Source organism: Ochotona curzoniae, unplaced genomic scaffold, assembly GCF_017591425.1.
Source record: "Ochotona curzoniae isolate NIBS_2020 unplaced genomic scaffold, NIBS_Ocur_1.0 contig_500, whole genome shotgun sequence".
Lineage (NCBI taxonomy): Eukaryota > Metazoa > Chordata > Mammalia > Lagomorpha > Ochotonidae > Ochotona > Ochotona curzoniae.
In genome coordinates, this window is record NW_024466447.1 from 935 (window position 1) to 73,023 (window position 72,089).

The window sequence follows — 72,089 nt, forward strand, 5'->3', positions numbered from 1 at the left end:
CTCAATTCCTATGGGAGGACCCTTCTTTAGACATATGTGAGTCCCACAGCTGTGTTTCACAAGCTCCTCTATCATGGTGTTTTCCTCAGTGTTGGCCTGTGCCACTCTCCCCAGATACTCTCCTCAGGTCAACCTCTTCCCCAGGTTTCTCCTCCTTTCCACCGAGGCCTACCATAAACTGGTTTCCTCTTCACGATGCTCACCATCCACATTGGCCTCCTGCTTTCTAATTAGCTGGTTATGATGTGGCACCAACACATCAGCATCCTCTCCCTTCCTGCCCAGCAATTCACATAGAATTGTGGACATGATCCTAGAACCCTTGAGTGGGGAAGCCTGTGAATTATAGTGGGTATATATAGTAGCCAGAATTTTTTTCCTAACTTTGGAAATTAAACTCATCTTGTGATCGCAATTACACTCATTTTGTGCATCCTATGCAAAGGCAGAATCTGTGAGGTGTCTGAGTTGACAAAGATGACTTCTACAACCTAATGGCATTTGTCCCCTGGAAGGGCTGTCTGGCTTTCATCTTCTGGTTTAGACAGCTGATGTGTTCATCAGTACTCAGGTCAGGAAGAATGAAAGTCCTGTAATCTAGGAAAAAAGACTGCATCTATTCGCATAAAGTTTTTTTTTTTTTTTTTAGGTAAAGAAAGAAACTTTTTTAGAATTATGCAATAAATATTTGATCATATTGGTAAACATTTTATTACTTGGTCACTAATAGAAGCAAGCTTGATTGAGGAATGTTGATTTCTACTAGTACATATTTCTTTCCAAAAAATACCTAGTTAGGCAGCTGTATGTCTAAATAGGAAAGTACCTGACTCATGACCCTGGCCTCAATGAAATTTGTCAGTGCAGAAGAAGGGAGAGGAACAGACAAAATAATTTAAGCGTCTTTTCTTTGGGATCCTGAAACACAAAAGCCTGTCTCCAGGAGTCTCAGTGTCCGAGATTTCCATCTATGTATCTATGCATCTATGTGTCTATCTATCTATCTATCTATCTATCTATCTATCTATCTATCTATCATCTGTCTATCTAGCTAGCTAGCTAACTATCATCTATCTATCCTCTATCTGTGTATCTATTTTTTTTTTAAGATTTATTTTTATTATTATTTTTTTTATTGGAAAGGCGGATATACAGAGAGGAGAGACAGAGAGGAAGATCTTCCATCCGATGATTCACTCCCCAAGTGAGCGCAACGGGTCGATACTATGCCGATCCGAAGCCAGGAGCCTCTTCTGGGTCTCCCACGTGGGCGCAGGTTCCCAAAGCTTTGGGCCGTCCTCGACTGCTTTCCCAGGCCACAGGCAGGAAGCTGGAAGGGAAGCGGGACTGCCGGGATTAGAACCGGCGCCCATATGGGATCCCGGGCGTGCAAGGCGAGGACCTTTAACCACTTGCACCACCGCGCCGGGCCCTGTGTATCTATTTTTAAAAAGTGAAAGGCTTGGGCCCGGCAACATGGTTTAGTGGGTAAAGTCCTCAGCTTGAACATGCATGGATTTCATATGGGCGCCAGTTCTAATCCTGGCTGCTCCACTTCCCATTCAACTCCCTGCTTGTGACCTGGGAAAGCAGTTGGGGATAGCCCAAAGCTTTGGGACCTTGTACCCACGTGGGAGATCTGGAAGAGTTTCCTGCTTACTGGATTTGGATAGGCACAGCACTGGATGTTGCAGTCACTTGGGGAGTGAATCATCAGACGGAAGATCTTCCTCTCTCTCCTGCTCTCTGTGTATCTGACTTTGTGTAAATGTAAATTAATCTTTAAAAAAAATTGAAAGGCTTTACTGTATAAAGCTATACTGCAACACAAAAGTACAATACACAATCACAGATCACAAAGTTTTCATTGTCATATAAACTAATTGTGAGATCAAAATTTGAAATAGTCATAAGAAAATTTGATATCATAATCAATTGGTATATGATATCCCACCATTCTGATGTAATAAACCTGATAATGTAATTTCAGATTTATGAAGACAACAGGATCTCATTAACCTGTAACTGTGAAGTAATAATCCAGTATCAATATTCCACTCTGATATCATAACCAATTGATTTGTGAAAGCAAGAATTTTGCAATTATAATGAATTTGAATGTCAGAAAAAACCAATCCATTGATATAATATTATAAACATTCACGAAATCATATTTATGAAACCATAAACATTTCTCAAGTGAAAGCCATATTCTGATATCAGCCGAAGAGTGTCAGATGATCAATTAAGAAGTCACAAAATGACAATTGCGCAATTATCATTATCATTAAGGCCAAAAACCATCCATTAATAGTAAAAGCATTGTGACATCTTAATCAATTTGTATATGATCAATCACCATTCTTCTGTAATAAAACTCATCTACTATTGATATAATCAGTTGTAAGTCATAAAATTCCCATGACTATAATGAATTTTGATTTTAAAGCAATCATTTTATAATAATAATCAATTTTATATTATGAATCATCATTCCACTGTCATAAATCAGCTATTGTACCCTCATAAACAATGTGATATGTATAAATCAACAGTCTTTTATTCCACAGACATTGAATATGCCTTTTTTATTCACCTGCACATGAAATTTTCTCCAGTATTGATCATATTATAGGTCACAAATTAACCCTCTAAATTTTTTCAAATATCAGAATCATCTTATGCATCATTTTAATTCTATCTCTATGAATCCTAGAGATATCTTTTGTCTGTTCATTCTTCACAGATTATGTGTGTGATATATACACACATTATCCCACTTGTTTTACTTTTTTCTGAAAAAAGAATGTGGATGAAAATACTTTCCACCCATGTTTTTAATGTCATTTGGGAAGTGAATAGTAGGATCGGCATTTGCTGTATCAGCTAAGAAGCCACTTGATGTGCATGTATTCTGTCTAAGAGAGCCTGGGATGGAGTTCTAGCTCCACTACCAACTAAAGCTCCCCACTAACATGGTTGAAAATTGAGGTGGCTCAAATAAGAGGGTCACAGTTATCTCCTGTTGAAGTCATATTACAATCTTGGATTTCATTTTAGGTCTGTCATTGCCTTGGATATATCAGATATTTGTGGAATAAAATAATCATTGAGAAATCATTTTGCCTCTATTGAATAAAACAAGTAAGATAATATTTGAAAACTTTTAGTGAGAAAATTATCTGTTTTGAATACATGATTTTAAAGCTAGTCAAATTATCTAAATACATATTATCTATGTGTAATAAATATGTATGGAGAGTTTTATTTTTATGTTAAAAGGCTGATTTTGCAGAAGAGAAAAAGAGATAGAGAGAAGACATTCTATTTCCTGGTGCATTCCCCAGATAAATTGTAGGAGCCTCTCTGGGGTGTCCCACATGGGTGCAGTAGCCCAAGGACTGGGGCCATTCCTTGCTGCTTTCCCAGGCCACAAGCAGAGAACCAGATTGGAAGTGGAGCATCCAGCACAGAAACTGTACTTCAGATGGCAAAGATGCAAGTGCCACAGGTTGTATGCAGGTCTAATGAGCCCCCAAATATGTTTTTAAAGTTGCCAGTAACATTCAAAAGCATAAATTGTACCATAAATGGGATTTGTGTACTTAGTGTCTTCATTTAATGGACTTTTACAGTGTTGCATATGAAAACACTTTGACATATCAGACTCAGCTAATGCTGTGTACCTACTAATGTTCCTAACATTGCAGAGTTTACCATGTGTAGAAGAGGCCAACCCTCTGCCTCCAAGTGACAGCATCCAATACAGGCAACCATTTGTGTCTCAGCTGCTTCACTTTTGGACGGAACAGGGAGCATCCCTGCCCACCCCCACCCCCATATGCATTGATATGAGCACTGTGTGTACTGAACCTGTATGAGCTGGACCTGATCCTTCAGCAGCTGGTGTACATCACAGCTAGGTCTGAAGACACAAGGTTTCTTAGGGGACTGCCCAATTGGACTGCTGAAGTAGAAACTCGTGTGTAGGGAAAATCCTAAGGCCATGTGCATTGAATCAGGATCATATGTTATAGGACTGTACGTTTTTGCTTGCTGACTTCCACATAAGAAAAGAAAGCATGCCCAGTTACACATGAAAAGCAAGACAGTCAGATCATCTAAGCCAACAGAAGATTTTGAATATTTCACCAAAAGATGGATAGATGGACAAGGTGGAAAACACACCTGGACAGGCTTTGCAGCAAGCTCCTACGTCTGTGAACACACTGAGGATATCAAGGACAGCCCATAGACCTTAGAAAGAACTTTCCAGCTCCAGTATAAGGAAACCAACAACTTTTCAGGACAATCAGGACCATTCAAGTAATACCCTTGGAACATTATATCCATTGGTGACTTTTAGAGGTAACATAGGTAACATGAAATGATTAACTGTTCCTTAGCACTGATGTAGTGTGTCAGTGAGAACTGGTACACTCTTTCTGCCCTTCAGCATCAGACACAGGAGAAACTGCTGAACCATTTGTCTCATCCATCTTTACCTGTCCCCATTCTTGAGCCACTCCACATAAATCAGAGGCCCTCAAAGGTGTGCAACCCCCTTACCCATATAATAACTACTAAAATAAAAAAATCTAAAAGACCAAACAAATAACCAAAAACATCAACAAAGTAATTTTGTAAAAGACACATTTATTTTCCTTGGAAAGACAGTTTCATAGAGAGATGGAGAGACAGAAATCTTCCATCTTCTGTTTGTATCCTTAAATGGCTGTGATGGCTAAAGCTGAGCAGTTCCAAAGCAAGCAGCCTGGAAACAAGAGGCTCTTACAGGTATCCCACAAGGGTACAGGGCCCCAAGGCTTTGAGAAGTCTCCTCTGCTTTCCCAGGATACTTCCTGGGAGCTGGGTATACAATGGAGCAACCAGGACATGAACCAAGATCAATGTGTGGTCCCTGTGTTGTTGTTGTTGGATTAGCCAGTTGAGTCCATGTCCCGGTCCCTAAAATAAATAAATAAATAACAAAAATGAATATTTAGAGTACACTTATAATTGTGAAATGCTTCATCCTTGCAATGTTGGCCATGTATAAATTGTTGGTATGTATAAAAAGCTGAATAAAAAGTGATTCTTAAAAATTTAAATTGTGCTCAGTATCTGGAACTCATGCAAAATTCTTAAAACAGGAGTATTTGAGTAACAAAATGAGACGATGTTTTTGGAAATATCACATAATCTGTGAGCCTTAGGACATGACCCTTCAGAGATCAGTCTGTGAAGACCCTCCCAGAGTGTGAGATATAGGATGTACCAGCTGGTGTTGAAGTGTAGTGAGTACAGTCTGACAGCCATGATGCCAGATGGAATCCTGGCTGTTCCAATTCTGACCCAGCTTGCTGGGAACGCACAAAGGAAAGCAGCAGAGGGTGGCCCAAATGCTTGGGCCCCTGCACCCATGCAGGTAATTGGAGGAGACTCCTAGTTTCTAGTCTTCCTACTATCTTGGTGTCTCCTGGTACCAGACATGCCAGCTCTGTCCCTGTCGACATTTGGAAGGGAACAAAAGTGGATTGAACATCTGCTCTTTCTATCTCTGTGCTTCTGATTTAAAAGAAACCATTTTTGAAAAAAATAGTTCCTTACAAAGGTGAAAAATGCTAATTTTTCTTCATGAATCTTGAACAACAAATGATGATTAATCCTTCAAAGTTGAAGTTGATGACCTTCAGAGACACAGTATCTAAACTCACCATGATGCGACTTAGTTGCAGCTGTCCATTTCCCATGGAAACCCTGAAGGACCCACAAGAATGAGGGACTGAGGAGTAAGGAGATTGAACCTTTAGGGGAGTTTTCTCTGGACAAGTTTTTAGCATCAAGTCAGGTATGAAACTCTCTCAGATTGTTTCTTACAGACAACCAATCTCAATTTGCTTTGAAAACAAGATAATCGCTCAGAGAGGAGGACCGCCCATCAGTCCTGCCCACTGAGCCTTTGTGCGCATGCCTCATGACTGGCTGGAGCGAAGTGTGAAGTGCGCATGCTCTCATGGTGTTGCTTGGCAACACTCATTGTGACTTGAGGTGGGGAATCTGTCAGGGGCCAGACCTGGGGCTCACCTGCAGGGCTGACCTTGTGTTTCCCAGGCTGGGAAAACCGCCACCAGTGCTGTCTGTAAAGGTTCTGCCTCCAACTGAAGACAGACAAGTGTCTATTGAACTCCACCAGGTATGACGATGACAAATGGGATAAACTTCGGGACTGCCTGCTAGACGAAGATCTTGGGAAACTCCTCACAGAAGTCATAAAAAGGAAGGAAAGTGAAGAACAGCATCTCCTGCTGCTCAGGACAGAAGGTAGGAACCTCGGGGACCAGACCAGGTAAAGGGGGTCACGAACCACCTTGGGTGCTGGGAAAGTGGCAGAAAGGGGGCCTCCTGAATCCGGCACAGGTTCCTGTGACTGGGGACTCCAGGTCTCAGCCCTGGCAGGTTCACTGCACTAGTTACACTTCAAATTATTAGGAAAAAGATAAACGGTAGTGGGAAGTTGTGTTTACTAGGTAGGCTTTGGGTCATAAAACTAATGGCTGAATGAGTAACAGTAAAACTTTGGTTCAGCAGTTGTGTTGTAGTGGTTAAATCGGTTGCCTGTGATGCCAGCACCCCATGTGGGCACCAGATCATGACCTGTCCACTTCCAGTCCAGCTGTCAGATAATGACATGCTTAGTTAGGAAAACCAACTTGAAGTGCTCAAGTGTCTGTTGCCCAGTGACCCAAGTGAGATTTGGTAGAAGCTCCTATCAGTTTTTTCCTCTCTTTCTCGTCTTTCTCTGGTTCATTCTCTCCATGTCTCTGTAAATCTTTCAAAGAAATAATTAGATCTCTGAAAAAATTTAAAGCTTTAAAATATACAAAGTGGCAAACATACTAGAAGAAAACACAAATTTCTACGAATTCTACAGTGAAAAAGAATTGCTAAAGAACTGAAGATCACATAATTCTAAATGTTGATTTCTTAAAAATAAAGGTTAGGGCCCGGCGTGGTGGCGCAAGTGGTTAAAGGTCTTCGCCTTGCACGCCCGGGATCCCATATGGGCGCCGGTTCTAATCCCGGCAGTCCCGCTTCCCTTCCAGCTCCCTGCTTGTGGCCTGGGAAAGCAGTCGAGGACAGCCCAGAGCTTTGGGACCCTGCACCCACGTGGGAGACCCGGAAGAGGCTCCTGGCTTCGGATCAGCATAGTATTGGCCCATTGCACTCACTTGGGGAGTGAATCATCGGAGGGAAGATCTTCCTCTCTGTCTCTCCTCTCTGTATATCCGCCTTTCCAATAAAAAAAATTATAAAAATAAATCTTTAAAATAAATAAATAAATAAATAAAGGTTAATGCACCCTAGTGGTAGGTGTATGGTAGAGCACTTTGTGCACCGCTTGGTATGGCCATAAACACACAGAGGATGCTGGGCCTGAGTCCTGGCCCCCTTGCTCTTGTAGCTTTCTGGTCATATGGAGACCCAGATGGAGTTCTAGGCTCCTACCTATGACCTGGACAAGCCCTTGCAGCTGTAGTGGAATGAAATAGTGGGTGGGATCTCTCTCTCTCTTTCTCCTCACTCTCAAATAAAACACATCTCCTGTGGAAAGCTGCATGTTGAAATGCCATTTAACGCTCTGGTTTGTTTGTAAGAAGGGATTTTCTTTCTCTGATACTGCATGTTTGCCAGAGGTTCCCTTTGTGTTTCAGCCAGCACATTGTCCTGAACTGTGGAATGTTCCCTGTCACTCTTCCCTAGAGAAGGCACCATAATAAGGTTGACCCCTTAGGTGAGCTGTTTTCTGCAAAGCATTCTTCCAGGCTGTGTGCAATCTCTTCTTCAAGATTTCAACATATTTTCAAATTTTTTCTTAGAAGGGGAAGCAGAGATATAAACAACCCGGGATTTGTTAGTCTGTGTAGTCTGAGCTGGACACCACATTACATCCTTTACATTTGTAATTTCTTGTAGTTATCACAATAATTTTTGAGAAGAATATGTTATTGCAATTATTATTTTCACCTAGGCACCTATGGTTCAGAAAGGTGTATTAATTTTTCCTAATTCCACAGTTAACCAGTATCTGACCCATGATTTGGTGCTCCCCTACCTGGCAATCTAAATCCCATTTCTGTTCCTTAGCCTAGATTTATCATGACAGAAACACTGGTATCAGACACCAACTCCAAGTCATATAACTTCTGAAACTCAGGGTTGGGTTAACTGTGCACTTATACCATCATCTGCCACCTTCCCAGGCCATCAGCAGGGAGCTAGAATAGCTGAAACTCAAGCCTGTGGTCATTTGGGCTGCCAGCATTGCAGATGGAAGCTTCACTGGCTATGCCACAATGCCAAGCCAACTTTTAATTCAATCCTGATAAATTATATGTAGTCATGGATTTGTTAATTTCAGATTTTCCAATTTGGGGGTATATAATTGTTCAAAGTAGTTTATTATGATGTATTTCTTTTCATCTCTAATTTTACTTTGTTTTCCTTTGTGTGGAGAAATTCTTATTTTGCTCATAATCTTTAAAAATGGCTATTATTGTTGCAATTTTATGTGTTTGTTCCAATTCCATTCATTTTAGCTGTTTTTTAAAAATCATTTATTGATTCCTGCTAACTTTTCCTTTTAAAAAAATCCTTGAGGTCATTTACTTGAGATATTTCTATTTTTCGTGCTTGTTGTTATAAATGCCCCTCTCAATAATGATTTTGCTTATTTCAATGGATGTTGATAGTTTGTATTTTAATTTCCTGTCTTCCAAAATGTTTTAATTGTGAATTTTTTCAGTCACATATGAAATATAGTCACATAATTTTCTTGAAAAGGTTTTTTATTTTGCTTTTAATTTCTTCAGTGGCACATTGTTCATTCAGTGGCTTGTTATTTAACTTCATTTAGTTTTGGACTTTCTAGTTTTATTCCTATATTTTGTTTTTGGATTTTTCTTAACTGATATTCTTAATTGAGATTAATTTATAGGTTGATATATGATCTCTCTTAAACTGTGCACATGTGGTGATAAGTAAATTGAATAACTTTTACTTCTTTGGTGAAATATTCTGTGAAAATCTGTGTGATCGGTTCTCCTCTGATGTTCCCTGTAGATTTTTCTGTGTGGAGTGTTGTTTGATGTAAGTTAAATGTTAATTTTCAAACTATTTTCCTATTGGAGTCCATCTTTAACTTCAAGTTGTAGTAAAATCTTTGGCATTTGTCGCTGTAGTTTTCTTTTTTAGCTTTGCCTTCAGACCAGGGAAGGCCTCCCCAAGAAGCCGTTGAATGTTATCAGGACAAATAGATGCTGGACTCAATGCTGGTCATGTGCTTGCAATGAGAGAATCTCAACTGAACTTGTACTGTGGTTATGCCCCATGGGGGGAGGGTTGTGGGAGGAGTGGGGGAAATCCAAGCACCTATAAAACTGTATCACATAATACAATGTCTTAACAATAAAAAAATTAATAACAAAATTTTAAAAAGAAAAAATGAAAATCAAAAAAAAGGATTTTTAAAGATTTATTTTTAATTATCTGAGAGGCAGAGATGGAGAGAAAGAGGGAAGGAGAGAGTGAGGAGAGGAGAGAGAAACATTTTATCTGTTAGTTACTCTCTGAATGTTTGCAGTTGTCAAGGCTGTGCCAAACTGAAGCCAGAAGCAGTAGGTTCTTCCAGGTCATTTCCATGTGTACAGGGCACAAGCACTTGGGCCATCTTCTACTGCTTTTGTCGCACATGAAGCAGATAGCTGGATTGGAAGTGGAATAACAAGTGTTGTGATCAGTTCCCATATGAAATGCCAGTGTTGTAAGCAAAAGATTTATCCTTTACCTCAGATTGGAAACCCCCTTGTTCTTGGGTTAGGTCAGTATTTATTTATGATTATCACATCTGCTTTGTAAAATTGATCATTTTATATATATAATGTCCTTCCTTGTCTCTTTTTACAGGTTTGGATTTAAGGTGGTTTTTTTTTTTTTTTTTTTTTCTGTGACATGAGTATAATGATCCTCATTTCTGGTTTCCATTTGCTTGAAGTATCCATTTCCATAGTTTCATTTTCTTTATCTTCTCAGTGAGTTCTTGTAGGGAGAATATGGTTGTTCCCTTTTTAAAACCCAGTGAACAAAGATACAGATTTTGACTAGGGAATAAAATGAACTGCATTTAACATTGGTCAATGAGAATTAATTGCTAACATTTTGTTAACTTGTTAATGATTGTGTTTGTTCTCTTAGTGCATATGATACTGTTATGTTTTCCTTATGGTTATTTCTGGTGTATGACCCAGTTTAAATTTTCAGAAGGTTGGTCTGGTGGGGAATTCTCTGTCTAGAGAATACTTTCTTTCTTCTTCATTCTAAAGGGTAGTTACACTGGATATAATCTTGTTTGAAAATGTCCTTCTCTTTAGACATTAAATACATCATCTCATTATTTCCTAGCCTGCGAGGATTCGCTTGAGAAGTCTTTGTTAATTTAATTTATTTCCATTTATAGGTAAGGTGACATATGTTGATTAGAATATTTATTATTCTCTCCTAATTATTAACATTTTTGCTCAGGTTTTAAATAATAATGCAGCTCCTTTGTCTCTGGGCTTTGCTGTACCCTTCCCCAAGACCCTCCACACTACTGATTTACCCACTAGTATTGTAGTGGGTAGTCCTACATAAACAGTCATAAGTTTGTCATTCTGCTATTGAAGTGATTCCTAACATGTAGGCAAGGAACATGTCAGAGAGTTCAGCATCCTACTGCCAGCATTTATTCAACAGTTTCACCAGGAATCCATGTTTGGTCTGGATGCAGTGATGTGTGCTGCACTATGTCTCTACATTTCTGCTGGCAACACCCCCGTCATTATGTATCCCTATCAGAGCAGAGGTGATAGGGTTGAAAGGAAGACAACACACACTGGGTCACTTGTGTAAGTAAAATGCCCTTTATTGAAACTTCCAGGCTGCCATTTATACATTGCCTAGTTCCTCTCAGTGTTTTTCCAATGATCAAGCACCTCCTAAGATCTAAGTGGTGAAAGTGAAATGGTTCCAACTTTGTGCTCTTTATGTGAGTCATGACACTGTTGGCACAGGCAAGAGTGAAGATCCTAAGTTTTTGTTGTCTCACCATATTTAGAAGTTTCATTGGGAGTCTACCTTCATTTATTAGTAGAGATGCATTCTGTTGATTTTCCTTGATTTCTGGTACTCTGGTCTCCATTACATCCTTCATGTTAGGAGTTCCACATGTGTATTTATTCACCTTCGTATATATTTTTTGTTTACTTTGTGTTTTTAATGAAAGTTACATTAGAGCAAACATATAAAATCTATCCTTTTGGTATTAGTTCATTTCATTTAGCATAATGATCTCCCATTGGGCCAATTTTGAGGCAAACAATAAAATGTCATTCTTTTTCAATAGCTGGCTAGTATTATGTAGAACAGATGTATCAGTTTCTTTATCCAGTCCTCTTGCGTTGGGTATCTAGATTGTTCCCACGATTTTGTGATTGTTGATTGTGCTGTAGTGAATACAGAGTTCCAAGTGTCTTTCTCATGTGTATGTATCAGGTCTTTTGGATATATCCCCAGGAGTGGTATTGCTGGGTCATATGGTGTGTGAGTTGTCAGTTGCCTGATTATTCTCCATACCAACTTCCATAGAGGCTGTACCAGCTTGCAATCCCATCAAAAATGGAGGAGGAATCCTTTTCCCCACATCCTCACTAGCTAGTGTTCTTGATAGTTTTCTGTATGTTGGCCATTCTCACTTAAGATAAGTGGGACCTCAGTGTTGTTTTTATTTGTATTTCCCTTATTACCAGAGAGCTTGAAAATTTTTTGTATGTCTTATCCACTTGCATCTGTTTCTTTTAGAAGTGTCTGCTGATTTCTTTCACCCATCTTTTCTTTTTCTTCTTTTCTAAAAATTAATTTATTTTTATTGCAAGTTTTACATAGAAAGGAGGAGAAACAGAGAGGAAGATCTTCCATCCAATGGTTCATTCCCCAAGTGACCGCAGCAACTGGAGTTGAGCAGATCTAAAGCTAAGAGCCAGGAGCTCTTCCAGGTCTCCCAGGTGGGTGCAGGGTCCTAAGATGTTGGGCCATCCTCAACTGCTTTCCCAGTCCACAAACAGGAAGCAGGATGGGAAGTGGAGCAGCGGAGAATATAACCAGTGGCCATATGGGATGCCAGACGTTCAAGGCAAGGACTTTGGCCACTTCGCCATTGTGCCAGGCCCCCTTTATCGATTTCTTAGCTGGTTTGTTTGTTGATATGTTTTTTGTTTTGGAAACCTTTGTATATTCTGGCTATTAGTTCCTTCTATTATTTGGTGTATAAAAGTTTTCTCCCACTCTGTTGTTCGCTTTTTTACTTTGTTGATTGTTTTGCGTGCTGTGCAGAATCTTGTCCATTTGATATAGTCCCATTTATTCATTTTGTTCTGACTATCTATGATTATTTTTCTAGGAAGTCTGCTATGTCTACATCTTGTAGAGTATTTCCAGCATTTTCTTCTAATAGTTTGATTGTGTCTGAGTGTAAGTTTATCTCCTTTATCTATTTAGATTTGATCTTTCTGTATAGTGAAATATGGGGGATCTTATTTCTTGCCTCTGTCGGCTGCTATCCAGTTGTCCCAACAGCTTTTTTGAAAAGAACTTCTTTCTTCCCTGGGTTGTTTTCTGTTCTCTCGTTGGAGACTAGATGGGTGTGCATATGTGTGTTCTTTCCTGATGTTTCTACTCTGCTCCAATGATCTTCTTCTCTGTTAGATTTCCACCATGGTCTCCATAGACCCAGGTCCTGCCTTGCCACTCTCTACCTCATATGGTACCATGCCCAGAATGTACTCAAAAGTAGATGAATCACCTAGAAATACGCTATACTACATCCTATATGTAATGGACACAAACTTTATGTGAATATTCCCCACCGTCAGGAAACTAGCTCCTATTCAGAGCTTACCTAATACTGTTCTTTTCCTTGCTTATCACATCTGAATCCTGGATACAGATCACAGATGTGCCAGAAAAACTGAAATGGTGGAAAGGTACTGGTTAGCACTGATTTTGTCAAATACATAAAGAGAATTTCTTTTTTTTTTTTAAATATTTATTTTTATTATTTTTTATTGGAAAGGCGGATATACAGAGAGGAGATACAGAGAGGAAGATCTTCCGTCCGATGATTCACTCCCCAAGTGAGCCGCAACGGGCCGATACTATGCCGATCCGAAGCCAGGAGCCTCTTCCAGGTCTCCCACGCGGGTGCAGGGTCCCAAAGCTTTGGGCCGTCCTCGACTGCTTTCCCAGGCCACAGGCAGGGAGCTGGAAGGGAAGCGGGGCTGCCGGGATTAGAACCGGCGCCCATATGGGATCCCGGGCGTGCAAGGCGAGGACTTAACCACTTGCGCCACCGCGCCGGGCCCAAAGAGAATTTCTAAAACAGGGTTCACATATAACTGGCATTCAGAACTTATCTGATTTGGACCTGGACCTTTTTCCAGTGCTGCCTATGTGATTACAAATCTAGGTAGTAAGCAAAAGCACATATTTGGAATCAGGGGTTGGTTCTGTTTCCAGTGCTGTCTTCCACTGGGACCCATTGGGATTGCAGTCCAGCCTGATTCTGCCCAGCACACACTTGGCCCTCACATAAACTAGTGGGAGCTGTAGCCTAGTCGGAGCGACACACTAGAACCCCCACCAGGCCCACCCCCTATCCTGGTTCCCATTATGCTATTGTGTGTAGCAGACTACTACAGTCTGTCCCACATCCCAGTTATCCCTCATACATATCAATGGACATTGAAGCCCAGTTCAACCCAACCAGCTCCACTTTCCAGCCCAGACACATGCTGTTGGGTGCCCTTCTGTCTAGCCACTCCTTCCCCTGTCCTGGTTTCTGTGTGTCCTCCAATGGGAGTAGTAACCAAAGAAGGAGGAGCCAACTATTTCCCGTCTAGGCCACTCCCACTCCCAAGATTATGTACTTTCCAGGAGGTTCTGCAGTTTAGCTTGGCAGAAATAGACCCCAGTGCCAGCTTCTGCCATCTGATACTGTGGCTAAGCCACACCAACCCTCACTCACTCTATTTTGTACTAGCACCATGAACACCAATCATTCCTGGCTTTTTCCTGATTTAGCTCAAATGAGGTCCACAGGTAATGTAGCTCTGACTGGTCTCCTCTGCCCTCATCCCAGCTCACACTCTAGTGGGAATGGTTGTCCAGCAGGGGAGCCCACATTCTCCCTGTCAGCTACGCCACCTCCCTACCTGGTTCTCACGTGTGCTGTTCGGCGCTGTGGCCATATCCCATACAGTCACCTCATCTAGGCATAACACAATGTGCACTGGTTTTTGTTGCAACAGACGTTTTCAGATTTATAATGAGAAATCTCTGAGTAGTACTTCCAACTAATTATTTCACAAGAGTAAGGGGAAAATGGTAATTAACAAAAGCATTGTGAAACTTTGTTATCCACATTATGTCAACTGGATAAACACAGAAACAGCTCACACAGGACCATATGGGACTCGAATTCCACAGTCACAGGAGTGTCTGTGTCCTGTTAAGCCTACCCTTCAGTACTGGCCTGGCTCACAGACCATGTTACCTATTCTGGTCCCCAGGGGCCTCCTGTCTTTTCTTGGGAACAGCAGGAGCTGTTGCTTCCTGCCTTCCTTTGCTTGTTGCCTGCCATATGCTGCTCCCAGAGAGCCTCATCTGGGAGGCTGTCCCCGCTCTGTGATTTCATCCCATTCGACATCATCATATGTGGTTAATTCAAGATACACTCAACCTTTAAAAAGGAGAGGCAGAACGTTCAAGGCCTAGAGTACCAGCAGTTCTCCCAGACTAGTGAATCCATGACCAGACTTGCAGATGAGCTAACAATGGTCTCATCTGGACATCCCAACAGAAGCATCCAGCCTCACCCTGCATTCTTGCCTCACAATGACTGTTGCCAAGCAACTCCATTAAATGCAGGTGCACTGCTGTGTCTGTAGCTGGTGTGTTGCTGTGCATGTGCAGATCAGTTCTGTGGCCAGGGATAGCTAGCGCTTATTTGTAGGACTCACCCTTCTGAGTGACTGATTTCAATGATACGGGCTAGGTTGACTAGTGGGCACATCTTTTGAGAGGATTCCCTTGCAATTACAGGAAGCTGATGCACGAGTCTAGATCTATTCCTTATCAATTTCAATGTTAGCCAAATATTCTACGTTTTGGAGAACAACCAAAAAACTGTGTTTCTCTGGTTCAGGAAATTGCAACAATTAGTTATATTTTGCAAACTTAAGACAATAAATCAGTGCACATTTTCCCTGGGACATGAGTAAGTATTTCTGTAGGCTGATGCCTCCTCTCATTCAGTCCGATTTCCTTTTTTTTTTTTTTTTTTTTTTTGCTACAACCCCCCCCCCACCTCCTTCCACTATGCACAGCTAACCTTTGTCAACCCATACTTTAGTTTGAAACATCTTTCTAACATGACAGCTTATTTGACCCATACAATTTATTTTTGGCACTCAGGCTTGCATGGAAAAAGATGAAATCTATTATTGTAAGAGAGGCTGGAGTTGTATTTAGAGCTCAAGTACATTTTGTTAGAATTGGTTCTGTTGTTTCATCCTCTGTGGATCTGATGGCCTCTTCTTGAAGTCAGAGCTGGTACATGGATGGGTTAGACTTTTAAATGTCTCTACTGTTGTTGAGGCCCAATCCTGATGCATCCCCTGATCACATGCTTGCTACTCAAGATTTATCTTATTTCAGCCCAAAACCACAGCATTTCCGACAGAAAAGGAAGGATACATGCTGAGGTGAAGGTTGCAAAAATATTGACTTTAACCCAGACAGTGACAGCATGTCCATTCTCACGTTGGGGATCAGACAAGCACCTGCACCCCAGGACTTGACCCAGCCATCTTCTCTTGCAAACAGGAACAGACCATAACCTGACTAGCATTGTGGCCTACTCTGAACTCAGCTTCCTTATGTTGCAGTGATGAGATGGGAGCAAGAGTGATTCAGCAGCATCTGCTAATACCTGCTATTTCCTTGCATTAAAGCTCATTGCTCACCAGACCCTGTCCCTGCAAACTGCCCTGCCTAGGTTAAATTGAAGTGCAGTGCTGGCTGTAGCCCTCTCTACTGTCATTTTCTTACGGAGTCCACTATTTACTTGGGAGTAGAGATGCATACTGCAATGTATTTGTACTTCTCGGCATGCTAGTCTCCATTATACGGTTCACCCAAATCAATGTATTAAAGATTTTGAAACTCATTCTCTGAGCCTGTTTATGTACTTTTAGCTTACATCCTCACAACTCATCGCTTAAACTTAGCCCAATTGTGTAAGGGAAATAGTGCAAATCTATGAACCAATTATTTGTTGTAGGTTAAGTGTCAACATGAATAAAACCACAGGTATTTAGAACATAGTACACAATTTGAAGGGAACTACATTGTTAATTCCTCATTTGAGTGACAGTTCCTACCTGGCCTAAACATTTTTTTTTTTTTATTGTTGTTTACATTGTATTATGTAGTACAGCTCCATAGGCGCTGGGGATTCCCCCCACCCCTCCCACACCCCTCCCCCCATGGTGGATTCCTCCACCTTGTTGCATAACCATAGTTCAAGTTCAGTTGAGATTCATTGCTTGCAAACACATGCCTAGCATAAAGTTCCGTGTCCTATTGTCCAGATAAGTTCAGTGGCCTCTTGGGGAGACCTTCTATGGTCTGAAGATAGGTCTAACAGAGTAAAGATCCGGTCGGTTAAAAGCCCCAACAAGGCCTCAGTATCAATATACAACATTATGGAATTAATTGACATAGTATTGGGTAAACAATATGTTAAAAATAATGCAAGTTCCATTCTTCAAAACATCTGGGTTGAGACAGTATCAATGACAGGTTCAAAAAATAACAAACAACCAAACAAAAATTACAAGTTAAATCAAGGCAAACATGTGGTATCTAATCTTTTGGGATTCACTCATTTCCCTTAGCATTATAGTTTCCAGTTGTGCCCATTTAGCCACAAAGAACTGCATTTTGTTTTTTTTAATAGCTGAGTAGTATTCCATGGAGTAGATGAACCAAAGCTTTCTTATCCAATCTTCTGCTGGTGGGCATTTTGGTTGCTTCCATGTTTTTGCAATTACTGATTGTGCTGCAATGAACATAGGGATGCATGTTGGTTTGTCGTAAAACAGGTGTTTTGGATATATTCCTAGGAGTGCTATTGCTGGGTCATATGGTATGCAGATTTTGAGTTGTTTGAGTGTTCTCCAGACTGATTTCCATAGAGGCTGTACCAATTGCAGCTCCACCAGCAGTGGAGTAGGGTTCCCTTTTCCCCGCATCCTCGCCAGCAGGCGTCGTTGGTGTTCTTGTTTATGTGGGCCAATCTTGCTGGTGTTAGGTGGTACCTCATCGATGTTTTAATTTGGATTTCCCTTATTGCTAGGGAGCTGGAACATTTTTTCATATGTTTTTTTGCCATTTGGACTTGTTCCTTTGTGAAATGTTTGCCCATTTCCCGTGCCCATTTCTTGAGTGGCTTGTTTGTTTTGGTTTTTTGGTTGTTTTGAAGTTCTTTGTATATCCTGGAAATTAGCCCCTTATCGCCTATATCGTGTGCAAAGATCTTCTCCCACTCTGTGGGTTGCTTTTTTACTTTGTTGATTGTTTCCCTTGCTGTACAGAAGCTTCTTAGTTTGATGAGGTCCCATTTGTTTATTCTGTTCTCAACTGCTATTGCTTTTGGTGTCCTTCTTAGAAAGTCGGAACCTACTCCTAGGTCTTGCAGGGTATTTCCTACATTTTCCTGCAAGAGTTTGAAGGTTTCTGGATGTAGGTTTAGGTCTTCTATCCATGTAGATTGGATCTTGGTGTATGGTGATAGATGTGGGTCTATCTTTTTGTTTCTACAGGCTATCAGCCAGTTGTCCCAACAACATTTACTAAAGAGGCCTTCCCACTTGCTTGAGTTGTCATTGGTCTTTTTGTCAAAGATTAATTGGTTGTATTTGTGTGGGTTCCCTTTTGGAGCTTCTATTCTATTCCATTGATCTTCCTTTCTGTCCTTGTGCCAGTACCAGGCTGTTTTGATAACCACTGCTCTATAGTATGTCCAGAGGTCCGGGATTGTGATTCCCCCCTGCTAACTTCTTATTTTTCAGGATGGTTCTAGCTATTCGTGGTTTTTTGTGTTTCCAGATGAACTTTTGAATCATTGTATTCCAGTTCCATGAAGAATGCTTTGGGCAATTTGATTGGAATTGCATTGAAAATGTATATTGCTTGTGGTAGTATAGACATTTTAATGATATTGATTTTGCCTATCCAGGAGCACGGGATGTTATTCCATCTTTTGAGGTTTTGTTCAATTTCCTTTTTAAATAGTTTGTAGTTTTCTTCGAATAGGTCTCCTACGCTTTTGGTTAGATTTATTCCCAAATACTTCATACTTCTCTCAGCTATTTTGAATGGTATCCTGTTGGTTAGATCTTCTTCCATCTTGGTGTTATTTGCGTACACTATGGCTGTTGATTTTCGTTCGTTAATTTTGTACCCCGCCACTCTGCCAAACACTCGTATAAGTTCTAGCAGTTTCTGTATTGAGTCTCCTGGTTTTTCTATGTATAGGATTATGTCATCTGCATATAGTGAAAGCTTGACTTCTTCGTTTCCTATACGTATGCCTTTGATTTCTTTTTCTTGTCTTATGGCCTCTGCAAGTACCTCTAGGACTATTCTGGACTATCACACCTACTGCTTTATCTGAAAGTCAGTCATGGGTGCAGGCTGGGCACGGCTAAGCTACAGCACCCTCTAGTATGAGTTGGGAGTGGAGCAGGGCCATGCAAGTTTTTGTTGCAGCATCCAATGGTAAAGGGCAACCTGAGGGATGGGCTATGCTGGGTTTGGGTAAGAGTAACCACCAGCATGCACTAGATTTGTGGCTGAGAGCTGGGTTGGTCAGAGAGCTAAGGGGATGTCACAGTTTCACGGAATACATTTATTAAAACAAAATCCAAAATAAATATGGCAAGGAAGATTTAGAAGAAAAAAAAATTAGATATGCTATATTCATATTGACTGTTTGCTTACGTATTTGTCTCATTTTGTTTTGCTTTATTTGGTTTTATTTTATTTATGTTGTTTAAATAGATGAGGATGCATGCCCTTGTGAACAACTGATTAAGGTGGGGGGGGTTGAGCAATGGAGGAAGGTGGATGCAACAAGTATCTATTTGTTCTCCTATCTTATAGCAGGGGTTTGGGAACAAGAAGGGACCACCGTTTGTTTCCAAACTACGTCTGCTTCAGGGGATTGGGAATGGTGCCTTGATGTCATCTTAGAGACCCTAAAGTGTGGGGGGCGGAATATTCTGAGGGAGTATTTTGAGCGATTTTGATAGTTCTGAAATCACGTTGACTTCATCACTCCACGATTGAGAAGTTATTTACAAGGTCAAAGTCAACCTTAGTGTGACCACAATCCCTGACCCCTGCTTCTAAAGCTAGGATAGGAATGTTGTTCAACATGGTCTGCTTTCCATCCTCTAATGGGTACTTGTTGTCCTGTGCTTGTCTAGAGGAGTTGACTGTCATGTCCCATGTGTACTTGTGGGCACACTTGCACTGTATACTCAGTAACTGAAGAGGCCCAGTCCTGATGCATGTACTGCAAGGTTGGGTCACAAATCTTGTGGTATTCCCTGTGGCTGGAGCTTACAACCAATGGCCTAGTTGGGGAATCCCCCTATAAACCTAGCCTGCAGTGACCCAGACCAGACTCTTGTGTGTGCCACCAAGAGCAGAGTCTGGTTCAGTCTGATGCTATCAGCCTCAGCCCATGCCCAAACTGATGAATTCAGTTGCCCACTCCCAGCCTCAACTCCTATGAAATGTCCAATCAGCCTGTCCCAGGTTCTGGTTCCTACACATGCTGGTTAGTGCAGAGGGCTGGTCCAGCTCCTCCTACATCCCATCAGCCTGTCATATACACTCATTGGACATGTGGCCTAGCCCAGTTGTACCCGTATCCTACAGCCCCACTTGAAGTGTGGGTGCTTTTGCCTCAGGCAGCCTGGCACATCCACAGCCATGGCTCTTATGCCCGCCAGTGACTGCTGCTGTCTAACAGAGGAGTCCCCATAGTTCTACTAGACCCATGCCATTCCCTATATCTTGCTCTTGCACTTGGTACTGCTGTCCACCCTGAAATGAATGACACCCAATCTCAGCACTTATTAGCAGTTATTGCAGCAAAGCCCAGCTGGCCCACAATTAATTTGGTTCTTCCATGTGCCAGCAGATGCAATGGCCTAGCCTTGTGCAACCCTCCCTCCAACCTAGCTTGTATTCAGGCTAATGGGTATTTTACCCTTCCGAACTTGATCTGCCTCCAGTCCCAGGTCTCAGGCTTACCAGTGGGTGAGTACAATGACCTAACAAGCTTCTCCTGAGAGTTCACTTAAGATGCAGTGATGATGACAGGGCTAGTCTACAGTATCCAAAGACCAATAATTTCCTCCAAGGCTTGTACCCAGCCTGGGGTCTTGTGTATGCTGGTGGCTAATATGTCCCAGCCTGGCATGGCCAACCTTGCCTCACCCTCTGTAAGTGGGTACTACAGCCTGGCATCATCTTTGCTGCTGTAGTCTCAGCAGCAATCTGGCCTTGACTGGAACCCATCCTGACTCTCACATATATCATCAGGGTTCTGGAGACTGGCCCATCTTAGCCTGTCCCAAGACCTGGCCCATAATCTGGGCTGCCCAAGCCTCAATTTGGCTCTGAACCCAAACAACTCCCAGGAATGGATCATGAGTGAATTTGTTGACATTCCTCTGGTGTGTGTCTCCTGTGGCAACCATTCAGATGATGCTCACTTGTTCACGTCAAGTTTCAACAAAATCAACCTTCAATGGTTCCAGTCCATGACCTGAAGGAGGACTGAAACATAAACAACACTGCATTTGCTGTCAGTCAGTCACCTGGTATCTATGTACTTGAGATTATGCATTTAGAAAATCCTCAAATTTACTATGAATGTAATGGATAAAAGGCTGTCAACTATTACTATTTTCCACTGCATCTCTAAATACTGGGTATCAACTATTGTCAGAAACACCTGAATATCACCTTATTTGATTCAAACTTTGTATGTTTTCATTTGTACAGTTTTGTTGTTGTTACTATTATAGAAGTACATGGATTGGCTGGACAATAAAAATATGGGAGGAAACATGAATTGAGATTTTCCTACTGTGATTAGAGTAACTTCAAACATTGTTTTTGATAGTTTTCTATGTAGCTGGTTGGGAGTTGATGAAAAACACAGAGCCTTCAAGGTTCTTCTGTTGAGCTACTTTGTAGAGATACTGCAGGAAACTCTCCATGTGGACCTGGTTGCTGCATTCTTGCTGTCTAATGCAGAGATGAGAGGGAGGCCCTTTGTAAAAAGGCTTTTGGGCCCCAGAACTAATGTGCAATCCTGATAATGTAGCCACACATTCCACACAGTGAAGTCTGGACTGTAACTGCAGAGTTGCATCATCAAGAACCAGGAACATTATGAGTGGGGCTATGATCATTTAATAGAAATACACACAGAAAGAACTGCAAACATCATAAGGAATAACCTCGATGGTCTGTAAGTCTTGATTTTCATGCTGTAACCATCATTTGATTCAGGAAACAGCACCAGCAGGCAGGACCACCCCTCTTCTGGACACAACATCCCAAGGCCGACTCTGATTCTAGCTTTTCATGGCCTTCATTGTCAATATAGAGTACTTTTAAGATGTTCCTAAAGGGTATTTGAAATGCTTTAAAGGTAGCATATTACACAAAGCTACTTAAAGGAACCAGCACACGTTTTCAGAACAACTGGAGAATGTGAACCTCTGTTCCTTGTCGCTTTACTGGCAGGTTCAGATGGAAGACAGACTGTCCACATGATGCCTGGTCAGTGCGATACCACTTGAACGTTGACTTCCTAGAATGCAGGTTGGCAGATTCAAGTACTTGAGTGAAACGTGTTAGTAATAATAAGGCATTGGAAAACCTCTTTTTCCTACTGCACGCACTGATGATTAACTGTATTCTGGAAATCACTTGGGAAAAAACGATCGAGACAGCTCAAAAACCTCACTGTGTGAAAATAGAAAAACTGCAACTATTTTTCTGTGTTCTTTAGCATTTTGTTTTTTCAAAGATTTATCTTTACTGGGACATCAGACTTACAGAGAGAGAAGATGAGACAGAGGAAAGGGTCTTAAGTCTGCTGGTTCACTCCACTGATGGCTGCAGTGGTCCAGAGCTGAGCCAATATGAAGACAGCAGCAAGGAACTTCTTTGGAGTCCAGATGCCAAGGCTTTGGGTTGTCCTCTATTGGTTTCCCTGGCCACAGATACAGAGCTGGAAGACAAGTGGAGCAGCAGGGACATAAATAGGTGCCTCTGTGAGATCCCAAAGTGTGCCCGGTGAGGACTTTAGTTACTACATTTAGCATATGTATATGATTTTCTACGTATGATTAACTTGGATATGGTTAAGGTATATCAGTGATGGGCACAAAGTGTTGTGTTAATGGCTAAAGCCTCACCTCACACACATCAGGATTTTATAGTGGCACTGGTTTATGTCCAAGGTATTCCACTTCCCATCCAACTCCCTGCTTATGGCGAGCACTAGATGATAACCCAAATACATGTGACCAGCACCTGCATAGGGGATCCAGAAGAAACTCCTGGATCCTAGCTTCACACAGGCTCAATACTAGCCATTATAGAATTCAGTGGGTATATGATCATGCCAGCTATCTCTTCTTTTTGTAAATCTGATGTTCTTTTGAGAATAAATATAAAATATTTGTTACATATAATACTATTTTAAATGTGTTTTATGTATTTGTATATTTAAATATAGTACATTCTTTTACAATTACAAATAAAGGTCTTCCATATGTCAAATGTAATGTCAGCTTAGGAATGTCAGTTGAGAAGTAAAGAGACTGTGAAATGTGAAGTAAGTTGTGCTACTTACTGATCAACGTAAAAACTATTGCTGATGAACATTTTCAAACATTAAAATACTACAAGCCAAAAAGCAGACTTGTGGAAGTGACTACTTCTGACTCTCAGATACTTCAGAGGTAGGATGAGATCATATTCAAGTCCAAGGAACCTGGACACTCTGAGACCTGCTCATCATCATGTTGCCTTCTGCTCATTAGTGCAGATTCAGTATAATGAGGATTAAGATGTTTATGAACTCAACAGTCAAAGGTTCAGCAAGGGAGAGGGCAGAGCTGGCCCCAGGGACCCACAGCATGCAGAAGGAGTCAAACTCATCACACTGACATGCTGACATCATTGACAGCATCCCTGAGTGCTGGAACTCAGGCAAGCATAAACAGGCTTGGCTGTGCTTCTCTGCAACAGCTCCTGCCACAGCCCTGCAGACTGCTCAGGTGAGTGAGGCTGAGTATGTGAATGCAGGTGTAGCTGCCTTTGCTCTGAAAGTAAAGTTGTCCTGGGCAAAGTTGTTCAGTGCTAGGTCGGGAGTGGGCATTGTCTCAGCTCCCATGACCCCTTTGGAAGAGGAAGGTGTGAACACTCAGGGAGAGGGTGACTGGCTAATACTTCCCTGTTCACCTAGCAGACCCTGCTTGTTTGGCCCTGGATGGAGACTTTGGGTAGCAGAGCCACTATGCTCTGACCTCAGGTAGCTGCATTTCCCAGAAGTGAATGAAGCTGGGAGCATCAGGCAGAAGTGGGCTTACAGCCTGGGTGGGGAGGCCCCTTCCTACAGGTGCCTGACTTTTGTATATCCTCACTTCCAACACTGGGATTTTTCCTTTTTTTGCTTTTATTTCAGTGTTTCTTCCTTCCGGTGTCCTTCAGTGCTTTATGGCATTTTATAATTAAATCAAAAAAAAAAAATTGGGCCAAAATGTCACACAGTACGTAAGTTTAGGGAATTGATCAAATGTGACAACTAGTGTAAGGATGCATAACAACACAGACAGGTGTGTTTAGAAATCTTTTTTTTTTCCTTGTTGTGAACTGACATGAGCATTGCTTGCATCTACCGATTTAAGTCTCACAGTTAATCTTGGTGATAGAAAGCACCCTCCTGTTACAGATGACAAGTTATGGCCTGAGGGAGCCAGGTTGTAGTCCTAGGGTCATACATGGTAGTGTTTCCTAAGAAGCTGGAGAGTAAGGACAAGGTACACAGGAAAACAAAACAGAGAAAACAAAGCCATGACAAAACCTTTCCTCTGATCTTCCCCAGAGGAAGAGCAGAGCAGAAGCCTGAGCTCTGCCTCTCCCACCATGGGCAAGGGGCCTTTCCTTCCATCTGTGTTAGCTATTGGGCAATGAGTTTGAAAAGGTCAAGTGCAATTCTTCTGAGATGCTGCCACTCATATTAAAGGTACATATGATTCTACGTTTAGATTATATTGTCTATGTACATATATTAACCTCAACATGACAGTTCAGTCCTAAATAAAATGTGAAAAAATCAGAGTAACTACTGCTGTGTTTAAATACCTCTCCGCTTATCAATATCCTGAGAACATTCAAAATCCTTTCTAAGGGCTACTCGGAAACATGCATGTCCTGTTTCATCATGCATATTTCGCCAAGCTATACAGTCAAAGTTACTCATCCAGTTAAGCCTCAGCCTTCTGTCCACTGACTTACCTTTCCCTCCTATGCTACTACTTGTGTAGTTGACATTTTTGCTATGAAATTTTCACTCACATAGGTAAGTGAGAATGTGCAGTGTTCCTCTTTCTCTATCTGGCTAATCTCCCCAAATTCCCTGGAGGAATGGTAAGGAGGATATGCATGAGTCTAGATGGGTAAGTTGAATGTGAGCAATGAAATGGAAAGACCTCAGCATTTTGATTTAGAACTGATGAAATGCTGTTGCAACTGAATTCACATTTCTCTTGTGACAAACGTCTAGTAAATTTGGATGTATTTGATACACAGAAGGATTATGTGCAAAGGTAAGAAAAGGCACGATCACAGATTTAATGTTTAAACTGTAAATTTCACCATCTTTGTTTCAGCAGAAACAATACAAAAATAAGACATCAAGTACAAATGGGAGCCTGGGACTGGCACGGTGGTTCAATAGGCTGATCCTAAACCTGCAGCAGCATTATTCCACTTGGAAGTTAGTTCTAGCTTTGGTTGCTTCACTTCAGATTCTTCTTGTTTATGGACTGGGAAATCAGCAGAGGACGACTCAAGACCTTGTGTGGCTGCAGCGATTTGGAATACCGGAAAGCAGCTCCTTTCTACTGGACTCAGATTGGCTCAGCTCTGGACCATGTGGTCATTTGGGATGTAAGTGAACCTGCAGATTGAGGACTCTATGTCTCTTTCTCCTTTTCTCTGCAAATCTTCCTTTCAAAATAAAAGTAGTTTTAAAAAAGATGAGTTTTGTGCTCTAAAGGTGGAATGAACTATGCACATGTTGTTGCATCTTTTCACTAAACCCAGATCACATCCACTGATCTGAAACTGTCATGCTCACGTCTGTGCGTTCTGCAAATTTTCTCTAGATCACTTTGTGAAGTCAGAAGATGACACAGAGCCACCTCATCTGGAAAGTGAGCTTTTTTTCTCTCATGGGGCCTGGAATTTTGGGAAACTTTCTTATGCTTTTCAAACATGTACGTATATTAATCATGAGTCGTGAGAAAAATTCCATAGATCTTATGCTCATTCATTTAGCTATTTCAAACAATGTCATTATTTGTACCAGATGGATCAGTGACATAATCACAGTTGCTTATATCAGAAACTTCCTACTAGGTGAGATTGTTTGCAAAATCATGATTTACCTGAACAGGGTGGCTCGAAGTCTCTCCATCTGCACCACATGCCTCCTCAGTATAGTCCATGCCATCACCATCAGTCCCAGGAACACCTTGTGGAGAAAGTTCAAACCACACACTGCATGCCAGGTTCTTCCCCACCTCCTCCTCTTCTGGGTCTTTAGCTTTCTCATAAGCTCTAACTTACTGCACTACATCACAGCAGTGAACAACAAAAATGAATCTAATGTTAGAATGTATGTTGGTTATTGCTTCATGCTGCCAGCTCCACAAATGGTCAGGTGGCTCTTCCTCTGCCTCATGGCTCTTCGAGACCTCACCTTTCAGAGTCTCATGTACTGGAGCAGTGGGTACATGGCTCTCTATCTGTATAAACATCACAAACGTGTCCTCTACCTCCAGAGCTCCAGATGTGCCAAATATCCCAGCCCAGAGATCAGAGCCACTCAGAGTACTCTCATTCTCATGACCTGCTTCTTGTTGTCTTATTGGGCAGATTTCATTTTGTCCTTCTACACAGGGATCACGTTGTCCAAGGAATCAAGAGCAGCAAATACTAAAATATTTCTAGAACTGGGTTATGCCACTCTCAGCCCCTTTGTTCTGATCAGCAGGGATATTCATATCACTTCATGCTGGAGTGCTCACTGAGAAGCTTGGAAACTGCTTCTGCACACTCCTGTACGTATGAAAGTTCCCCTCTAGGGATTTAAATTCCTTGCATTCATCACAATATTAAATTCATCAAGTCCTATGTAAATGAACCTCATTTTAAGAAGAAATTTGTTCCTAAACAATCTATGCCCTGTTCAGTGCTTGAAAGAATTGGAAAATATAGATTTCTCATAGATTCTTATTTTGACATCTCTGCTATATGTCTTTATTCTTCTTGCTTATTTAGTAGGGGCTGTAATTGAGTTGGCATTCTGAGCTTGAATTAAAAAAAAAGTAATAGAGAGAAGAGATTCCATGTGTTTGTCAACACACACACTTACACCCACCCACAAATAGAGAGAGAGAGTCCAACATTTACAGTAAAAGAGCATTTTTAAAAGAAATTTTTGGAACACATTTTTTATATTTATAAAATTACATTCTATGCATCCTCAAAATGTGAGATTGGCAGAGAAAGGCTCTAATCTATAGGCACATATCCTTTTCACAAGATATCCTAGTTCTGACTGCTCACTTTCTGCATGGGATAGTATCTGACCCCTGATCCTGGTGCTAAGAGACAAATCATTTTCTAGGAGGGAGAAGGTCAGAGGTGAAGGAGGTTATGACTATTTTCTTTTAGTTTTCAGAAATCACAGTCTTAACTTCCAAAGCCTTCTGTTTATTTGAGATACGTTTTTCAGAAATGTAAGCTGCTTACTGAGTGATTGATCCATAATGACAATGTGTTAGTCACTATGCATACTTATGTGGCTTTTCACTGAGTCAGTTTTTAACATCTGATCTCTGTGTTCATAATCACATGTGCACAGGGCAGAGGTCTGCACAAGGAGTTCACAAGGACATGCTCCTTCTGGGTTTGCTCCCATGATTTAAGCTGACTGATGGTCACTTAGTGCACTTAGTTCTTAACTTTCACATCCCTTGACCAGAAGATTGGGGCTATCATTTCCATAATATGATGGCTTATGCCTTGTGTTTTCCAAGACTGTGATGCATTTTCAGCCATTCCACAGGAGCAAGCAGGTATAAAAGTACCAAGGAATGTGCTGTATGCTTCTGTGTTCACAGTTCCTCTGAACCTGGGAGGATAAATGTCAAAATACACACCGTAAAGTGGACACACCCGGTATCATTCCAGTCCTGCCTTCTTGTGCCTATAGGGTCAAGGATGGAGAATGAGGATGTTCATTCTCCTTTTCCTCATTGTTCAGCAAGAGCTCTACCAGCTGAAGTAATTTTCTGTATTATGGGACATGACTTACTGCTCTTGTGGGGGCAGTAAGCAAGTTGGATGCTCATACTATGGTTTGGGGATCCAAGCACACAGGAAAGGTCAAGGCCATTTATCAACAATCTAAGTTGATGAAGGGCAGGGCCAGATCAAGGACTATTCTCCCTCATGAGATGAAGAGGAAAACGGTGATGCTGAAAAACATGTTGCCTCCAGATTTTCAAGGTTCAGAGAGCAGAAGCAGCAGTTTAGCACCCTCTTGGTACCACCCAGTTTAACGTTTGTATTTGCTCAGGAGGAGTTGTCTTTCTCTGGGATAGGGGTGTAATCATTTGTTTCTTCCTATTTTGAAACAAGTAACTCTTATGTATTGGGTGAATAACTGGTGTACTGTGGAGGAAAAATGTCATCATGTCTCAGGTGTTTAATGTTTTAATAAAAATGCTGCATTGCATTGCAAAACTGTGTGTTTTGTTTGCATAATGTTCATATATATATGCATATGTTGTGGTATGACTGAAAAATGCTAGGTCACACATTATGCTTGTTCAGGTAGGATTGACACAATCTAATTTCCCAGCAATTTTGATAAATATGTTATGAATTACAGTCACTCTACTGCACAATAGATCTCAGCTTATCCATCCTTAGCTGAAACGTGTTCTTTGACCACCATCTCTTCAGAGATTTACCTTTGTTCTCATCCAGATCAACTCCAAGACACCAGTGAAAAGCATTCTCTTCTTTGCTTCTGTCAGTGGGACTTTTCAATTTCCTGTCTGAGAGAAATCAGACAGCACTTGTCTTTCTTTGCCTGTTGATCTCATATAACATCATACTCTAGCTTCATACCTACTTCTTCAATGTCAGGATGCCATGGTCTTTAGTGCAAAACGGTGTGTAGCTGTGCATCTGCAACACATTTCTCCTTTATTCATTTGTCTGCTCATGGAAATTGAGGTCAATTCCATGGCTTGGGTGTTGGGAATAACCCTTGCAATGAATGTAGCAGCGCTGACAGATCTACATGCTGGCACTTGCTGACATTGAATTAGCCAATTGGGTCATCATGCTGGTCCCAGGAGTTCTCTTTTATCTTCAAGAGGCAGCATCATCCTGTGTGCCATAATGGCTATACTAATCTACTATCCCATCATACATACCCAAGAATTCAAACTTGCTATCTTCTCTCTTTTGATAAAGTCATTTTCACATGACATGCCAACATAAGAACAAAAATAATGGTGGATATTGTGGCACACAATATCTATCTATCCATGTAACCTGTATCTGTGCATCTACCTATCTTTATAAAGTGAAAGGCTTTACAGTATGAAGCTATACTGCAACACAAAGATACCATACACAGCCAAAAATCACAAACTTTTCATTGTCATCAAAACTAATTTTGAGGCCAAAATCTGAAATTGTCATAAGAAAATTTGATATCTTCAGCAATTTGTATGTGATAACACACCATTAAGATATCATGAATATAATAGTGTGAATTCAGAGTCATGCAACACAACGGGATTTCATCAACTTGTAATTATGAAGTCATAACCAGTATCATCAACATTCCACTCTGATGTCACAACCAATTGCAATGTCAAAAGCAAGAATTTTGCAAGTATAATGAATTTAAATGTCACAAAATGCCAATATATTGATATCAAAACATTTGAAGTCATAATCAACTGGCAAGTATAAGCCATATTCTGATGTCAACCTAACAGTGTGATATGATCAATTAGGAAGTCTCAAAATTACAATTGCACAATTATTATTAGTATTAAGGCCACTAACTATTCACTACTAGTAAAAGCATTGCAACATCTTACATAATTTTTGTGTTATCAATCACCATTCTGATGTAATATAGCTCACATAGTACTGACATAATCAATTGTGAGTCATAAAAATATCATCGTGAGTGGCCAGGCTTCATGGCATAGTGGCTAAAGTCCTCACCTTGAATGCGCAGATCCCATATGGGCGCCAGTTCTAATCCCATCAGCCCCACTTCCCATCCAGCTCCCTGCTTGTGGCCTGGGAAAGCAGTCCAGGATGGCCCAAAGCTTTGGGTCATGCCCTGGCGTGGGAGACCTGGAAGAGGCTCCTGGTTCCCGGCTTCAGCCATTGCGGTCACTTTGGGAGTGAATGATTGGACAGAAGATCTTCCTCTCTGTCTCTCTTCCTCTGTATATGCATATCTGAATTTGCAATAAAAATAAATAAATCTTTAAAAAAAATCATCGTGAGTATAATGAATTTTGATGTCAAAGCAATGACTGTATAATCATAATCATAATCATCAATTTATATTATAAACCACAATTCTGCTGTCATAAACCAGCTATTGTACCCTCATAGTCAATGTGATTTGTGTAAATGAACCATTGAGGGCCCAGCGCAATAGCCTAGTGGCTAAATTCCTCACCTTGAGAGTCGGAATCCCATATGGTCACTGCTTCTAACCTTGGTTGCCACACTTCCCATTTACTTCCTGGACTGTGGCCTTGGAAAGCAAAGACAACCCAAAGTGTTGGGACCTTGCACCAATGTGAGAGACCCAGAAGAAGCCCCTGGCTCCTGATTTCGGGTTGGCTCAGCTCTTGCTGTTGCAGCTGCTTGTGGAGTGAACCATCAGACTGAAGATAACCAATAGAGATGCATGGAAGCTGAAAATAAAAAGATGGAAAAGGATATCTCAAGATAATGGAAAGGAAAACTGAGGTGGTATAGCCATTCTCACATCTGATGGTATGAACTTCAATGTGAAAAGCTTTATTAAAAGAGATGAAGATTGAGACCTGGGTGTCTGGAGAGAGTTGAAACTCCACTAGCCTAGCCGAGGAGGCCGCTGGACAGGATGGCTGCCTCATGCCCACTTCATATGAGCCGCAGCTGCATCCATGCAGTGAGCAGCCACAGGGCGGCCATTGCGCCTGTTGGTGCTAGGCTTCACTTGCTGGCCATCCGGCCAGGGAGCTCTGAGATTTTCGTTCTTTGATATGATGCTTAGATAGCTCCTAGCTGAATCCACAGTGCTTTGGCGACATGAATTAATCCTAAAAATTCCCAAGGACAGTAAATCTTCATCAGATAAACCTGTAATTAATACTGTCTCAACCCATGTGTTTTGAACAATTTTAAAACCTTTTACACTTTCAAAACCTTGTGCTAAGCAGAAATGCTTAGAAATCTTCCATCCCCTTAGAATGTATGAGGAAGACATGTAGTGTAACCTATCAGGAAAATGACAGGTAGCTTATTGGTAATAGATTCAAAACATTAGACAATAGTTAAACTACAAAAATACAGGGGGAACCAAAAGCGATCCTGACAACCTACTAACGGGAGGCCATATTCACAGACCAGGGGTGGACCCCAGAGTGGAGCAGGAGGACATGAAGAGGCTTGTATTCCACACTGGAGACTCCCGGATCCCCACCAAGGACTATCAGTACTGGCACCAAGGACTGCATCCCAACTGCCAGAGAGACCCCGGGGAATTGGAATGCCTTCTGAGCCCAAGAAATCAGAGGGCATCCCCCCCCCCCACTTCGGATCTACTACACAGGATGAAAGAAGCCCGAAATCTTCCTCGTGGGATCCAAGGTCATCAGAACAACATACAGGAACGAAGAGTAGTCCTTGGAATCAAAAGAACAGTAAACTTCCTTCTGGACTAAGGAGAGAAGCTTTCTCTGGTCCTTAGTTAGCTCTAACTTCTGGTCTCCACCCTCTCTGCAATGACTATCAGGATCACTGCAGAGCCCCACCTCTCCAAACACACACACACACACACACACACACACACACACACACACACACACACACATTAGAATAGATAAACAGAGAACCTCAAGAAAAGCTTGGTCAGCATTGACTCACACATACCTTACTAGGCAGGACACAGAGCAAGTACTGCTCACCAAGGTACGGAAGATTTCTCTGCACACTCCTCCTATAACGACTATGCACCTCAATTGTTGAAATGTCAATGGAGTAGATGCAGCATGTCGTTAAAAACTTGCATCATTTACAATATATTATTTACTCAATACTATGTCAATTAGTGCCACAACACTGTATACTGTTGCTGATGTTATGTTGGGGCTTTTCATTGATCAGGATTTTACTCTGTTGGCTCTGCCTTCAGACCAGAGAAAGTCTCCACAAGAAACCGTTGAACTTATCTGGACGATAAGATTTTGGACTCTATGCTTGGTATATACTTACAATGAAGGAATCTCAACTGAACTTGAGCTGTGGTTATGCAACAAGGTGGAAGAACCCACCATGGGGGGAGAACTATGGGAGGGATGGGAGGAATCCCAGTACCTATGGAACTCATCACATAATACAATTTTATGAATAATAAAAAAGAAAGTAGGCTTTATGTGCTTCAAAACATAATACAATGCTAACAAAAAAGAAAGAGAGAGAGAGATGAAGACTGACACCATAAAGGGATTCGTTCAGCAGGAAGAAATAATGATAATAAAGGTATACACACCAAATTCAAGGACAGCCAGCTATGTGAAACAACTATTGATGGGCTTAAGGAGAGCTACAAATCCTAATTCTATACTAGTATGGGACCTTCACACCCCATTAACCTCAATGGACAAATCAACGAGCAGAAACTCAGGAAGGAAGCAACAGGTCCCACCCAGGCAAGAGAACAAGTGGAACTAATTGGTAGCTACAGAGTCTTTTATTCCATAGACATTAAATATAACTTTTTTATTCATCTGCACATGAAAACTTCTCCAGTATTGATCACATTATAGATCACAAAAGAACTATCGTTAAATTTTTCAAAAATCAGAATCATCATAAGCAGTCTGACTCACGTTGATTATTGTTTCAATGGTTACTTCACAATATCTTACTACATGTGAGATAGGCAGCTTGAGGTTGAGTTAATATTACATTTTACAGGTACTATTTTTCATATAGACATCATTTCATCCTAAATTAAGGCAAACATGTGGCATCTAACCTTTGGGGATTGGCTAATTTCCCTTAGCATTATGATCTACATCAAAGAATTGTAAAACCTAATATAATTTTAATACCTTAAGTTATTCCATAATAAGGCAAGAGAGTGGGGAAATCTTCCATCACTCTAGAAGGTGTGAGCAAGACATGAAATATTAGTTACTCCTCACTATGTTATTGAAGATTTCTCTGCAAACCCCTCCTAAAACTGTTCTGTACCTAAACTGTTGACATACGTCTTGTTAGAGTTATAACCCAGTCTGAACTACGCAAAGAAGAGCAGGTTCAGCAAACTCATGCTTCAACACTATAAAATGCTAAACATTATAATGACAATAGACACAAGACAACTGAACAGTAATCTGTAGTCATTTTAAGATGTATAGAACCCAGTTGTATATAAATTAAAATAGAAATGTAAATGAGGTAGTCACGGTATGTGGTTAAGAACTTGCTTTTTTTAACACATTAGTTACTCAATACTATGTCAATTAATTCCAAAATGTTATAAATTGTTGTTGATGTTCTGTTGGGGTTTTAGTTGATTGGGATGATACTATGCTAGCTCTACCTTCAGACCAGAGAAGGTCTCCCCAACAAGCCATTGAACTTATATGGACAATAAGATGCTGGACTCTATGCTTGGTATATGCTTGCAATGAAAGAATCTCAACTGAACTTAAACTGTGGTTATGCAACAAGGTGGAGGAATCCACCATGTGGGGAGGACCATGGGAGGGGTGGGAGGAATCCCAGTACCTATAAAATTGTGTTACAAAATACAAGCTAATTAATAAAAAAAAAATCAGAGTAACCCCATGCATCTTTTTGATTCTATGTCTACGAATCTTGGAGATATCTTTTGTCTATTTGTTCTTCACAGATTATGTGTGTGTTATATACACACATTATCCCACTTATTTTACTTTTTTCTGAAAAAAAATGTGGCTTAAAATACTTTCTACCCATGTTTTTAATGTCATTTGGGAAGTGAATAGTAGGATAGGCATTTGCTGTATCTGTTAGAAGCACTTGATATGCATGTATCCTGTCTCAGAGAGCCTGGGATGGAGTTGTAGTTCCACTACCGACTAAACGACTAAAGCTCCCACTAACATGGTTGGAAATTGAGGCGGCTCAAATAACAGGGTCACTGTTATCTCCTGTTGAACTCATTTTACAATTTTTGTTTTAATTTTATATCTGTCATTGCCCTGGATATATCAGATATTTAGGGAATGAAATAATCATTGAGAAATCATTTTGCCTCTATTGAATAAAGCAAGTAAGATAATATTTGAAAAAATTTAGTGAGAAAATTATCTGTTTTGAATACATGATTTTAAAGTTAATTAAACTATCCAATTACATACTATATATGTGTAATAAATGTATATGTAGGGATTCATCTTTATTTGAAAGGCAGACTTTTTAAAATTAATTATATTGCATTATGTGACACAGTGTTATGGGCACTGGGATTCCCCCACCCCTCCCTGAAACCTCTCCCCATGGTGGATTTCTCCACCTTGTTGCATTACCACAGTTCAAATTCAGTTGAGATTCTCTCATTGGAAGTATTTACCAAGCATAAAGTCCAGCATTTATTGTCCAGATAAGTTAAACAGCTTGTTGGTGAGACCATCTCTGGTCTGAAGGTAAAGCAAGCAAAGTATCATCCCAGTCAATCAAAAGCCCCGACATAACATCAACAACCATTTACAACCTTATTGCATTAATTGATATGGTATTGATTAACAATATCTTAACTGGAAAATGTGGGTTCTTAACTATATCTTGTGACTTCTTCATAGACATTTCAATTTTTGGTTTATAGTCAACTGGATTCCATGCATCTCAAAATGGCTATAGATTACTATTCAGCTGTCTCATCTATTTTTATTTTTGTATTTAGCTGTTTATGGTGTTAAAACCTGATTTTACTGAACTTAGTTCTTTTTCAGATGGTGTGAATTGGCTTATAACTCTAGTAAGACATGTGTTACCAGTTCAGTTACAGAACATTTTTTTTAGGGTGGGTGTGCAGAGAAATCCCCAATACCCCAGTGAGGCGTAACTAATCTTTGTGTCCCACCTAGTGAGGCATGATTGAATCCACGCTGGCCATTTTCTGTCTGATTCTTAGCATTCCTTGTTGTTGTCTGCCCATTCCAGATTGAAAGGCAGACTTTGCAGAAAAGAAGAGAGAAAACATTGTATTTCCTGCTGCATTTCCCAGATGAGTTGTAGAAGCCTCTCCTGGTTCTCACACATGCATGCAGGTTCCCAAGGACGGGGGCCATCCCTTGCTGCTTTCCCGGCCACAAGCAGAGAACCAGTTTAGAAGTGGAGCATCCAACACAGGAACTGTCCCCAGACGGCATAGATGCAAGTGCCACAGGTTGCATACAGGACTGCTGAGCCATCACGTCAGCCCCCGAATATATTTTTAAAGTTGCCAGTATTATCCAAAAAAAAAAAGTGTGCCATAAACGGGATTTGTGCACTTAGTATCTTCACTTAATGCACTTTATGAAAACACTTTGACATGTCAGACAGAGCTAATGAAGTGAGCAATCCAATTGAGTTCCTAACATTGCAAACTTTTCAACATGTAGAACAGGCTAAACCTCCGAATTCAAGCGACAGCATCCAATACAGGCAACAGTTTGTGTCACAGCTGCTCCACTTTTGGACTGATCCAGCAACATTCCCCACCCATACGTGCATTGACGTGAGCACTATGTGGGCTGAACCTCTATGGGCTGAACCTGACCTTGCAACAGCTGGTGCACATCAGAGCCAGGTCTGAAGACACAACGTTTCTTAGGGGACTGCCCAGTTGGACTTGTGAAGTAGAACCCCAAATGTAGGAAAAATCCTAAGACCATGTGCATTGAATCAGGATCATATGTTATAGGACTGCATATTTTTGTTGCTGATTTCCACATAAGAAAGCATGCCCGGTTACACATGAAAACAAGATAGCCAGGTCAGCTAAGACAACAGAAGAATTTGAATATTTCACCAAAACGTGGATGGATTGACAGGGTGAATAACATTCCTGGACAGGCTTTGCAGCAAGCACCTAAGTCTGTAGACAGACTGAGGATGTGAAGGACAGCCAATAGATCTTAGAAAGAATTTTTAACTCTGGTAAAAGGAAACCAACAACTTTTCAGTACAAACAAAACCATTCAAGTAACACCCTTGGAACATTGTATGCATTTGTGTCTTTTAGAGGTAACATAGTTAACATGAAATGACTAACTCTGTTCCTTAGCACTGATGTAGTGTGTCAGCGAGGAGTGGCACACTCTTTCCTGCCTTCAGCATCAGACACAAGAGAAACTACTAAACCACTTGTCTCACCCAACTTTACCTGTCCCCAGTCTTGAGCCGCTCCACATAAATCAGTGGCCCTAAGGGGTCTCAATCCCCTCACCCATGTAATAAAATTTAAGATAAAATAAAACTTTTATAAGACCAAACAGATAACCAAAAACATCAACAAAGTAATTTTGTAAAAGATACATTTATTTTCATTGGAAAGGCAGATTGACAGAGAGATGGAGAGACAGAGATCTTCCATCTGCTCTTTGACTCCCTAAATTGCTGTGATGGCTAAAGTTGAGCAAATCCAAAGCCAGGCACCAGGAGACAAGAGGTTATTACACTTATCCCACAAGGGTATAGACCCAAGGCTTGGGACATTCTCCTCTGCTTTCCCAGGTTACATCCTGGGAGCTGTATTGAAAGTAGTGCAGCCAGGTCATAAACTGAAAACAATGAGGGATTCCTGTGTTGTTGTTGGTGGATTAGCCCATTGAGTCCATGTCCCAGTCCCTAAAATAAGTTAATAACAATGACAAATGTTTAAAGTACACATATGATTGAGAAATGCTTCATCCTTGCAATGTTGATCAGGTAGAAGTATGTATAAAAAGCTGAATGAAAAGTCATATTTCACATTTTAAATTCTGCTCAATATTTGGAATTCATGCACAATTGTTAAACCAAGAGTGTTTGAATAATAAAATGAGACAATATTTTAAGAAATAACAGATAATCTGTGAGCCTTAAGACATGACCCTTCAGAGAGCAGTCTGTGAAGAACCTCCCAGAGTGTGTGAAATAGGATGCATCAGCTGATGTTGAAGTGTAGTGAGTATGGTCTGACATTTATGACACCAGTTGGAATCCCGGCTGTTCCAATTCTGACACAGCTTGCTGGCAATGCACAGGTGAAAGCAGCAGAAGGTGGACCAAATATTTGAGCCTCTGTGCCCACACAGGAGATCTGAAACAGACTCCTGTCTCCTAATCTCAGACATGCTCAGCTCGGTCACTTATGTCCAGCTTGGAAGGGAACAAGAGGATGAACGTTCTCCTATGATAGGGGACTAATATCCTGGATTTACAATGATCTTCAGAAACCCAGGGACAGGATTAAAAAAAAGCTGCAAAAAAAAAATGGGGAAGGAAAGTGAACATATATATATTTTTTTCCAAATGAACAGATTCAAATGGCTAAGAGGCATATGAAAAGATACTCAGGCTCCCTGGACATCAGGTAGATACAAATGAAAACCTTGTTGAGATACCACCTAACTCCAGTGAGTCTGACCTACATTCAAACCTCTACTAGCAACACCTGCTGGTATGGATATGGGGAGAAAAGCACCCTCCTTCACTGCTGGTGGGAGTGTTGGTTAGTACAACCACTGTAGAGACCAGTATTGAGAGTGCTTGGAGAATTGCAAATAAATCTACCATATGACCCAGTTATTGCCCCTAGGAAAATACCCAAAAGAAATAAAATCTGCATATGAAAGGGACCTGTAATCCTATAGTTACAGCATCACAATCGACAATAGCAAAGATATGCAAATAATCCAGATGTGTGTCTAAAGAAGAGTGGTTAAAGAAACTGTAGTCCATCTCCTCCATGGAATATTGCTCAGCTATTCAGAAGAATGGAATTTATAGCAGTTGCAACTACAGTGTCCCAATTTGAGGCCATTCTACTCAGTGAAATAAGTCAATCCCAAAAGAACAAATACCATATAGTCTAGCTAATATAAAGAAACCATCATGTAAAGCCTAACTTTAATGACCTGTTCCCATACTGTTTTGTTGTTGTTGTTGTTCAGCTGTTTGTTTTTTTTTTTTAGGCTGCATCCCACATGTTTTGATGATTTTGATTTAGTTTCATTTCTTCCACATACTTTCCCTTCTCTTGTCGAATTCATTGCTAGCTCATGGATTACACGGTGGGATAATTTTATCCAAGAGGCTTTTGTAGTTTCCTTTTGTCACCCATGTGTTGGTTACTCAGTGGCACATTTTTCATGGTGCTATAATTTTATTGTTTGTGTTTTTGCTGTTGTTGTTCTAATTCATACAGGCTGTTGATCTTATTTCATGGCTTCTCATTTATGGAAATGATAAGTGATGGAGTACTAGAGACTAACATACCCAGATGTGGGGATACAATGCAATATGCACTCCTGCTTCTAAAGCAAAGATGCACTCCCAGTGAAACTATTTGATATGTGTAGACACAGGATGATGAACTTTCTGACATTGTCTGTACCAGCAATGTCATGAAACACTTAAATAACAGGCTGATGGGATTATGATTCCTTATGAAGGACTATACTATTGTAGCAACATGAGGAAAATCTGTCGGGGGTGAGAGTTTGAGGGGAGGGAATTCCAGTCTATATGAAATTGTTCCATAAGATTCAAAACTTCAAAATAAAATTTTAACAAAAAAAGTAGGAGACACAAAAATGGGAAAATCTACCATATTCATGGATTGATACACTTACTCTCATTGATAGCAGCACGATAGCCTAGCAGGCAAAGTGTTCACCCTCCATGTGCCAGGATCCCAAATGGGTGCTGGTTCTAATCCCTACTGCCGCACTGCCCTTCAAGGTCCCTGCTTGTGGCCTTGGAAAGCAGTTGAGGATGGCCCAAAGCCTTGGATCCTGCACTCGTGTGGGAGACCCAGAAGAATCTCTGGGCTCCTGGATTCAGATCAATACAACTCTGGCCATTGCAGTCACTTGGGCAGTGAATCAATGGATGGAAGATCTTCTCTGTCTCCCTTCTTCTCTGTATATCTGACTTTCCGATAAAACTAAAATAAATCATTAAAAAAATTAATGTAAGCACACCGCCCTAAAGTAATTTATAGATTCAAAACAGTTACAATACTCTTCTCAGGTCTAGAAATAAATTATTCTAGAATTTATATGGAAACACAAGAGACCTGAAAAGCAAAAGCAGTCTTAAAGAGCAAAAACAAAACCAGAGACATCATAATATCAGACCTCAAGACTTACTGCAGATCAGTTTATAATAAATACACTTGGTACTGGCACAAGAGCAGACACGCAGCTCATCAGAAAGCCTGAGAAAACTCAGACGGTAACCCACACATGTAAGAGTCAACTGATTTTACAAGTGAAGTGAATTCAACCCAGGGAGAAAGGGCAGTCTCTTCAGCAAAAGTTGCTGAGAGAATTGGCTCAGTGAGTGTAGAGATATGAATCAAATCCCTGGGTTTCATGTTTTTCCATATGATGTCCTTACATGCTACATATCTATTGTTACACTGCAAGCAATTACACAAATCTTCTAAATAAATTGTAATTATCATGAAAAGAATCACCTTAGTTTACTCCCTTAATCCAGAGGGTCACATTGGAAAAAAAATTAAAACTGAATTAACAATCATCTTCAAACAATTTAATCATTAAAATGAATTTAGCACATATGCACTGGAATCAGAGCTTCATCAAGTCTCTCATTTGGGTTACATGGATACAGACACTTGAACCATTTTAAGTTGGTTTTCCTAAGCGCATCAGTAGCATGGAGCTGGACTGAAAGTGAAGTAGACAGGACAAGATCTGGTGCCCACATGGGGTGCTGGCATCACGCGGAGTGGCTTTTGTCACTACAGCACAACTGCTGACCCAGTGTTTTAATGTTACTCCTTCAGCAACTTAGTTTTATGACACAAAAGTCTTCTCTGGTTCCCAAGTTAACATAATTTTCCGTTAAAATTTACATTTATCTTATTAATATGAAGTTTAACTATGTGCCCCAAGCCCAGAAAGCCCCTTTCCCCCACAGTCTCAGGACCCAGCCTAAATCACACTCCCCTTTAACTGGTCTGATCCAGCAGGTCCTGCCTTTGTCTTGAGTAGCAAGAGCTGCGGTTTTCTGCCTTCCTCACTTCTAGGACATCTGGTTACAGCTTCCTCAGATCCTCCTGTAGCAGGTGGTTCCCGGAGGGTGATTTTATCCCATTCAACATTGTCACACCTGCTTAAGATCAATAGACACTGGCCCTTATTCAATGGGAGGCAGGACATTCACAGACAAGACTGGCCCCGGTTTTCCCAGCCTGGGGAACCCAGGGTCAGCCCTGTAGGTGAGCTCTCCAGGTTGGCGTCTTAACAGATTCCCCACCCCAAGTCACGATGAGCGTCGCCAAGCAACGCCATGAGACGCATGCGCACCTCAAGCCTCTCCTCAACCTGTCACGAGGCATGCGCAGGAGTACGCCAGGTTGGACCAACGTTTATATCACCAGTTCTGAGAGATTATCTTGCTGTCAAAGGTGAGTGGAGATTGGCTGACTGTATGACACAATCAGGCAGAAGTTCGTGTCTGAATCTGAGACTAAAGACCTTGTCCAGAGAAAAATCTTCTAAAGGATGGCTCTCCTTTGTCGTCAGTTACACATTTCTTTGGTTTCTTCCGAATTTCCACAGGAAGTTAACAGCTGCAGCGAAGTTGAGTCTTGGTGATCTTAGAAACTGTGTCCCTGAAGGTCATCAGCTGCAACTACGAAGTAGAAGTCAGCATTTGTTTACCAAGATTCATAGAAAAAATTACCATTTTCTCTCTTTTTTTGAAAGAATTTCTCTATTTTTCAAAAAAAAATTTTTTTTAAATCAAAAACACAGTGAGAGAGACAGAAAGAGACCTTCCACCACTGGTTCCTTCTCCAAATGTCAGCAAGGGACAGGGCTGGGCCTGTCTGAGACCAGGAGACAGGAGTCTATTCCAGATTTCCCACATGGAGGGCATTCTTGAGGCAGGGACCCAAGTATTTGGGCCACCCTCTGCTGCTTTTCCCTGTGCATTGCCAGCAAACTGGATCAGAAGTAGAACAGCCTGGATCCCAGTCAGCATCATGGCCATCAGACTGTACTCACTCCACTTCAACACCAGTTGATACATGTTATTTCTCACACTCTGGGAGGGTCCTCACAGACTCCTTTCTGAAGGTTCATTTCCTAAGGCTCACTGATTATCAGTTATGTCCAAAAATGTTGTCTCATTTTATTACTAAAATCCTCCTGGTTAAACCAGTTCCTTAAACTCCAAATATTGAGCAGAGCACTTGTATAACTTGTGCATTTAAAACATAACTTTCTCTCAACTTTCATAAATACTTCCACACAATCAGTATTGCAGATTTGAGTATTTGGTAATTCTGAGGGTATCTTAAGTATTCCTTTTGTGTTATTTCCTTTTTTTGCAGGGCAGGTATGGGCTCACCTGACTAACCCTTCCCCAGCAGCACAGGCATCCCATATTGTCCTCAGTTTCTTCGCGCTGTGCCCCTTCACATCCAGCTCCCTGCTTAGAGCCTGGGAAAATAGAGGAGATTTTCCCAAAGATTTGGGACCCTGTAACCACATAGAAGACCTGTAAGAGACTCCTGGTTCTTGGCTCCTGGCTTTGGATCATCTCAGCTCTGGTCATTGTGGCCATCTGGGGAGCCAAACAGCAGGTGGAAAATCTCTGTCTCTCCATCTCTCTGTGAGTCTGCCTTTCCAATGAAAAGAAATCGAGAGTTCAGGTGAGTCCGGCAGAGGTATGGGTGTCTGATTCCCCCAGCCGCACCATGGCCTGGCCAGGTTTTTGCTTGGGATCCAGTGCTGCCAGGTGTGGTGGGTGCCATGAGATTCTGGTGGGGGTTCCAGTTTGTCCAGCAGCATCCCCCATGCATACACACAGTGACATGAGCACTATATGGGCTGAACTTGTATGGGCTGAACCTGACCCTGTGCACCAGCTGGTGCACATCAGAGCCAGGTCTGAAGACACAAGGTTTCTTAGGGGACTGCCCAATTGGACTACTGAAATAGAATCCCAACCGTAGGAAAAATCATAAGGCCATGTGCATTGAATCAGGATCATATGTAATAGGACTGCACAGTTTTGATTGCTGACTTCAACATAAGAAAATAAAGCATGCCCAGTTACACATGAAAAACAAGATAGCCAGGTCAGCTAAGACAACAGAAGATTTTGAATATTTCACCAAAAGATGGATAGATGGACCAGGTGAGAAGCGCTCCTGGACAGGTTTTGCAGGAAGCACCTAGGTCTGTGGAAACTCTTAGGAAGACTACTGCAGATAATAGAACATAGAAGGAATTTTTCAACTGTTTTATAAGGAAACCAACAGTTTTTCAGGGTAATCAAAGCCTTTCAAGTAACACCCTTGAAACATCGTATACATTGGTGTCTTTTAGAGGATACATACATAACATGAAATGACTGACTCTGTTCCTTAGCACTGATGTACTACACTGTTTCTAAATTGTTTGAAATGATGCCAGTGCTGTAGGTGAGCACAGCTGTCCCAGGACACTATATTTTTTTTTTATAAAATAAATGCTATCTTTTAGCAAAACTTGAATATGATATCAATATGGTTGGTGTATGATACCAGGATTTATTGTGACAATGCCATGGTCACATTAAGATATCAGAATCATGATTTATATAAACTTAAGGTTGTGGTGTGATGATTTTCTGGGAATCCAGTAATTGTTTATTACACAAAAATTATTTATGACAATGCAAATCCAGTATATGACACAATAATTGATTATGATCATAGCTGGATTATGGCCCCATTATTAAGCTACCACTGTGGTATGTCTATGTGGCTTATCACAATCCAATTAATTATATTATGCTTTATTTTGAAAATGCTTTACAACATAAAAATGTATTGTGATGGCATGCTATATCTATGATATAAACATTGTGGTTAATTATATACTCAAGTATAAAGACACATCAATAATTGCTTATTACTCAATGACTTTTTGATCAATAAAGTTAATCATGATATCACAATTTAGTTTTATAATCAGGGTGGTACTTTCACATATCAGTTGATTCTGACATTACCAGCTTCTATGACAATAAAATGGTGGATAATAAGTACAGTAGCTACTAACACAATAAGGTGGTAAGATTATGGCAACACAATTATGACATAATATATGTTTATCAGAATGATGATGTAGGATCAATTATTATGACACAGCATGTTTCTATGAGAATGCATTGGTGGTTTGTGGCAACAAAATTTACTGTCATAGTATCAGAATCAAGACATGACAATTGGTTGTGATGGTACACGTGTGTATTTTTCTTTTAAAAATTATATTTATTTTTATTGGAAAGTCAGATATACAGAGAGGTAGAGAAAGAGACAAAGATTTTCCATCTGTTGATGGACTCTCCATGTGACTGCAAGACCAGGGGATGAGCTGATCCAAATCTGGGAGCCTGAAGCTTCTTTTGGGTCTTCCACACAGGTGCAGGGTCCCAAGGCTTTTGGATCATCCTTGACTGCTTTCCGAAACCACAAGCAGGGAGCTGCTTTGGAGGTGGAGTAGACAGGATATGAACTAGCATCCAAATGGGACTCGGCACATGCAAGGTGAAGATTTTAGCCATTACACTACCATTTCATGTCAAAATAATGATTTATCACAAGCCATCATGCATGAAAATGTGATAATTTTATGACATCAAAACTGAAGTCACAATGGTTTATGAATTCAAAACCTATTTTGTAAAGAAATTATGAAATATCTGTTCCATAGAATTATACTCTAGCATTTTAAAAAAAACATGATATTATACCATTTGCAATAAAATGGTCACAAAGACCATTATACTCCTTGCAATAACCCAATCACAAAGGACAATATCATTCATTTTCTCCAAAATAAGGCAACTTCCAAGGAAAATACAACCTAAATAAATAGGTAAATATATATATGCATCTGTTCTCATGGATGAAGTGTACAGTGGAGATCCGCATACCAGGAATTCAAGATACTCCTGAATAAAATAAGGACTCCCAGTGAGACCATAAAATATCCTTGAAAATATGATCCTAGAAGTTGTATTATTGTCTATATCAGCACTGCCATTGTACATTTAGATAGCGGAATGTTGGACATGTGACTGTTCCTGAAGGACTATACTATTGTAATAATATTAAGGGGGATGTGAGAGAAGGGAATGAAGAGGAGGAGGAAATTTCTGTGCTTATGTAGCTATATCATGAGGAACAACTTTAAAAATAAATGAAAAAATGAATTATTTAAAAATTCTAAACAAACCTTTAGCAAATAAAATTTAATATAAAAAAACAAAATTTAAAAAACAAAAAAAAATAAAATACAACATGTTCAAATGAAAAGTTTCATCCATGAATACAGGGTTGGCTTAATATTTAAGAATCAGTTAATATTATTTACAGTATATATAAAAAACTGAAGAGAAGAATCATGTGATGATTTTAGTGCCTAATGGCATTTGACATAGCTTTACAATCTTTGGTAACTAAATGATCATATGGGATTCTGGTGCTTGTAGGCTGAGGGTTAGCCAAATAAGATATTGCAGCCGAGGGCCTGGCACAATAGTATAGCAGCTAAAATCCTGGCTTGAGCATGCTGGGATTCCATGTGGATGTCGGCTCCAATCCTTGTGGCCCCGCTTCCAATCCAGTTCCCTGCTTGTGGCCTGGGAGAGCAGTCGAGGACAGCCCAAGACTGTGGGATCTTGTATCAGTGTGGGAGACCCAGAGGAGGTTCCTGGCTCCTGATTCTGATTGTCTCAGCCTGACACATTGTGGCCACTTGGGGAGTTAACCATCACATGGAAAATCTTTCTCTTTTTCTCTCCACCTAGCTGTATAATTGACGTTCTAAGAAAAATAAATAAATCTTCAACAAAAAAGATATTGCACCAGACCCAAATATTGGGATTCTTATTGAACAATGTCAAAAGCTTCCTTGTAGAATCAGAACAGAGTGCAAGAGGGGTTAGGTCATGATGTAACACCAACCAGTTCACATTGAGTCAAGGACAGGTTCTCCCTATATTGGGCTAGGCTGCAGCGTAGCCTTTAAGAAAAATCATCACTGCCATCTGAGGAGACATTTGGCAGCAGTTCTGTTGCCATCATTTAAAGGAATTAAGCACAACAATGGTGAAAGTGAACACAAATGAAAAGAACAGGATATTCCGGGAACAATGGGTTTTTGCCAGGATCCAAGCAGAGGATTCACACCAGATTTTTCCTTTTTAAAATTTTTCTTTATTTTTATTTGAAAGGCAGATTTTCAGAAAAAAAAAGGAAAAGCTGAGGTCTTCATCTACTGGTTCACTCCCTAAATGCTACAACGTGGCTGATCCAAGAAGGAGATTCCTCTGGGTCTTCCACCTGAGTGCAGGGGAGAACATTATTCTGTTTGATGTATTACACATTACACCACCACCACACAGGATGATGTTGGAAAATAGGGCTTTCCCAGTCATTTTAATAGGTATTATGTTTTTGAGTATTGGAAAGACAAATATACACAGTGAAGCAGCGAGAGAACAAAAGATCTTCTGTCCACTGGTTCACTCTCGAAGTGGCTGCACAGCAAAGCATATCCAGTCCAAAGCAAGGAGCCAGGCATTTGTTCCAAAACTTCCATATGGTGAAGGTTCTTTTTTTTTTTTTTTTAAGATTTATTTTTATTATTTTTTCATTGGAAAGGCGGATATACAGAGAGAGGAGAGACAGAGAGGAAGATCTTCCATCTGATGATTCACTCCCCAAGTGAGCGCAATGGGCCGATACTATGCCAGTCCAAAGCCAGGAGCCTCCTCCGGGTCTCCCACGCGGGTGCAGGTTCCCAAAGCTTTGGGCCGTCCCCGACTGCTTTCCCAGGCCACAGGCAGGGAGCTGGAAGGGAAGCGAGGCTGCCGGGATTAGAACCGGTGCCCATATGGGATCCTGGGCGTGCAAGGCGAGGACCTTAACCACTGTGCCACCGCGCCGGGCCCCCATATGGTGAAGGTTCTTAAGACCTAGGGTCACCTTGTACTGTTTTCCCAGGCCACAAGCTAGGATATGAATGCGAAGCAGAGCAGCTAGAATAGGAACTGGCACCCATACGGCATTCTGGTGCACACTAGGCAATTTAGATATTAGGTTATCATGCCTGGCCCCATAGGTATTAAATTTGTCTATTTTCAAATTTTTTTTAAATTTAATTTTTTGATGTTTATTACATGATTGATAAGGGTGGGGAGGATTGAGGGTTAGGGAAAAGTAGCTGAAATCATTGTTTCTAAATTTTCTATCTCCTCTTGACTCTGGGGGAATGGAAGCCTCCCAAATGTCCCGGTATCCAGAGATGGGGAACTGCCACCCAGTATCAACCCAGGGTCCCGATGTGGTGTATGTTTCGAGGTTTGGATAATTCTGAAATGCTGTAGATTTTAACAATCTAAAGTTGAGGCAACCTTCCCACCCCCATTGGCTGATATAGTCAACCTCAGTCTCCACTCACTCAGATTTTTGCTGTCATCATTTGTTCAGGTAGTTGTCCAATTTGCTCAGTTCTGCTTGCTCTGCTATGAAACCAAATGGTCTGCCATATTCTCCATGTACATCAGGGTCTGTGTCCACTGCTCTGCATTTTTCACTCACGGGCAGACCCAAGGACTGGGACAAGGTGACCCAAGCCCTGTCAAATCCCGTGCTGCTGGGACTCACCAACATAGTACCCACAATGTAGGTGAACCTCAGGACCTGGGAGAGGTGACTCTAGCCCTGCCGGATCCCCTACACTCTGGGGATTTTGAAACCAGTACCATCATTGAGGGGGATCCCAGTACTCAGATTAGGCTAGCCTGTCTCTGGGGCTCACAAACCCAGCACCCACTGACCCCAGGTTGGCTTGGCTCACCTCACCTCAGCATCCACTATTGCATTGCACAGGCTGGCTCAGTCTAGTTTGTCCCCACTTCCAGCTCCTGCTGGTGAACACTACAGCCCATCCCAATGTAGGGAGAACCTGTCCTTGTGAACTGGATGGTGCTGCATAATGACCTAACCTCTCTTGCACTCTGCTCTGTTTCTTAGAAATGCCAGTGGATATTAGGAATTGGTCCAGCCTGTTCTGTAACCAGACCTGATCCACATATGTACTAGTGGGTACTGTGACCTAGTATGGTCTATATTGCTCCGAACCTTGGTTCTTGTGGTCACCTGCAAGGATTGTATCTCTGTGAAGGAGTTTCCCAAGGTCCTCTGTCAGATCTCCTCCAAGTGGCAAATCTCACACACACCCACATGTCCTTTGCCCAGGTTGACTTTGTCCACCTTTTGTCCTGGCATGAACAATTGCCTTGTTCAACCAGCCACACCCATTCTTGTTATGACAGTTGGGTGTTGCAACCCAGCTATGCCTGTTCTACACCCAGACACATGTTACATGCCTGTTACATGGCTGAGTGGGAGTAAAGAGATAGCCCAGTCTGTTCTACACCTACCATTACTCCCATGAGTATCCGTGGATGAGGGAGTGAAGCTGTGTTTTGATTCCCAGACCCAGTCCACTCTCACATCAAGAGAGGATGGAACCATGTCTAGCCCAGCCTGCTGCCCTCAGTCCAGCTCTCATGCTCACCAGTGGAAACCCCAGCCCAGACACTCTTCAGCTCCTGAGGATGACAGTGCCGAACAAAATAAAAACCTCAGAAACATGTGCAATGACATGAAACAGAAGTTAGCCTTTGATTTCCACACATGGAACCCTGTGTAGTTGGTTTATTTCCTTACTGCAGAGGCAGCTGATGTCAGGATAAATGATTGGAAAAAAAGGTGAGTAAAGTTTGGGGGCTGAGAGATGAAACTAGAAGGGGTCTGTTCAACTTGGTGGATATTAGTTTCAAACAAATAGACAAAGAGGCTACTTTCTACAAGAAAGAAGGTCCCCATTTTCCTCAGCATTGCCTGTATAATCTATTGAAGGAAACTGCGGATAACAATGGCAGAAACAAGAGTTATCAGTGAAGACTACTAGACATTTTGACAGCAGCGTTCTGGAAACATGGATGAAAAAAAGTGCTATGCTACTTCCTTTGAACAAATTATAAACAATGACTTGACATTTTGGGATTTCCTTTAGAAATCCTTTACACGTAGTTATACAGAACATCAGTTTACCGTTATCCAATCAGAAAATCAGTGGTTTAACATCAATTCGATCCCGGTTAGTCTATAATTAATATCAGACACACAATTTGCATTTTTTGGTTTAATTATACTAGGAAAATTATTCCACGTTTGTTGTTAATGGTCAGCTTCCTAATGTTGAAAGTGATCAGCACTTTCTGATGATCAGGACCTAACATTTACATCCACCAAAATGAATTTGAGATGCATTAGTGCAACTCGAATAATAGCATGTTTATAAAGCAGATCTGAAATGTATCTTAGAAACAAATGCTAGTAAAGAAATGCTAGATGAAGATGGGGAGTATTTGAAGATGGTTCTTGTACTATGTGTTAGGAGAAGTATATGGAAGATGATGAGTGTATCCACAGGACTACTCAGTTCAGTATACAAGGGAGTTCCAGAAGTATTTCTCAAGATATTCTATCAAGTACAGATCTTTCTTCAGACGCCATTGAAAAGAAGGAAAGCCAGCTTTGAACAGAAATAAGATTCCTGTCTATGTGAAAGGCCATCTGCACATTCTGAAACACTTGGGTGTGATCTAGATGTGTAATAAGTGGGGAAGACATGATTGAAACAGCTGTGAGCATGGCTTTAGAGACTGCTCAAAACAGCTTGAAAGAAAAGGAAAAACTAATTTATATTAAAAATCATAGAGATACTCCTGTTTCAAAACATTATCCTGTGTGGTGACAAAATAAATAATATGTCAAATAGCATATTATTTAACAGAGTAAATGAGGCATTGCAAACACAATAAAGGGTTTAAAATATATCCATTCTAGGGCTAAACAATGATCCTCAGCATACTATCCAAGGCATGCAGTTTAATGACACTTAAAGCAGTTTTGAAAAGCTGTAGAAAGAACCCCATTTTGTAATACAAGAAATTTACATATTCCATCTTCCTAGATGACCTGCACCTGCCTAAAGCAGTGAGGGAAGAGGAGAATCATGATAAGCAAAGCAGCAATGTGGAATCATGCCTCCATGAAATGCCTTTCTTCTCCTTCAACTTGAGGTAATGCTTCTCAGACACCAAGAATTCTGTGGGTGAAACTCTTGAGGCCATGTGAATGGATTGTTTCCTCATCAAACCCACCCTAACCATGTGACAGGGCACAATTGCTTAAAATTAGGAATCAAAGAGAAATGGTTCACATTTTTTTGCTCTGTATATGGGTCATGACATTGTTGACAAGGTCAACAGTAGGGATTGTGACTTATTTTTTGTATAAGGATGTTTGGAAGTTTCACTGGGTGTCTACCTTCATTCCTTGGTAGAAATCCAGTCCATTGATTTTCCTTGATACCTGAAAGTCTGTCTGCCCAGACACCATAGAGGTCCATATTTCCAAGAACCCAAAACTCACCTAGCACTAGCCAAGGACTTGCTGGCTCCTTTTTTTGCATCTGGTGGAGTAAAAGTCCCTGTTCTTAGGCCTAGGCAGCCTTCCCTCACCCTGCCACCATTACATGCTGCTGGGGACATAGGACATGGAACTCCTGACTGATGCACCTAGCAAGATCCAAGGAGCCACCAGTCCTTCCCTGCATCTGTCTGGTTGAAAATCCCTGATTGCAGACCTAGGCTTCCTTCCCTCACTCAGCCATCTTTACATGCTGCTGGAGGAGGAGATGAAGCTCCTGTTTGGCATGTCATATGCAATCCAAGAGCCTGCCAGGCCTGGTGACTTGTTTGTGAGAATGAGTGCATGCTGGCTTATTTGATTGGGTGTTATAGGATTCCTTCCTGTCTCCTCAATTTTCTTTGAGAGATTTGAAAGGATCAGATGTGCACGTAACCACAATGAAGTTGGAGATGTATTCAGCAGGAGCTAGGTTGTTGGTAAATCAGGCTGCGGCTGAGTGAAAGGAGTATTATAGCCCAGAGAAGCATTATGATCAAGCCTGGGAAAGTCTTGCCAACTCTGCAGAAGGACAGTTATACTTGTGGAGTTGGAGTAGAACTTTAGAATGACTTAAAAGAAATGAAATGAAGATCCAGGTATTGGTGGCTGGTGCTCAATTGGCTAATCCTCCAACCTTCAGGCACAGGCATCCCATGTGGATGGCTGTTATTGTCCCAGATGTCCCACTTCCAATCCCAGGATAGCCCAATTTCATGGACTCCTGCACTCATGTGGATGACTCGGAGGAAACTCTTGCTCAGCTCAGCTAATTTCAGACACTTGGGGAGTGAACCTACTAATGAAAAGACTTTAGTTTGTTTTTCTCTCTGTAAATCAGCCTTTCAAATAAAAATAAATTTTAAAAATTTGAAAAGAAAATTCAGGTATGAATTCTCTACTTTAATCCTGGGAAAAATGCTTTCTTCCTGGAATATCCTGTTATTAAAATTTGTGTTGGGTTCTTCCATTAGGGTGTTGATTATTGTAAGTGGTGGCAACAGAAATGTTGCCAAATCTCTCCTAAGATAGCAGCAGACATTTCTTAAGGCGACCACATGCAAGGAATCATTTAAAATTGTTCAGTAATAATCCTGATAATTGGGTCCAGTGCAAAGCCTAACTGGCTCATCCTTCCCCCTCAAGTGCCAGGATACCAATGGACAGTTGTTTAAGTCCCGGCTCCTCTGTTTCTAATCCATCACGTGGATTATTGCCTTGGAAAGCAACGGCGTGTGGGCCACAGCCTTGGGACTGTGCACGTATTTGAGAGACCTAGAATAGGCTTCTGTCTCCTGGCTCCAAAAAGCTAATCTCTGGCCTTTGCAGCCACTTGGGGAGTGATCGAATGAATGGAGGACCTTTTTTATTGTTCTGGAGGGAAGATGACCCTGTTACTCCTACTTCCTATTTTTTTGTTTTAAGATTTATTTTATTTTTATTGGAAAATCAGATATACAGAGACGAGGAGAGAAAGAGATAAAGATCTTCCATCTGATGATTCACTCCCGAAGTGAGCGCAATGGCTTGTGCTATGCTAATCCGAAGCCAGAATCCAGGAATTTCTTCCAGGTCTCCCACACTGGTGCAGGGTCCCATGGCTTTGAGTCATCCTCAACTGCTTTCACAGGCCACAAACAGGGAGCAGGATGGGAAGCAGAGGTGCCTGGATTAGAACCGGCTCCCCATAGGGGATCCCAGCACATTCAAGACCAGGATTTAGCCTCTAGGCCACACTGCCAGGCTGTTACTCCTACTTTTTATGAATCTGTCATTCCAATGAAAATAAATAAATCTTTTTTAAAAAGAAAAATGTTGTGATCAATAATTATTAGATTAAAGTATTTGATTTAATTTATTAGCTAATATAGTAACATCTTCATTTACCAGAAGAATTAAGCTTAAAGGAGTTAAGCCATTTTTTTCCAGATCACATTGCAATAAGAAGCAAAACTAATTACAGAATGCTGTCTTTTTTTGTAAATTAAAATCTTGTTAATTATCACACGTGCATGAGTTAGCTAGAATAGGAAAATACATGTAGGAGAAAGTAGAATATAAACTAAAGAGCATGGAAGGGAGAGGGAAATGTGCAATCAGTAATGGATGCACATGGAATTTTTGTTTAGAACAATGAGAAAGTCTTAGAAATGGATATCAGTGACAGTTGTGCAGCATTGTAAATTGGCATTGAACTTAATGCCAATAATTGAATACTTAGAATATTAGATGGTAGAATTTGATCCACATTTAAAACTATATAAACAATATGCTCTTCTTTAAAAATCAGACAAGATTTCATCATGTTTCATCTTGTTTTTCCCCTCTCACATGACCCAAGCCTAGACTTCTTAAAATCTCTACACCCAGGAACCATGGGTCTATCCAGCACAGCTTTCCAGAATCCTTTTCTTGTTGCAGGTCCACCTCTTGGCTGGTCTAGGAAGTGTATGGAGGATGCCTCCCGTACCAGGGACCTGGTGAGGACTGGAGATGCTGAAAGAATCCAAATGTCATTTCATGGGGTTACAGAAATGAATGTGAAGAAACAGGAATCCTTCCACAAATTTCTAACTTCTTTCTTTTTTCTTTAATGCCAGTTTCTCAATTCCAACCTTTTTAATATTAAAATTAAAAGCTGTTTCCTAAAATGTTACCCTGATTATTTAAGCTATCATTATTAAAATTTTCTCAGTGGCCTTCATTTGTTTTTGGTTGTTGTTGTTGTACTGTTCCCACCAACATATCGTAAAGTGTGCAGGTTTTTACATTATTTCTTTCCAAGTGTACTCTACCTATACAAGTACACAGAAACTAAATGTTACTTGCACATACACACCCTTGTGCATGCCTGTTGACACATGCACTTGCATTCACATGTGTACACAGACAGACACATAGTGCATACACACAGATACATGCACATGCATACTGGTACACACAGAGGAACACACACCTAATTAGAGCATCATTTACAATAACCACACAGCATCTCTTTCCTAAGGACCTCCTACAACCAAGCAGGTTCCTTTGAATCACAATTTTATCTCTTTCTTCTTTTTTTTTAAAATAATCTTACTTAGTTGATTAGGGTACAAATGGTCAGCGGCTACAGGAAAGTGGGCAATGACATTGTTTCCACACTAATATTATTTTTTCCCCCTGTATCTGGGGTCAGAGTAGAAACAAAGGGAAAAGACCCCACCCAGCCTCCCACCCATTCCATGTCCCTGGTGTAAGGCATGCTCTGAGGATCCTGCTCAAGCAGTTTTGACAGTTCAACAGCTCTGAATTGCTGCCAATCTCACCATTCCAATTGCAATGAAACCTATTCAGAATCCATTGCCTGACATAGTCTCTTCATGGTTGGGGTTCTAAAATCAGCAGTTCAGTTGGAGGGATCTCCAAAGAAACTTCATCTGAGATGATCCCAAACCTGATTCTTGTGTTTGTTTGCCAGTACAGGGTCTAGCAAAATCCATTCCCACTATCAGCCTATGTGCATGCTGGTCATTACAATTGCTGGGTCTTTTCTGTTCCCAACCCTGTCTTCCACTATCTATTTCTTTCATTCACTCTACTTGGGTTTTGTCTCTTATTCTTCATGTTTTCATTTCATTTTATATCATCTTGCTTCATTTTATTTCATGTCCTCTCTCATAGTTTGTGCTGCTACATGAGGCATCTTAACATAGGAGGCGAGTGAGCAAAAGTCCAAGACTAGGGTTGAGGCCTGTGGATGAGCATCCTTAGCTGGGCAATGGACCAAGGACACAGGGCTGTGTGCTTTAACAAAGCCCTGAGACAGTTACACACTGGCTTCTGTATGAGTCACCATTTTGCTTCCTGATCCTTAAGCATTTTATGCTTATCATTATTGTGGAATATAGCTATCCATGTTGGTAGTGCGTCAGCTGCTATAATTTTACTCTCCAGGCAGTTCAACACAAGATTCAGGCAGTAAGCTTTCTAGATGAACCTCCTTCCTCAAACACAGCGCTTCCCTCAAGCCACATGCTTCCATAGTTTCCATCTTGTATCTGCCTCATTTCTTATTTACTCAGTTGTGTGCTACATCCCCTCCAACCCTGGTCATGCCTCGTTGGTCATGGTACCTACCTCAAACTATTCTCATTTTGCTGCACAATTTAATACACTAGAAAACCTCCTGTTAATATCCGCTTTTATTTTCTTAAATGCTTTTTTTAACTTTCTCATTTTTTTTTTTTTACACATAATGAATAATACTCTATCAGAAGTATCCAATACTTCACAAATATTTTCTCTCGTTCTCTTGGCTTAGGCTTCACATTGGTGATGGTTTTCTTTACAATCAATGCAGAAAAATTTTAACTTCATTTACTCCCATTTAATTATTTGATTTCATCGTTGGTACTTCTGTTCTGTGTGTGTGCTTTAGCTTTGTTTTTGTTTTTAATAAGCTTTTGACTATACTCATATATTGTAGAGTATCTCCAAAGTTTTTGCTAGTACTATGGTGCAATCACATCATGGGTGTACATCCTTGATCCATTCAGAGTTGATATTGTCTAAGGTTTAAGGTAGGGGTCTTCTTTTTATACTTTCCCAACAAATTGATTTTTTCCAGAATTAATTCTGAATACTTGGTCCTCTTTTTACATGGATAGAGTCTGGTTTCTAGTAAAGGAAAAAATCAGTTGGGAGTAGATATGTAGGTTCATTTCTGGGATTTCTATTCTGCTCCATAGATTTTTAGGTTTGATTTTCTGCCAATACCAGGCAGACTGTTTTGATTTCAACTGCCATTTATTACTTCTTGAAGTCTAGTGTAATAACATCTGCAGCTTCATTTTTGTTGTTTACAATTGCTTTAGATATTTAGGGTCTACTGCATTCCCACATGAATTTTATCATCATTTTTTATTTCTCTATCTGGGAAGAACATCATAGAATTTTAAGTAACATCTCAATGAATTTGCAAATTGTTTTAGGTCATGTGTGCATTTGGTGATATTATTTGAATCAATCCATACACATGACAATTTTTCCTTTATTTAAAATGGTCTTCTATTTCTTCCTGATGGTGTTGTAATTTTCATGTTAGTGACCCCTCACATTCCTCACTAAGTTTACCTCAAGGTATTTAACTTTTTTTCAGCTGTGTGAATGTGACTGATCCCTCAAGTTCTTTCTCAGCATGTAATTGTTGGTACATAAAAATTGCTATTTTTATATGTTGCCTTTTTTCCTGAACCTTTACCAAAATTTCTTATGAGTTCTCTCCTATGAGTCTTTTAGAGTTGTGGTTCCATTATGTACTGAATCATCTCACCTGCAAACAGGAATAGCTTGACTTCCTGTTTTCCTGTTTGTATCCTTTTGATTTGTTTTCTTGCCTGTGGCTCTGTTCATAAATTTCAGGTCTATATTGAATTGCAGAGGTGAGATTGGTTACACTTGTCTGGTCCTGTATCTTAGTGGAAATGTTTGCAAGTTTTCCCCAATTTCACTTGCTTGTTTTTTTTTTTGTTTGTTTGTTTGTTTTTATTTGAAGAATGTTCTATATGCACCCAATTTGCTTATGAATTTTTCTGGAAAAATGGTATGTTTTACCAAATGGTTGCTTTCCACAATTGTGATAATTATTTATTTTTTCTCAAGTCATTAATATCAGTATAAGAAACACTGACTTATGTATGTTGAAGCATACATGCATTCCAGTGATAAATCCCACTAGGTACAGCTGAATGACATAAGTTAAATGTATTTCTGATTTATTTTATCTAGCATTTTGTTGATGTCTTTTACATCTATGTTCATCAATACTACTATTTTATAGTTTGTTTTTGTATCATATCTTGACTGTGGGATAAAGCTGGCCTCACAGAATGAGATTGGGAATTATCCATGTATTTGAATATTTGTTTGATAATATGAGATTTGGAGTTAGTTCCTCTTGAAAAGATTGATAGATTCAGCAGTGGAATCTGACATTATAACTTTCTTTATCAGGAGATTCTTTTTTTTTTTTTTGTCCTGACACACTTTTAAAAAAATTTATATTTACTTCTTTTAAAATTATTATTGTTATTCTATGATAGAGTTACATAGGCCCTGGGATCTCCCTATCCCTTTCCCAAGTCCCCTCTCTCCCCACCAAATTCCCCTGTGTTATTACTATCGCGTAGTCCTTCATAAACAGTCACATGTTCATCATTGCAGGCATGGACAAGGACAGAGTCCAGCATCCTGTTGCCAAGATAACAGTTTCATTAATAGTCCATGTTTAATGTGGAAGTAGAGATGCACACTGCACTGGATACTCACATCTGGACATGATAGTCTCTATTACACTGTCACCACACATCCCTTAAATGAAAATACACAATAACATGAAGAAAAGAACACGAAGAAAAGTAGAAATTTACAATGCCTAAAGTGGCTGATGAAGTGGAGGTTCCACTCTGCCCGCCCGGCCTGCCACTATCAGGAGATTCTTTATTAATGATTCCATCCCTACCCTAGCTATTATTCCATTTGTATCTTCTATGTTACCAAGCCTCAATTTTAGTAAACTGTGTGTGTCAATAGATGTATCCAATTCTTTTACATTTTTCAATCTATTTTTGTAGTAATTTCTGATGATTATTCATATACCTATTCTGTCTTCTGCTATGTTACTTAAAAATGTAACATAACTCAGAACCAAAATAAAAAATGCAATTTGACAATGGATATCAGACGAAAAGATTCCAAAACATATCACAGGGCAGCTATAATTCAAACAGCCTGGTACTGAGACTTGCCATAAAATCCAGTGGAACAGAATGAACAAAAGACTATCAAGAGGCAACAATCAAATGGAAGAAATATTATGTAACTTACACAAGATTAATATGCAGTATTTCAGCTAGGATGGAGTTGGCCCAAAGAGAGGAGCAAGAAGCCTCTTCTGAGACTCCCATGTGGGTGCAGGTTCCCAAAGTTTTGGTACCCTTTACTACCCACCACTGCCTTGCCATTAACAAGTAGGGAGCTGGATGGGAACTGGAGCAGCCAGGACAGGAACTGATGCCTTATTGAGAGAGTGGTGCGTTCAAGGTAAAGGTTTAATGACTGACCCATTGCACCATGTCTTTTTTTCTGTTTACAAACCAAACATTATATAAATCTATGGGTCTGAGATTACTTGCAGATTATAACAGCTGTTAGCCAACATATTCATGATTGTTTTTTGTTATTTAATTAGTAGGCAATCTATACTAAGTGAATGACTCTATAATAACAAAGGCCTATTATGCCATTTCTCCATGGTCTTTATGGCTCCCAAACCTAGATGCCATTAATCCAAACATGGATCCAGACCAATGGTGGGGCTTTTACCTGAGGCAAGCATGCTTCCACCATGGTATTTTTCCCATAAATTATTGTGAGAAGTTTGTCTTTGTCAATAAGGTGAGATAACTTACTAGAATGACTGCAAATCAAGGTTAGTGAAGCCTGTACAAAACTAGTGCTAAAGATAAGAAGTCCTCATATCAGTGGATTAATGAGCAAAGAAAATGTAATACACATACACTGTGGAATATTATTCAGCCATTAAAAATGAAATTCTGTCCTTCACAACAAACTGAAGCAACTAGAAACCACTATACTTAATGAAATACAACACTATTCAAGAGCAAATAGCAAGCATGTTTTCTCTCATCTGTGGTGACTAATAGATAGAATATAAAACCACCATATACAGAAGCAAGATTGACACTTCAAGAATTACAGTTTGTAGCCTTGTCTATGCTCTTGAGAGAAAATAGGGTTTTCTTGCTTTCCTATATTCTCACTGAATTTACTTAATGTAATGTTAATCTTAGAATTGAGAGTGAACTTAAACTATACCATGGTAATCACTTAGGGGAAAGAAAAAGAAAAATTAAAAATGGTGAATTAGAGTTCATAACATGGGCAGGAGGCAGAAAGGAAGTATCATTATGCCCTGAAACCTGTGTTGCAAAATTTGAAATTTGTGTTTATGATTTTACAGTTGACATTATATAATAATTATGGCTAATATCACAATTGATTCCCTAGTGGTAGATTTGTGAAGTCATTAGACTTTTATAATTGCACATTTGCTTACTATAAAGCAATTATTTATGACTTCACAAAGTGTTTTATTATATCACACATGATTATGTCAGCACTGTTGTAGGTTTATAATGTTACAAAGTTTTTTGCAATATCTATTGACCATGACATTACAATTCTAGCAGAATGAATGGTTAAACCATTGATGCTAACATCACAATGGTATAATTATGGTGTAAGCACAGCAGCTTATCACCTACCAACTGATTAAGGATAAACAACAATTATTTTTGAAAATGCAGTGATGGTTTAAAACATTAAGAGCTAGAATGAAACTAGTGTTGGTTTATGATATCACAATGACATTATATGATTTCAGAATTCACCATGTTGTCATGGTCGTTTCGTGAAAACAAAATTGATTATTGTAGCACAGTGGCTGTTTTCTGATGTGAGGCTTGATATCAAAACTGATTTTATTTGATATCAAAATTGCTTTATCACATTGGACTGGGTATAATGGCACACAGTTTGGGTTATGACTTCACATTTTTTTATGATGGCTCAATGATAGCTTTGTGGCAGCACAAATGATTATGACAATTTTATTTTTATTGTATGTCATAATGGTGACAATTCACAACTGAATTTATTATGACATCACAAGGTTTTATGACAATAAAATGGTTGTTTCTGAGAGGAAGTGTTACTGCTGGCACAGTGTGTGCTTCATAGCCTCACAAATAATTTTCATGAGACTCTAGTAGCATTATGGTATCAAAATTGCTGAGACATAACAGCCATATTTATTTATTTTTCTGTGATCAAATTTATTTTCTGTTCAAATTTCATTTGTTTGTTTTACTGTAATTTAAACCAGAGACTGCCAAGTAAACTAGGTATTTTACATTCACCACACATACCCTCAAATCTCAGCAGTTGTTAGAAAACCATTAAAACTCAGGGGCTGGGCTGGTGCTTCCGTGTGCCCAGGTGCCCAACACGACAGATGCCAGTGAGAGTTAAATTCGCTACAAGGACAGGGCTGGACTCTTTAATTCGCGAAATGAGCCATCCTGTCCCTTGCCCCCAGAGTGATGATAATGGACCTAACTTACAGCGGGAGCTCGTCCCAAGGATATGCAGCACGGAAAGATGGACTGCCCAGCGGAGGATACAGGGTCTCAGGATGTGGCAGTGACCCCGATGCCTGAGGACACAGTGGGAATGATATGACTACAGGGCAGGATGTGTCTCAGGAACAGGGGAGGTTACAGGAGAAGGTCTCTGCCCTGAAGGCTTCAACGCCATTATTCTACACAAGCTTTCAGGACCAGACTGGATTACACAGAACTGAGGCAGAACACAGACAGATAAAGCTAACACAAATCTTACCTAGGTGTTCTACCTGCCTTAAAAAAAAAAAAAAAAGTTGCAGTGGGCAGTGGCTTCCAGCGAGCACCCGGGGAAGCTGGGGTGGCAGCCCGGGGGTGGAGATGTGTCCAGGCAGGGTCCCTGTCTCCATGCTGGACACCTCCCAGCTGCAGAGGGCCGCCACACACCCCACCCTGTGAGGACCCGGAGCATTTGCATAGTTTCCAAGGCACAATTCCAGAACATATGTGTTTCAGAGACAAGACTCACTCAAGTGCCCTACTTCTAATTTTTCTGCACCATGACAATTCCCTCCTTGATTTGTTTGCCTAGCAGGAGCCTGCCAATTGTTTACTGTTACTGTAAATCACAAACTATCATCTCCTTTTTTGCTAGGTTTGGTGTAGAAAAATACTTGAAATTTAAAATACAAAACTCCAATAAAAACCGGAAATTCTTTTTAAAAGGATTTTCCTCTTCAGGAAAACAAGCAAAAATTGGCCTGTAACTTTACTCTTTACTTAATAGACACTTTTTTATGATTTTTTTAATGGTCAGCAGCTTATACACACACATCTGGGGACAGTCAGGCTTGTTGGCCAGCTCCTTCTTCCAGTTGGGTCCCAAAGCGTCTCTCTTAGTCTTGACTGACTGGAATAAAGCCAATCTTCATCAGCTTTGTTGTCTGCTGGTTCAACTTGACTTCGATCTGCAATATCTATGTGGACAGTTTCAGCCACTTTCAATGTATTTGGTTCTAAACCATGTACATTTTCTAATGTTCCCAAGCCTCGGTTGTGCCATGTTTCAGTTTAAATGAAGAAATCATCTTCCATATATTCATTCGTTACAATATTTCTGCAGTAGGGGTAGGCATTCCAGGCTATTTTTGTGAAACACCAAGGAACCTTCGGGAGCAATCATCTTAATGAAGGCAGGAACTTTGCTCTTCAGGTGGCAAATTTTGTGGGTGTACTGCCGCGTTTCACCATCTTTCTCCTATGGCTCGTTTTTTAACACTTCAATTCCTTCTCCATCGCCAGTCTCATTCTTGCTAGCTTCTGCCACAGAGTAAAGCTGTCAAACCTGATAGGCTCCAGTTCGCCTGTTGCTCAGTACTGGAAAGGGACTCCAACATCAGCATCAGAGTGTTTTTTCATATCAGGACTTCACCTCTAGATTTTATACTAATTCCTTAATGAGCACCATCTTCCTGGAAACCCCACCCCAACAGCTGCCACTGCCACTGCTGCTGCTACAGCACAGCAGTATGTATGATATCAGAATGGTCGTTGATCACATGCTGATTGCTTATTACATCAAAATGTTTTGTGACAAAAAACTGGTAGCCTATTATATGAAAATTTGATTACACCGATCAATGGTTTGTTGGTAATATCACAATTGATTACTACCTCTTTTAAAAAATATTTATTTATTCTTCTATAGGCAAGAGTCAAACTGAGATGGGAAAGCAGAGATCTTCCATGTGTTGATTCAATTCCCAAATGGTGATATTGGCCAGAACTGGACTAGACCCATGCCAGGAGCCAGGAGTTTCATCAGGTAATTGCTTTATCTGCTACACCATAATACCAGCCCTGATAATTTGCTCTTAAAGGTAGGTTCATGGCATCACAGTTGTTAGCTATAACATTAAAGTGGACTATGATAGAAAATTCTCTGATTTATGACATCACAATATATTTTGATGGCTCAATGTGACATCATAATGTTTGATTGTATAATTTTGTGATTGTGTCATCAGAATTGTGAGATTATAATGCTAGTATGCTAGTTTATTACAAATCAGTTGATGTATCAACATATTTTCTTTCTTCTTTTTTTTTTAATTTCCTTTTCTGACACAGTTTCATAGGCTCTGGGATTCCCTCAACCACTCCAAAAAGCCCTCTCCCCATATTGAATTCCTTCATACTGTTACAGTAGTTCAGGTCATATCCAGTCATGATTCTTCATTGTGGGCATGGACAATAGAGAGTCCAGCATCTTATTGTCCACATAAATTCAGCAGTTTCATTGGGAGACCATCCCTGGTTTGAAAGCAGAGCTGGCAGAATATCATCCCCTCCAAAAGTCACTATACAACTTCAACAACAATTTACAACATCATGAAGTTAATTGACATGAAGTTAAGTGACCAATATGTTAGAAAATACAAGTTCTTCACCACGTCCTGTGTCTACTTCATTGACTTTCCCATTTTAGTTTATACACATCTGGCTGTAATACACCTTAAAATGATTATAGGATACTATTCAGCTGTCTCGTGTCTATTTTCATTTTTATATTTGGCTGCTTATAGTATTCAAGCATGATTTTTACTGAACTTGGCAATTTTTAGGATAGTCCAAACAGGCTTAAAACTCAAACATGTCATATGTTAACAATTGAGCAGCAGAAAAGTTTTAGGAGGAGTGTGAAGAGAAATCTTCAACAACTTAGCGAGGAATAACTACTCTTTGTGCCCTACCTAGAAAGGTATATGTGAGTCCAAGCTTACTGTTTCCTGTCTGGTTCTAAGCTTTCCCTATTGGACTCGGTCTATATGATCTAACGTTGGGGACTCCAGAGAGACCTTGATGGTTATTGCAAGAGAGGGTGGGGATCAAATGTTGCAACTAAGTAAGGACCAGGGAAAGCTCCTCTTTCAAGTCCTGGTGTAAGTTTACTGTACTTCTGTTTCTGAGGAATGCTCAGAGCTCCTGGCTGTTGTTCTGATGACATTAGATCCTGTGAGGAAGGATCTGGTCATCTTCCATTCCATGTGGGAGATCCAATAGGGAATGGATGACCTCAGAGTTCATGGTCTACAAGGGCACACCAATTCCCTGTGGTCTCGTTGGCTGTTGGGATACAGTCCTTGGTGCCCATGCTGATAGTTCTTAGTGAGGATCTGGGAGTCTCCAGGGTCTCCTGCACTTCACTCTGGGGTCCCACCCTGCTCCAGGCATATGACCTCCTGCTAAGAGGCTGTCAGGATTACTCTTGGATTCTCCCTGTATGTCTTTATATTTTTGCTAGTGTCTAATACAGATTCAGGTCTGTTGTCTTTTAGTTACCGGTTACAATCTTGATAGGTTATACTTAACATCTTCCTCACACACTCTGACAAGGTGGAAGATTTCTCTTCTCTCCTGACCCATTACGGAATAACAGGCTATTAAAAGCATATCATGCTTTTCAGTTCTTTGATGTAGATCATAGGCAGTCTGTCTCTCACTGATTGTTGGTTCATATATATTATTCCATGTGACACAGACACATGTGACAATTCACAGGTACTGTTTTTTAGATTGACATCATTTCATCTTAAATTAAGGCAAACATATGGTATCTAACTTTTGGAATTGGTGCATTTCCCTTAGCATAATGGTTTAAAATTGGGCCTATTTGGCCACAATTAAATGCAGCTTTTTGAATAGCTGAGTATTATTCCATGGAGCAAATGAACCATAGCTTTCTTATCTAATCTTCTCTTGCTGGGCATTTTAGTTTCTTAAATGTTTATGCATTTGTTCATTGTGCTGCTATGGACATAGGGGTACAGTGTGTTTCCAACATTTTCTTCCAATAGGTTTGAAGGTTTCTGGATGTAGGTTTAGGTCTTTTATCCATTTAGATTTGAGCTTAGGGTATGGTGAAAGATGTGGGTCTAACTTCTTTTTTTTTTTTTTTAAGATTTATTTTCTTTTCTTTGGAAAGGCGGATATATAGAGAGGAGAGACAGAGAGGAAGATCTTCCGTCCGATGATTCACTCCCCAAGTGAGCGCAAAGGTCGATGCTATGCCGATCCGAAGCCAGGAGCCTCTTCCAGGTCTCCTGCGCGGGTGCAGGGTCCCAAAGCTTTGGGCCATCCTTGACTGCTTTCCCAGGCCACAAGCAGGGAGCTGGATGGGAAGAGGGCCTGCCGGGATTAGAACCGGTGCCCATATGGGATCCCGGGCGTGCAAGGCGAGGACCTTAACCACTGCGCCCCCTCACCAGGCCCCAGGTCTAACTTCTTATTTCTTCTGGCTATCAACCAGTTGTCCCCACAGCATTTCTTGAGGAGACCTTCCCAATTCCCTGGACTGTCACTTTTTTTTCAGCAGGATTATTTGGGTGTATCTATGTTGGTACCCTTCAGTTGCTTCTATTTCACTCCATTGATTATATTTTCTGTCTTAGTGTCAGTAACAAGCTGATTAATTACCACTACCCTATAAAATGTCCAGAGGTCAGGAATTGCTGTCCCCCCGGTTAACTTCCTGTTCTTTAGGATGGTTCTAGCTATTCGTGGGGTTTTTGTGTTTCTATATGAATATTTGTATCATTTTTTCCAGTTTTATGTAGACTGTTATGTGTAATTTGAGATTGTGTGGAATGTATATGTTGCTTTTGGTAGCATGGACATTTTGATGATACTGATTTTATATATCCAGGAACATGGTATGCTTCTCCATCTTTTGAAGTCTTCTTCAATTTCTTTTTTATGGTTTTTGTAGGTTTCTTCAAAGAGATCTACATTTTTAGTTAAATTTATTCCTAGACACTACATTTTCTTCTCTGTTATTTTGAACGGTACCTTGCTGGTTAGATCTTTTTCCATCTTGTGGCTGTTTGCCTACACTATGGCTGTTGATTTTTGTGCATTCATTTTGTACCCTGCCATTCTACCAAATTCTCGTATGAGTTCTAGCAGCCTCTTGATTCTTCTATGTATAGAATCAGCTCATCTGTGAATAGTCAAAGCTTGACTTCTTTGTTTCCCATTTGAAATCCTTTGATTTCTTTTTCTTGTCTTATGGCCTTTCTGAGCACTTCTAGTACTATGTTGAGTAGCAGTGAAGATAGCAGACACCCTTGTCTTGTTCCAGTTCTCAGTGGAAAGGGTTCCAATTTTTCTCCATTCAGTATGATGCTGGTGTTGGGTTTTCATATGTTGCTTTGATTATGTTGTGGATTGTTCCATCTATGCCTACCTTGGTTTGAGTTTTTAACATGAGATGGGTTTGAATTCTGTCGAAAGCTTTTTCTACATCTATTGACAATTTTAAAAGATTTTTGTTCCTCAATTTTGGGATGTGGTGTATTAGATTTATGGATTTATTAACGTTGAACCAGCCCTGCATTCTCAGGATGAAACCTACTTGATCCAGATGAATGATCTGTTTCATGTTTTTTTGAATTCTTTTGGCTAGGATTTTGTTGAAGATCTTCACATCAATGTTAATCAGCGATATTGGTCTGTAGTTTTCCTTCTCTGTTGTTCTCTATCCTGTTTTCAAATTAAGGTGATGTTGGCATCATAGAATGAGTTTGGAAGGGTTGCTTGCTTTTCTATTGTTTCAGAGAGTTTGTAGAGGATTGGGGTTAACTCTGCTAGGAATGTTTCGTAGAATTCTACAGTGAAACCATCTGGGGCTGGGCTTTTCTTTGTTGGAAGGTGTTTAATCATCGAATCTATCTGTCACCCCGGTATTGGCTTGTTCAGTTCTCCTGTTGCCTCTGGGCTAAGTTTTGGTCCGTGGAGGGAGTCCAAAACCTTTCCTTTTTCTGGTGGTCTTCTGATTTGTTGGAGTACAGTTGTTACTTTCTTAATGCTTGCAGTGTCTGTTGTTAGGCTGTCTTTTGTCTTTGATGCTATTAATTCTCGTTTTCTCTTGTTTTTTTTTTTTTTCTTAGTCAAGAGACTGGGGTGTCTATGTTGCTTTTCTTCTCAAAAAAAAAAAAACAACATTTTTATATGTTTTGTGTATTTTTTTGTTTGTTTTGATTCCTATGTGATTTATCTTTCCCCTTGTTTTGATGATTTTCTGGTTCTTATTGCATTTTGGGCCATTTTGCTCCTGTTTTTCCATTTTCTGTACGTGTGTGTTTTCAATTCCTGTATTTTGTATCTTTCTTGGGACTTGACATAAAACTAATTGCTATGAACTTACTGTGTAGCACTGCTTTGGCAGTGTCCCACAGTTTTGCAATGTTGTATTTGCGTTTTCATAAATTGTTTTATCTTATTCTTCATTTCTTCTCTCACCCATTGTTTATTAAATAACATATTGTTCAACCTGCAACTATTTGCATACTTCCTGAGACATTTTGATTTATTGATTTCTAGTTTCACTCCTTGGTGGCCTAAGAAATTACACAATATAATTCCAATTTTTTGAAGTTAGTAAGACTTGCTTTGTGTCCTATCATGAAGTCGATTCTGGAGAAGGTGCCATGCACTCCTAAAAAAATGTATATTCTGTGTTCATAAGATGGAAGGTCCTGTAAATGTCTACTCAGTCCATTAGTTCTATTGTTTGTGTGAGTTCTGTAGTTTCTCTTGTGCTTGTCTTGTTTCTCTGTCTTTTGGTGTTAATGGTATGTTGAGGTATCCTAGAATGATTGTATTTGTCTCCCCTTAAGTCTGTCAGTAATTGCTTCATGTAGCTGGGTGCACTTGTGTTCTGTGTGTAGATGTTTATAATGGTAATCACTTCCTGATGATGGCTCCCTTCAATAATATAAAATGTCCTTCTCTGTCACCTTTGATGTTTGTTACGTTGAAGTCTATGCTATTTGAAATTAGCACAGGTACACCAACATATTTTTCTCGCACATTGGCATGAAATATCTCTTTCCATCCCTCACTTTCAGTTTGTTAGCATCTTTTTTGGTTAGACGTGTTTCTTGCAGCAACAGATAATTTTGTCCTGCTTGTTAGTCCATTCTGTTAATCTATGTCTTTTAATTGATGATTTTAAGCCATATGTGTTTGAGTTAATTTTGAAAGGTTGCGATTTTGACTTGCCGTGTGTGTGTGTGTGTGTGTGTGCGAGTGTTGGTATCTCTGTTTGTCTTTTCTTGTGTGGCCTTTAGTGGGGATGTCTTCCACTTTGCAATCTTTGATTATGGATTGTACTCTCTCTTTACTTTCTTTCTTTCTTTTTTACTTTCTTGCTTGCTTGCTTGCTTTCCTCCTTTGCTTCCTTCCTTCTTTTTTGCCCTTTTTATGTTTCTGGGTTTATCACATTCCTAAGGAGTTTTTGGTTGTTTTTTTTTTTTTTGAACTGGTTTCGTGCTAGCATAATCTTTTAGTTTTTCTCTGCTATCAAAGTATATAATTTCATTCTCAAATTTTTGCTGGGTATATTATTCTTGCTTGGCAGGTCTTTTCAGGATTTGAAAGATTTTACTCCATTCTCTCTTTGCTCGGAGGGTTTCTTCTGAGAAGTCAGCATTGTTTGTGACTGGTTTTCCTCTAAATGCAGTCTTGTCTTTTCTTTGTACTTGTTTCATAATTCTTTCCTTGTATTCGTTGGAGGGGAACTTCAGCACAGCATGTCTGAGTGAGATCTCATTTTGTCAAATTTGTTGGTGGTTCTCTGTCCTTCCTGAATTCGGGCTGGATTCATGTTCCCAGTATTTTGGAAGTTCTCCTCTATAATTTCATTGAGCAGCTATTCCACACCTCTCTCTCCACTTCTTCAAGAAGGCTTATCATTCTGATATTTGACTTTTTCATGTTGTCTTTCATTTCCTTTATGGTCTTGTTGGGTTTGTTCAAGTTTTTCTCCAGGTGTTTGATGTTCTGTGTTTTCATTCTGGCTGTCTTCCATTTCAGAGATTCTGTCTTCTGCTGTATTCATTCTATTAGTTAAGGTTTCAACTTTGGTCTGCAAATTAAGGAACTCATTTTGGAATACTTTTATTTTTGTGATGATGTGATTTTTGGATTCCTTGAGCTCCTCCCATCGTTCTTCATTGTCTCTGAAGAGTTTTATCATTATTTTTCTGACTTCCTTATCTGATTGTTCATCAGTTTCTTCATCTGTCATCTCTGCAATTGACCAGGCCATTTAGTGACTTTTCAGGGTGGCACAGATTTCTTGTTCTTACTCATTTCTTTCCTTGTGACCTTGCCCCATGCCTTTGTGTTGTCTTGTTGCTTTGTGGTATTTATCTGCTGTGTTGCTGGGGCACTTGAGAAAAAGAAAAGAAAAAAAAAAAAATTCAAGGTCAGCAATAACTCGGTTTAGCCACAAGGTGGCAGCAGAGGCCTAGGAGTAGAAGTAAACTCCTCCACAGTGCCACCTTGTGGGCGATTCGAGTTACTGTCGACCTTGAATCTTTTTTTTTTTTTTTTATTGTTGTTAACATTGTATTATGTGATACAGTTTTATAGGCACTGGGGATTCTTGTGTCTGCTCTTTTGCTGGCAGAGCTTGGTTCCCATTGACCTTCTTCACTCCTGCAACTCTGTGACCCTGTGGGCATCTCAGTCGTGGGTGATATTAGAAGTAGGTGTTAGGTCTCCCTTTTGTGAAGTTCTCTTGGACTCCGGATTGGTGCAGGCCAGTGTGGCAGGATTCTAATTCCCATGTTCACCTGGTTGCTTTGATTCTTTCTGCACGATGGCTTTCTCTCCTCCAGCCAGACTGCCTAACTCCACATCTGCCGCATAGCCCTCATTCCAGACACCCTTTGCCCTGTTTTTTTTTTTTTTTTTTGCCCCAGGGTTCATTCCCGCCTCTTTGCCTGCTACTGGCGGTCACTTCCCTGTCTTAGCGACTCACTGAAATTCATTCCCTGAATTTCGCTCACCGAATTTTGTTTGAGTCTCCGTAGCCCAAGGAGCCGTCCTTCACTCTCTCAGGTTGCAGCTCACACTCGTTCACGTCTGTTTCACTGCTGGGTGCCGTCTTTCTCAGTCCTGGTGACCCTCGAGCATTTCCCCCGTGTTCCTCGGGATTCTCTTCCTCTTGCCCTCACTTCTGTCAACTCCCGTCCTCCACTTCCCTAACTCTTGGTCACATCAGTCTGCCACCGTCGGCCATCTTAACGTCTCAGCACATTTTCCTAACTACAATTGTGGTTTATGAACTCAAAAGTAATAATCTCATAATTCACAATGGATTGTATGATTCCATATTTGAGTATGACAGCTCAGTGGTAGTCTTATAACTGACTAATTGATGATGACATCAAAATATTCTTATGAAATTAATGGTTTATGTATTCAAAGCTGAACATGACAGCATAGTGGTTGGTTTCTGACATTCCATTGATAATGATTATACAAGGGAAGGTTAATGAAATCAGAAAAGGGTTTCTGGGATCATTGCGGAATGTTTATTACATAATAGTGGCTAATAATATAACATGACTATAACAGCACTATGATTTTATGAAAATAAAATGAATTGTGGATCAGGAAAACTATTTTGTTGAAATTTCAGCTGACTTGTGACTTAACCAGGACAAACTTATAGCAGATTATGCTTTTTCTCATACTACAATCTATTATGACATGACAATGATGATTCATGAAATGGCAGTTCACAAAATATGCTACTTCAATAAATTCTGATACCATGAATGGACACTTTTGAAGAAACAAGGGATTGTATGCATATAAACTGTAACTTCATTATTTAAGTTTATGATATAGGAATGGTGGCTTAATAATTCAATTGCGTTCATGATATTACAGTCTACTTTGAATGATATTTTGTTTGTGATATTTCCATTAACCTTTATAATTCACAAGTGACTGTGACATCAGTGATTTGTCACAAACTGATGGATTATGAAATAAAATTTTTTCATAATATTATTATTTCTGACCTAATATTAATGATGACACAATTATAGATGAGGCTACCATTGATTTAGGGATTTGCAATTTATTGATATCAAAATAGTGCATTTTTATACCAATTGTCATTTATTGCTTACCAATTGGGTATGACTTCACAATGATTATTATAGCATGCATGGATATATCATATGTCATATGTAGATAGAAAAGACTTTTATTTTTCGCTTCTTGCCAAGGAGCTACTGGTATATTAAGAACTGATTCCAGTAAGCCAGAATAACAATTTTAAGTCATTACCCATAAGTACCCAATGATGGGAACAATAAATTAGACTTTCCATGAAAAATATTTCCTGGCCAAATGGGAGAGGTTCTTTTCCCTGGGTGTATAAACAAGTGTCACCTCAGAGAAGCTTATTATCTAATTTATCAACTAAACATGAATTGGCACAGAGACATCAATCTCATTTTTTTTTAACTTCATTAGATAAAGACACAGACATGATGCTATATTGTACCTGCAGGCATTTTCAGCAAGATAGGCACCAAATTTATGAGGGCAGAGCTAAGACTGGGCAAGATTATCTAGCTTCACTACCATTTAAAGTAGGGAATTTTAGGTTATATTGGCATACAAAGTGAGCTAATGAGGAACGCATGAATAGGAGAATGACGGTTACAGTTGTAAGTCATGACACAAGTAGGAGAACACCAGCCATTCTATAATACAAGTCATGAGGATGGAGTTGTGGTGTAGTGAATTAAGCTGTCACTTGCATTGTTGGCTTCCACAGGATAATTTCTGATTGAGAACTTTGCTAACGCAGCTGAGAAAGCAGCAGAACACAATGCAAGTGTTTGGGTCTCTGTGCCAACGCTGGAGACTGAGATGATGTTCCTGGACCTGGCTTCATCTTGGCTCTTTCCAATCCATTATAGATCTTTGCGGAGTATGTCAGAGGATGGAATATACTCTAAGTATTCCTTTCAAATAAATAAAACTAATATTTTAAAAAGGGTTAGAAGGGCTGGCATGGAAGCATAGTGGCTAAATCCTTGCCTTGCACAAGCTGGATCCCATAAGTATTCTGGTTCAGGACCCAGCTGATCCACTTTTCTTCCAGATTGCTACCTGGGAAAGCAGCAGAGAATGGCCCAAAGCCTTGGGAAACCTCACATCTGGGGAGACCCGTAAGAAGCTTCTAGCTCTCAACTTTGGATTGGCTCAATGCCAGCTGTTTCAGCCACTAAGGGAGTGAACCATTAGAACGGAAGATCTTTCTGTCTCTCCAGCTATCTATAAAATCTGACTTGTTCAATACAAATAAATAAAACTGTTTTTCGCAAAAAGAGGGGTGGGCAATAGAAGCCATTGGTACCACAACAATCCTCTCACTGGTATCAAAAGCATATATAAGAGAGGGATATGTATCTGTGATAAAAGAAGGTGCCAGAATCCATCAACTGGTTTGGTGGTATCCTGGATCTCAGAGTTGTGTCAAAAATGAGTTGTACTTTTCATGACCTGAAACTGGTTCAAGGTTTTGTTATTGAATGATTGATCATAGGTTATGAATTATAATCTTATAAGTCATATTATGACATAATCATATATATATGTGTGTGTGTGTGTGCGTGTGTGTGATGAAATTAATGAGATTAATGAGACCTTAATGGTAGGCTTATGACATCAGAATCATACCACATATGAATTGAACATGATATAAAATGTTTCATTACAATACACTGGTTTCTGGCATCAAAATTTATTGTGATGGCACAACGGTTGGCTTATGATATCACAATTTTTTAGGGTAATAATGGCTGGTTTATGACATCAGAATTGATTTTGTTGACACAAGGAATAGTCAGCACGTTTATCATCACAATTAATCATGATGCCATCAAGATAAGTTCATAATATAAGCATGTTTTCTGATGGCAGAATGATTGATCTATAACTTCAAAACTATGACAGCTCAACTTTACATTGTAATAATTGTGATTTCTCCTGAATCAATGGACTATGATCTTACAAAACTTATATCAAAAATTTTACAACACAGTCATTGCTTCATTACATCACATGCTGTTATTAAATTACCGTAGAAAATTTATGACAGAACTGTAGTTTAACCCAAATCAGTTGAGTAAGACATCAAAAAGATTATATGAGATTCAGTGTTGGTTTATGAAGTCAAAAATTGATTTTGAAGGCACAGTTGTATATTTATGTTACCACACTGACTGTGGTGGCAAAAACAGCAAGTTTCTGATATCTGAAATTTGGCTTATCATGTACCATTGTTTTTGCAGCGTAATGAGTTTTTTGGGAGTTAGAATAATGATCTGTAAACTCAACATTCATTATGACAGTAAAATGGTGGTTTTTGACATCAAATTAATTTTGATAGCATAATGACAAATTTATGGAACTAGATAAATCACTTATGGCATTATGAGTCTTCATATGTCTATTATTCAATTATAATTTGACTTATGGCACCAAATTGATTATGATGGCAAAATGGTGAGTTTCAGACTTGAAAATTAATCATGAAAATAAAATACCAGTTTTGTAACATCACAGTTACTGATGATATCACAATCTTCACATGTGATATCACACTTGTTTCTATCACATGCTAATTAAAAAGGACAATGTTTTTTTGACATTACAAAATTTAGTCATGTCATTAAAACTGATTTACAATCATTATGGTAAGATTTAATTGTTATGCTTTTATGATACAGTTCCATAGGTGCTCCATCCTCCACCCCAAGATTCTTATCTCCCATTGATTTCCCCTTTATTATTATCATGTGGAGTTCTTCATGAGTAGTCATAAGTACATCACTTTACTATTTATATGTATCCTGTCATTTTTAGGTCAGGGTCTTGCTCCTTTCATCTTCAGGATGCTATCCAATTGTCCCAACAACATTTGTTGAAGAGAGCATATTTTTTATTGTCATTTTATCAACTTTTTTTCTGTTTTCTTATTAATTTCTTTAGTGGCACATAGGTCATACAGTACAGAATACTACTAAGTGAATAAAGAAAAACTTCCAATCTTTCTCATTCAGTATTATGCTGATTTTGGGTTTTACGTAAGTTGGAGCTTATGGAAATATCATTGCTCCACCAGAAGCCAGGTGGGTAGGGGAGTTCACCCAGAGACCAGGTGATCCCAGGCAAAGAACTGCCCACCCTACTGATATGTTTGACCCCAATTGGAGCAGAGATGGAGTAGCAGGCCTCAAAAAGATGATATAGGAACAGGGTGGATTTCATAGGGCAGACTCCTACCATTGCCACATCAGGTGCCATTTTATGTGGAGAGGCAAAGGTATGGATGGAATGGAAGGACATCAGTAAGCTACACATGTGCTAAGCTGGGAGTGGACTTATTTCCAGGTCAATATATTAGAGTGAGCCCA

General features: G+C 40.0%; 1 protein-coding gene and 1 pseudogene across 1 annotated transcript; one reads left to right on the plus strand and one right to left on the minus strand.

Annotated features, from left to right (window-relative positions):
* The first annotated feature begins 25,664 nt into the window (after positions 1-25,664).
* LOC121162095 (putative vomeronasal receptor-like protein 4) lies at positions 25,665-26,570 on the plus strand. The gene has a single exon (XM_040988928.1). The coding sequence runs from the start codon at positions 25,665-25,667 to the stop codon at positions 26,568-26,570; it is 906 nt and encodes a 301-aa protein (XP_040844862.1).
* A 32,996-nt stretch (positions 26,571-59,566) lies between these two features.
* On the minus strand, positions 59,567-60,265 carry LOC121162096 (annotated as a pseudogene).
* Between the last annotated feature and the right edge of the window lie 11,824 nt (positions 60,266-72,089).

Coding starts and splice junctions, on each gene's coding strand:
- LOC121162095 (XM_040988928.1), top strand. CDS start 25,665: ATGACACAGAGCCACCTCATCTGGAAAGTGAGCTTTTTTTCTCTCATG.